The 72,089-nt window shown below is 36.0% G+C and overlaps 1 long non-coding RNA gene across 1 annotated transcript; it reads left to right on the top strand.

The window, feature by feature from the left end:
* Positions 1-59,171: 59,171 nt before the first annotated feature.
* Positions 59,172-60,205, top strand: LOC107850042. The gene is made up of 3 exons (XR_001668421.2): positions 59,172-59,761; positions 59,832-59,914; positions 59,986-60,205. It is a non-coding gene; the product is annotated as an uncharacterized LOC107850042 (long non-coding RNA).
* The last annotated feature ends 11,884 nt before the right edge of the window (positions 60,206-72,089 follow it).

Below are 72,089 nucleotides of genomic sequence, written 5' to 3'. Positions count from 1 at the left end.
TAGCGTACCTAGATGCTTATGATACTGCCGATAGGATAATGGACCTCAACTTCTACAATAATTTCAAGAATAGGTACAATAGGATCCATAAGCTAGCGTCAACTCCTGGTGGCATAGGATTTGATATGTTAGTTTCTACGTATGAATGGGAGGATGATATGATTAACTATATTAGAGGGAAGAGGCCATATCCATATGGATTGATCTGGACCAAGATAAAAATAATTTTTGCAGTCATGAATGTGGAAGTCAAACATTTTCTTGCTGTTGAGATACTTCTCGAGGAGGGAATGATTAAGGTTTATGATTATAACTTATTTGTCTTCAACGACACCACTTTTTTATCCACGTGTAACCACTATTGAAGTTGCTCCCCAGCATGTTGAAGTAGAGTAAGTTGATGGATTATTTTCCAGTGAAAGTCTTGATGAAGAAAATATGGAATTTTGAAGGTCAAAACAAGGGCATGCAGCTTCAAAACATAAAAACCGGTACCGTGTGTGGGCCATACTCTCTTGCATATATCAAATGTTTGCTGATTAGCATAGAAATGTTCAATCTGTTCGATGCCGTTGTGGCAAAGATGCAAGAGGTCTGAGCTTATGGGTACTAAGTAAATGCTTGGAGCCTATGTATAAAGAAAAAGATGTTCAAAGACAAACTCCATAATAATTTTTTATGTTTGGCAAAATTTGATTTATTATAATCCAACAGATTTTCTATCTGTTGAACAGATATTATATCTATTGTGAAAAATTGATTATCTATTGCAATAGGTTGGTCATCTATTGCATTATGCAAATGTATCTTAGTTTCTATCGCAACAGATATACAGTCTGTTGCAACATGTAGTCTATCTATTGCAACTGATAGTTAATCAATTGGAATAAATAAAAAAAGTAGGAAAACCTATTTGATAATTTCCAACAGATGACCTACATGTTGTAACATATGTCTAAATCTATTTGATAATTTCCCACAGACATGTCGTCTGTTGCAACATATGTATTATCTATTGTGATATTTGAATCTAGTATTCCATTTCAATTAATAAATTCAAAACTAAGGATTAAATTATATTCACAAACAACATTAAATAAATCGAAGCCTTCAAAAATTACATGAAATAACTCAACAAATAAATGAAATGTAGAAAAATCATTATGGGTACAAATGTAATACCCCAAAATTTCTTTAAGTCAAATCTAATCTCTAGAAGAGTTAGTGATGACTTCCTAAATAATTAATGTTTAAATCAGATAGAATTTCCCCAATTTTGACTTTTTATCATGTGAAAAATTGAATTAACTTTCCAACGATACCAATTTCATCCAAATCCGGTATTGGAGTAAAAGTTTTGGATAACTTATAGAGAACTATCGGAACTGCCCAGAAGTGATGGTCAGACCGACGGACCGTCGCCCAAGTCGTCGCGACTAAGGCAGTGAACCCATCTTCTAGCCAAGTGTGATGGTCAAGACCAAGGGACCGTAGACCTAGCGATGGACCATCGTAGATGAGGTAGAAAGTTTAGGTTCTAGTAAAATATGATGGGATGGACCGACGGACCATCAAACCAGCAACAGACTGTCGTCACTTTCGATCAGCAATTTTAAGCTATTTTAAAAAGGGTATTTGGGTCTTTTTCCACCCGTTTTAACCCCTAATTATATGATACCATAGCTCATAACTTTATTATTTATCCATAACTCCAAATTAGGATTTCTCTCAAAGATCAATTCCCAAGTACAAGAAAACCTAGGTGTCTAATCCCAAGGCAAAAATTCAAGCTTTCCTTCGCCAATCTTTAAGAAATCATCCACCCAGGTATGTAAAGTGTTGATTCATGGGTTTTTTTCACCCATGAAGCTCAAGAATCCCATAATAAAACTCATGAATTGTGATTTCCATGTGGTGAGTTGATTTTATTTATGTTGATATGGTTGTATGAATCCTAAGTTGGAGTCTTTATGTACTTTTTATGAAATTATACTAGTATGTGGGTTTGGAAACTTTCAAATTGAGTTGATTAAAGTAACCATGATGTATGAACTAGTGTATATGCCTAAGCCTAAGGTTATGCATACAACATATTTGATAAAATGCCTAAGAGAACAAGAATCATGCTTTAGGACTCAATTATGACCAAGTTAATGAACCCATGCTTTACCCTTTTCTTCAAAATGACTTCTATGTTATTGTAATGCATTGAAATTGTTTGATGGATTGTTCATAAGATTAGCCCTATGAAATTATGACATGTTTATACGCTTTCCTATTCATGTACCAAACCATGATAATCAAGTGCTTCATGAAATTCCCTAATGATTGTATTATGGATTATTGATTATGGCCGTGAGTCTAGAAAGTGTCATGTCTTGTCAGTTTCATGCTATCGAGTCCTAGGGGTACTTGTACCCGATAATTTAGATGTGTACCTAGAGATGGTGTCAATTTTCAAGATACTCTCAGTCAAGCCATGTTCAATAGAATTTAGTCAGTCTTATGACTTAGAAAAATTCAGTAATCTCAGTTAGTTATCATATCTCAATAATATTTTGTCAGTCAATGAAACTCACTAAACCCAGTCCAGATTAGTTCAGTTAGTCATGTTTTAGTGTCTATTCAGATGGGATAAGAAATTAGCACCGAGTGAACCCAAGAATGAGGGTACACACTGTCAGTTGAGGGTGTGATCCTTAGAAGCAATCCTTGTGCTCCATAACTATGTAGCCAACATAGGTTAAGACATCAACACTGACAGATGAGGGTTGATAAGGTAGATTAACACTATTAGATGAGGTTATCATCGTTCTGTTTTGGGGACACTATCAGATGAGAGTCACCCACAACTTGTCCTTATCAGTGGCGTGGTATTGACACCCTTCCAATTGGGGTTACAGATTGGACCTAACTTAGCTATAATAACTTATTTAGGGCATGTCGATTAGATGACTACTTCCCACAGTTACAGTATTAGTCTCAGTCTCAGTAATAAAATTCAGATAGTTCTACAGAATTTAGGACTGTCAGATACAGTCACTCTATTCAGTATGGAACTCAGCTAGTTCTATCAAAAATAGGACTATCAGGCACAGTCATTCAGATAATGGTATATCAGTTATACGAAACTTATGTTATCAGTGTTCAGATTCAGTGATGTCATGATCTCAATTATAGTTCACGTATTTATGCATGTATTATTGCGTTTATATTATTCAGTAAGATAGTATTGTTCATGCATATAAACCCCTTGCATTCAGCCTACCTCACTTGCATACAAGTACATTCAATTGTAATGACGCATTTACGTTATGGTGTTTTTATACCATAGGTTTAGAAGCACGAGCTCTAGAGCATCCTTAGTAGATCAGGCATCCAGCAGCCATACTAGCAGTGAGTCCTCATCATTCGAGGATAGCATAGTTATTTTATTACTTTATTATTTTAGTAGTCTAGAGTTAGTTGGGGACATGTCCCATCAACTCCCCATTCAGATAGTTTAGAGGCTTTTATACTATAGCATATTTAGACAGTTGTTTTAGTTTTGTTTTAGTACTGTTATACCGCATTTCCAGATATTATGTTTTATTAAATATTTGAACCTTATGGCCTTTCAACCTTTTTCTGCATTTATACAGTATATTATGTAGTTACCCATTACAGATATCAGTCATGGGTTAGCTTATGATCTTTCGGTATCATGAGCACCGTGTAGCATTCTAGGTACCAGATTTGGGGCGTTATAAACTTGGTATCAGAGCCTATGGTTCAATAATGTCCTAGGAATTCTTAAAATCATATCTAGTAGAGTCTTGTGCATAGGTGTGTGGCACACCACATTTATGTGCAAAAGGCTATAAGATATTTTGGGAACGATTTCCCTTATTTCAGTATTCATGTTATGCCTGTGAGCATGAGCTCAAATTTAACTCACAGTCTAATTTGTTTCTCCCCTTTTTCTATAGAAAATGCCTCCTAAGAGGACAAACAAAAATCTGTCAGCTCCTCAGTCTGTCCAAGCAGATTCCTTGGACGAACATGTTTCTCATGCAGAGTTCAAAGCTGTATTCACTACTCTTGCTAACTCAGTTGCTACTCAGAATGGGTGTTTAGATGTTATTCCGGCCAACCTAGTGGCCAATATTATTGCAGCTAGGATTCAGGACTTCACCCGAATAAATCTTCCATCCTTTTCTGGGTCTAAGTCAGACGAGGAACCTCAGGAATTCCTTGATTAGGTTCAGAAGGTTACATATATTATGGTGGTTACTGCTTGTGAGAGTGTTGAGCTAGCTATATATCAGTTGCAGGAAATGGCTCAGACATGGTTCAAGTAATAGAAGGCAGAGAGGGCCGCAGAGTGTGAGGAGTTTTCCACTGCTTTTATTGATAGATTCTTTCCCTTAGAGATGAGGGAAGCTAAGGTGTTAGAGTTTATCGACCTCAGGCAGAGAAACATAACAGTGAAAGAGTATTCTCTTAAGTTTACTCAATTAGCTAGATATGCTGCTCATATAGTAACAGACAACAGGGCTAAGATGAGTAAGTTTATTTTTGGGGTGAATGATAGTATGGTCAATGAGTGCAGATCTACAATATTGATTAGTGAGATGGACATAACTAGGATTATGATCCATTCTCAACAGATAGAAGAGTAGGAAATTAAGATAAGAGAGAATAAAAATAAGAAAGCATGGACAGGTAGTTTCAACTTTGCTCAGCCTAAGTCAGAGGGTGGAAGTCGTTCTCAGTTCTACCCAAATTCATCCATTCCATCTCCTTTCTCATCCAGTGCTCTAGTGCCAAAATTCCGAGATGGCAATAGAGATAGGGCACCAGGCTCTAATCTTAGGAAAGTGTTAGAAGTGCCCGAACCTATCCTCTTTGTCAAACATACGGCAAGCACCATTTGGGTACTTGCAAAGTTGGCAGTGATGTTTGCTTCAGATGTGGCAAGCCAGGCCACAGAGTTAGAGATTGTCCCCAGCCAGGTCCTCAAGGTCAGCGTAATAGCCCTCCAGCTCAATCCAGTTGGTCAAATCACCAGGGTGTCTCTTCCAGTGCTACCAGTGGGCAACACCCAAATAGACTCTATGCTCTTCAGTCTCGATATGAACAGGAAAATTATCTTAATGTGGTTACTGGTATGTTACAGATCTTTCATGTACATGTTTACACCTTGCTAGATCTAGGATCTTCTTTGTCTTTTGTTACTCCCTATCTAGCAGTTGATTTTGGAGTCAGTCCTAAAATTATAGTAGAGCCCTTCTCAATATCTACCCCAGTGGGTCAAACTATCATAGCCCGATGGGTATAGAGGAACTATCGGATTATGGTATCTCAGAAAGTCACTTCAGCAGACTTAGTCGAATTAGAGATGACTGATTTTAATGTCATTCTCGGCACGGATTAGCTTTATTCCTTCTATGCCATAGTCTATTGTAGAAACAGAGTTGTCCAGTTTTAGTTCTCAAATGAACCCATCCTATAGTGGAAGGGTAGTACTTTAATTTTTAGAGGTCAGCTTGTTTCCTACCTTTTGGCACAGAAAATAATATCTAAGGGACATGTCTATCATCTTGTTTGAGTTAAGGACTTTAGTTCCAAGACTCCCAGTCTTGGATCAGTCCCTGTAGTGAATGAATATTCCGATGTCTTTCCTAAAGATCTTTTTGAATTTTTCCCAAAAGGGAAATAGACTTTGGCATAGACCTTCTTCCAGATACTCAACCCTTATCTATCCCTCCATATAGAATAGCACTAATAGAACTTAGAGAATTGAAAGATCTATTGAAGGATCTCCTAGATAAGAGTTTTATCAGATCCAGTGTATCCCCGTAAGGTGCACCAGTCTTATTTGTGCACAAGAAAAATGATTCTCTCAGAATGTGTATTGACTACCGTCAACTTAATAAAGTCACCATCAAGAACAAGTATCCACTTCCCAGAATCGATGACTTGTTCGATCAAGTTCAGAGTGCCAGCTCTTTTTCTAAGATAGACCTCAAATTAGGCTATCATCAGCTCAGGGTCAGAGAATGTGATATTCCAAAAATAGCTTTCCGTACTTGGTATGGTCACTTTGAATTCTTATTTATGTCCTTTGGTCTTACCTTTGCCCCAGCAGATTGTATGGACTTAATGAACCATGTGTTCAAGCAGTACTTGGACATATTTATCATAGTCTTCATAGATGACATTTTTTTCTATTTCCAATTGAGCATGATTATTCAGACCATCTCAGAATAGTATTATGGAATCTTAGAAATCATCAACTATTTACCAAATTCAGTAAGTGCAAATTTTTGGTCAATAGCATTCCTTGGTTATATAATCTCTGGTGTTGGCATTAGAGTTGATTCTCAAAAGATTGAAGTAGTGAAAAAACTGGCCCAGACCCATCTCTCCATTAGATATCAGGAGTTTCTTGGGTTTGGCTGACTATTACCATTAGTTTGTTAAATGATTTTTGTCTATTGTATCCCCTATGTCCAGATTGACTCAGAAGAAGGTTCAGTTTCAGTGTTCAAATCGTACAAAAAGAGTTTTTAGGAGTTAAAGACTCGACTCACCTCAGATCCAGTTTTGACTCTTCCAGATGGTTCAGATGGACTAGAAATATACTGTGATGCATTCAGAGTGGGTTTGGGTTATGTCCTCATGCAGCATGGTAAGGTCATAGCCTAAACCTACAGACAACTTAAGCTCCATGAGAAGAATTATCCTACTCATGACCTTGAGTTAGCAGCTTTTGTTTTTACATTGAAGATTTGGAGGCATTACTTGTACGGTGTTCATGTAGTTGTATTCACAGATCACAAGAGCCTTCAATACGTATTCTCTCAGAAAGATCTTAATATCTGTCAGAGAAGGTGGTTAGAGCTCTTGAAAGATTATAACATGAGTGTCCTTTATCATCTGGGCAAGGCCAATGTAGTGGACGACGCTCTCAGTAGACTGTCTATGTATAGTGTTGCTCATGTTTAGGATAGTAAGAAGAATTTAGCTCAGGAAGTCCATGAGCTTGCCCGACTAGGTATCTACTTAGTCGATTCAGCAGAAGGTAGTATATGGGTTCAGAACAGTTCAAAATCATCTCTAGTACCCAAGGTGAAAGAAAAGCAAGATAGAGATCCCAGTCTTGTTAAGTTGAAAAAGCCGGTTAGAGATCAAAAGGTAGAGTTTTACTCCCAAGGGGGAGATGGTGTTCTCTGTTGTCAGGGCAGTCTGTGTGTTCCAGGTGTAGATGACTTGAGGCAATAAATTCTTGCAGAAGTGCATAGTGTGTTACTCGATTCATCCAGGGGCCACTAAAATGTACTGTGATTTGCCGGATATCTATTGGTGGAGTAGGATAAAGAGAGATGTTGTAGAGTTTGTGGCTAAGTGATCTACATGTCAGCAGGTTAAGGTTGAGCACCAGAAGTCTAGTGGGTCCATGAAGAAATTCAATATTCCTACTTGGAAATGGGAAGAAGTGAACATAAACTTTGTGATGGGTTTTTCTCGTACTCGATGTCAGTATGATTAAGTTTGGCTCATTATAGATAAGATGACCAAATCATCTCATTTTCTTCCAATCCATACCTATTATTCAGCCAAGGATTACGCTAAACTCTATATCAAGGAGTTAGTCAGATTGAACGGTGTTTTACTGTCTATTATTTCAGATAGAGGTACCCAGTTCACCTCTCACTTCTGGAAAACAGTCTAAAAGAGTCTTGGTACCCAAGTTCACCTTAGTACATCTTTTCATCCTCAGAAAGATGGTCAAGGAGAAAGGATCATTCAGACCTTGGAAGATATGCTAAGGGCATATACAATTTATTTCAATGGGAGTTGGATGACCACTTGCCTTTGTTTGAGTTTGCATACAATAACAACTATCATTCCAGTATTCAGATGGCTCCATTTGAAGATCTTTATAGAAAGAGGTGCAGATCTTCAATTGGTTGGTTCGAAGTGGGTGAGGCCACAGTAGTAGGGCCTGACTTGGTATTCGACACCTTAGAGAAAGTTCAATTGGTTAGAGAATGGCTCAAGACAGCTCAGAGCCGACAAAAATTGTATACAGATGTGCGCAAAAAGGATCTCGAGTTCGAGATTGGTGATTATGTGTACTTGAAATCTCTCCCATAAAGGGAGTGAAGTAGTTTGGTAAGAAGGGAAAGATCAGTCCCCAATATATCGATCCCTTCAAAATTCTCAATCATTTCGGTAAGGTAGCTAATGAGCTTGAATTGCCTTTAGATCTAGCCTCAGTTTATCCAGTGTTCCATGTCTCCTTGCTAAAGAATTACATAGGTGACCTAACATTTGTAGTCTCGATTAAGGTCATAGACATTCAGAACAACCTTTCTTTCAAAGAAATCCCAGTCAAATTCTTGACTGCCAGACTCACAGACTTAGGAACAAAGAAGCCCCTCTAGTCAAAGTTCTTTGGTGGAATCAATCCATTGAGGGAGCTACTTGGGAAGAATAAGTAGACATACAGACCAAGTATCCTCACCTCTTCTCCGCAAACTCAAACTCAGCCCAAGGCAATAGCTTTCCTTAAACTTATTCAGTTTCATGTTCAGATTTTAGTTATAAACTTAGTATCAAATACCTTTGCATATCAAGTCATATATTCTTGTATCATGTCAGTCACGTATTCATGCATCAGATATCCATTTGCATCACGAGAAACTCAGTTTCACAGTAATTTCAATCATGCATTCATGAATACTATCCATCACATATCCATGCATTAGATATGCATAGTCAGTATGAGATTTCAGTATATCAGAAGTTCCAGTCATATAGACATGTTCAAATGTTCACGTCCCTTAAGTAAGATTAGTCTATCATCTTTCCCAGTCTAGTCAGTCCCATTCAACGATGAATGTCCCTAAGGAGGAGATATTGTAATACCCCGAATTTTCTTTAAGTCAAATCTAGTCTCCAGAAGAGTTAGTGATAACTTTCTAAATAATTAATGTTTAAATCAAATAGAATTTCCCCAATTTCGATATTTTATCATGTGGGAAATTGAATTATCTTTCCAAAGATACCAATTTCATCCAAATTCAATACCAGAGTAAACAGTTATGGATGTTTTATAGAGAACTGTCGAAACTGCCCAGAAGTGGTGGTCAGGCCGATGGACCGTCGAACTAATAATGGACCATCGCCCAAGCAGTCGTGAATAAGGCATTGAACACATCTTCTTGTGAAGTATGACGGTCAGAACTGACAGACCGTCGCCCAAACCATCGCAGACGAGGTAGGAAGTTTAAGTTCTGGCCAAATAAGATGGGATGGACCGATGAATCATTGAGCCAGTGACGGACCGTCGCCCAAACCGTTGGCACTTCTAATAAGAGATTTTAAGCCATTTTTAAAAGGGTATTTGAGTTTTTTTCACCCATTTTAACCCCTAATTAAGCAGACCAGAGCTCAAAACTTCATTATTCATCCACAATACCAAATTAGGGTTTCTCTCAAAGATCAATCCCCAAGAATAAGAAACCCTAGATGTCTAGTCCCAAGGTAAGAATTCAAGCTTTACTTTACCAATCTTCAAGAAATCATCCACCCAGGTATGTAAAGTGTTGATTCATAGGTTTGTTTCACCCACGAAGCTCAAGAATCCCATTTTAAACTCATGAATTGTGATTTCCATGTGATGAGTTGATTTTAATTATATTGATATGGTTGTATGAATCCCAAGTTGGAGTATTTATGTACTTTTCATGAAATTATGCTAGTATGTAGGTTTGGAAACTTTTAAATTGAGCTGATTAAAGTAACCATGATGTATGAACTAGTGTATATGCCTAAGCCTAAGGTTATGCATGCAATGTGTTTGATAAAATGCCAAAGGGAACAAGAATCATGCTTTAGGACTTAATTATGACCAAATTGATGAACCCATGCTTTACCCTTATGTTAAAAATGACTTCTATGTTATTGTTATGCATTGAAATTATTTGATGGATTGTTCATGAGATTAGTCCTATGAAATTATTACATGCTTATATGAATTCCTATTCATGTACCAAAACCATGATAATCAAGTGCCTCATGAAATTCCCCAATTCTTGTATTATGGATTGTTGATTATGGTCGGGAGTCCAGGAAGTGTCATGTTTTGTCAGTTTTATGCTATCGAGTCCTGGGGGTACTTGTACCTGACAAGTTAGCTATGTGCCTAGAGCCAGTGTCAGTGTTCAAGATATTCTCAATCAAGCCATGTTCAGTAGAATTCAGTCAGTCTCATGACTTAGGAAAGTTTAGTAATCTCAGTAATCTCAGTCAGTTATCAAATCTCAATAATACTTTATCAGTTAACAAAACTTACTAAACCTAGTCTAGTTCAGTTCATTTAATCATGTTTCATTGTCTATTTAGATAGGAGTAGAAATTAGCACTGAGTGAACCCAAGAATGAGGGCATACACTGTCAGTTGAGGGTGTGATCCATAGAAGCAATCCTTGCATTCTAGAACTATGTAGCCAACATAGGTTGAGACATCAACACTAACAGACGAGGGTTGATGTGGTGGATTAACACTGTCAGATGAGTGTCGCACCGTTCTCTTTTGGGGACACTGTCAGATAAGGGTCAACCACAGCTTGTCCTTACCAGTGATGTGGTATTGACACCCTTTCAATTGGGGTTACGGATTAGACCCAAATCAGCTATAATAACTTATTTGGGGCATGTTGGTTAGATGACTACTTCCCACAGTTACAGTCTCAGTCTCAATCTCAGTAATAGAACTCAGATAGTTCTATAGAATTCAGGACTGTCAAATACAGTCACCTAGGTTAGTACAAAACTTAGCTAGTTCTATCAAAAATAGGACTATCAGACACAATCATTTAGATAATAATATATCACTTATATGAAACTTATGTTATTAGTATTCAGATTCAGTGATGTCATGATCTTAGCTACAGTTCACCTTTTCATGCATGTATTCTCACGTTCATGTTATTCAGTCAGTTAGTATTGTTCATGCATATAAACCCCTTGTATTCAGCCTACCTCACTTGCATGCTAGTACATCCAATCATACTGACGCATTTGTGTTATGGTGTTTTTATACCATAGGTTCAGAAGCACGAGCTCTAGAGCATCCTTAGTAGATCAGACGTTCAGCAGCTAGACTAGCAGTGAATCCTCATCATTCGAGGATAGCATGATTATTTCATTACTTTATTATTTTAGTAGTCCAGAGTTAGTTGGGGACATGTCCCATCAAATTTTTATTCAGACAGCTTAGAGGCTTTTAGACTATATTATGTTCTGACAGTTATTTCAGTTTTGTTTTGGTATTGATATACCGCATTTCCAGATGTTATGTTTTATCAGATATTTGAACCTTAAGTCCTTTTAGTCTTTTTCCATATTTATTCAGTATATTATGCAGTGCCCAGTTACAAATATTAGTAATGGGTTATCTTGTGGTTCTTTGGGGTCATTAGCACCGTGTAGTGTTCCGAGTATAAGATTCGGGGCGTTACAACAAATGATCTACTCTACAAATAAATCAATAATTTAACCTTTGGTTCCAACAATTACAAAGGAGAGGTTATTACTTTGACAGAATCAAGCTATAAAGATCTACTCAATATGGACAAGTTGTTCTTTATCCGGTGCTATGGAATTCAGCTTTGGTCATCGTGTATCTTTAATGTCACTTGCGTATGGTTTTTGAGATTTTGCTTCTCCATATTTCCATAAAAGAGTAGCATATATTTTGCGAAGTAATCTAGAATCAAGTCAATTATTTGGTACTTGTTATCCATCGCTCAAATACTCAGCGTAAACGGCAACAAAAAGACTGTAATCCTCGCATTTGAAAAAAAATAGATAATCCATATCTAGCATTTCATGTAAGCATTGTAAAATTTATGAAATGAAATCATGATACTTATAGGCTACAAATAGGTTGTTGAGCAATCCTTCAATATATTCTACATTAAATGGATTACCCATTTTATCTTGGTATGCTTCAATCATCGACCAATCAGTACAAATCTTTTGGTCCAAAAAGCCACTCATATCAAGGTAAGTAGACAATATTTTGGCCAGCTTTTGTATCTCTAACGATGGTGCGAAATGTCTCCTTCCCGACATTAAGTCATAAACTCGGATGCATCTCTCTTTTTTAGAATGACAACACCCAACAGTCAATGGAATTCGTCACCGCAATTGATTGGGATGTACACTTCATCGACCAAATGCCAAGGCAATCTAGCTAGAATGCTAAAACCTTTGATGATGTTGATTAAGCATTCCTCAGTACGGGAAACTTCTGGATGTTGTTGACAAAACCAATCGTAGATCTTATTGATGTAAACTTTGTACAAATAATTTCCTATTGTGTTTCTGTATTATTTTTGTATTTGCAACTTGACCTTCTTTCGGAGGTAGTAAAAAATGACATCGATATGCTACACATATTATCGAATATTTCAGATTACATGACAGTAAAATTAATACACAGATGCAATTAAATAAAGTATTAATTAATATTAATATGTATGACATTTAAACCTCATCATTCCAGTAAGTTTGGGGCTGTGACATCAAATAGAACCAATCCTTCATTCCAAGATGTGCAACAATAAAGTTGAACATATCAAAACTAAGGCTCGATTTGTTCACTTTGTAGTGTTCGCCATTTTGTTTTCTACATGATTTATATATATTAATGTCATGTTTTTATAACAAGAATTGTGCCTGCGTGATGCTTTAAGAGCCCATCGGCAATCCATTCCAAATAGTTGTTGATCAATTTTGTTAGTGTTTTTTGAATCCTCATCCGAGATGTTGAACCCTTCAAATGGGTAATTCTTCCATTCTCCCAAACTGACAGGCTCCACTTTTTCTTCCTTTTTAGAAGCAGTTGATGGATTATCAACTGTGATATTATACTATTCAGCAGTAACTTCTACTATGACATCCACCCAGAAAGCCAAAATTGTTAATGCTAATCATATATATATATAACAAATTATCTATCTGTTTTATTAGATGGATCATCTATTGGGACAAACTCGAACAGGTAAAATAGAGTTGTACGATAATTTTGAACAGATGACCCATCTGTTGCAACATATAACTCATCTGTTAGTACAAATTAAAACTATTCTAAGACCTATTTATTTTGCTAAAATAGATGGACATATGTTGCAACAGATAACACATCTGATGTAATAGGTTATACGACAGTTACAATAGATGTATATATCTATTTGATAATGTTCAACAGATATATAATCTGTTGAAATAGATGTGTTTGTTTGTTTGTTGGAAAAAATAATATACATTCACCTTCTTCAGCTTATGCTGCTCTCCTGTGGCCCTTGTACATTGATCAATGGTGCAAGACAAAGAAAAAGGAGTTGGAATTTTTCTTTTTTAATGCTTAATGATGCCTAGGAAATTTCGTTTTTTCTCCTCTTAGCCACCTTGATCTCTAGTGGACTGTATGGATATAGAAATCCTCATTGATGGAATGACACCCCTCTTAGAAATTATTTCCTTTATAGAAGCAGTTAATGCATTTATGACATTAATCACTCCATCATGTTTTGCCTTGTAGTCTTGATGTTTGCATGCAGAACATTCGCTAGAAGTGCCAAAATTTATATAACCAGTATGATCATAATCATAATGGTTTGTTGTTTCAAAAACTGTAAGAGGAGCATCACTACCACTACCACTACCATCATCAACAACAACAAGCCCACCTTCCAAAATTATTTTTCTTGTGATGACTGTTGCTCTAAACAATTTCTTCTTTATTCTATCGATGACCTTATAGTCTGATAAGTTTGCACGACCCTAAAGTAAGAAAAACTGGCATCTTTAACTCTCGATTGGTTGAAATAAGCCACGAATGGACAATCAAAAATAAATAGTACATATTAGAATGATGATAAAATCATTTTAAAAAAATCATAAATTAAAACAAAAACTTAATTCGAATTTGACTTACTGCTTCCTTCAGGGGGTTGAAGAGATCTAGAAATGTTGTATTGTTATCAGTTTTGGCCGACAACCATCTTAAGATTCTTGGACAGGAAAATTCTTCCTGGTAGTTCACTATTTGTCTCAAATAAGGAATGGCTTCAAATGCCTAAGCCTATAAAATAACGCCAATAAATCAAAAGTATTATTGAATAAAAATAAATGAATCATGTATGAAAAAAGAAATATTTACCTTGAAAGCCCATGAAAAGCCATATAAGTTGACTATCCTTGGTGTTAACGGGGTCAACAAATATTTGACAGTCATTTTGTATCTTTCATAACCCCAAGGATAGTTGTTAAATGCCTTAAGTCCTCGGAGAGCTTTATCAAACCAAGTGGTATATTTTTATTAACGTCTCTCACCCAAATAATATTATGTACAAACCAAACCAAGCACAATGATTGCTTGAGCTTCTTTGAAAGTCTTTTACCTTTCAACACTTTTACCAAATTTGTGTTTTTGAAGCTTGGACCAACAAGGGACACCAAGTCATCACGATCATTCGACTTGCCTTTGATTTTTTGGGGTGTGTGGGGTGCTTTTTTTGGGTTAGAATAGGTAAACTTGATAAGGAGAAGGAGGATAACATTTTAATCCAATACCTATGGCAAACCCCTTCCAAACAAAACAAACAGGCATGTCACAATTATTTTTCCATATCTCATCCATCTTATCTTTGTTTTCATACATAAACCTACACTTGATTATATTATATACCATTTTCATTTGGAAACATGTATTGTTATCCTTTGATAAATCAAGATATTGCCCAAAGTAGCTGTCCCTAAAATAAGTATTCAATTTTTGTTCTTGAACTTTTTTTTGAAGACATCAAAGATTTTTCCATGATTGACTTAACCATGAAATCACCTGTTAAATCTGTGGCACCATTGAAATTCATTCTCATAGGATAGTGATCAATGCTAAAGATTTTGATCAAATATTTGGTGGAAGGGCTATTAGCATTTGGATCTTCTCTTTTAAAACATTCCTCCTTCCCATGTTCATTATATTCTACTCTTGATTGAGATAATGCTTGTAAATGAAGCTCATAGAGTGGTGGATGTATCCTAGTTGCTTCACTTGTTCCTTTACTTGGACTTAATTCGGTTTCTTTTCTTTTGGGATCCATATTGTCTAAAATTAATAGAAACATAAAATAAATTATAATTGAGTAATGCATCATTAAAAAAGGATAATAGTAAATCAAATATGTACAACCATAAAATAACAGTTCCAACAGACCACACATGTAGATATCTGTTGCAGCATATGACCAACCTATTGCAGCGGATGATTAATCTGTTAGAAACAATAAAAATAGGCCATGCATTTGTTGCACTAGATAGGTTATCTATTGCAGCATATAACCAACCTGTTGTAGCGGATGATTAATCTGTTAGAAATAATAAAATAGATCATAAATCTGTTGAACTGGGTAGGTTATTTATTACAACATATAACCAACCTGTTATAGTGGATGAGTAATCCAATGGAAACAATAAAAATAGATCACTCATCTGTTACACCAGGTAGGTTATCTGTTCCAGCCTATAACCAATATATTGCAGCGGATAAGGAATTCATTAGAAATAATAAAAATAGATAACTAATCTATTATACCAGGTAGGTTGTCTGTTGCAGCCTATAAATAATCTGTTGCAATGGATAAGTAATTTGTTGGAAATAATTAAAATAGATCACTCATCTATTGCACCAGGTAGGTTATCTATTGAAACTTATAAATAACCTATTGCAGTGGATGAATAATCCATTGGAAACAATAAAGATAGAACAAACATCTATTGTACCAGGTAGGATATCTGTTGCAACCTATAACCAACCTGTTGTAAGGAATGAGTAATCTGTTGGAAATAATAAAAATAAATCACTTATCTATTACACCAGATCACTCATCTATTTCCAAATGAGTTCTCTGTTGGATCAATATTGTTTAGATTTCTTTCAAACAGAAGAGTCATCATCGCGACAGATGAATGATTTGTTAGATTGTTCATATAATGGATTATATTTTTATTGTAGCATCAGATTTTCATGTGTTACATCAGATTTCCATCTGTTTCATCAGATGTTTTATATGTTGCATCAGATGTTTTATTGATTACATCAGATGTTTTATTTATTGCATCAGATGTTCCATCTATTGCATCAGATGGTTCATATATTGCATCAGATGGTTCATCTATTGTGTTAGATGGTTTATTTGTTATAACACCATTTTTACTAAGAAAAATAACAAATCAGCTCAGCAACACTAACATAACGCACACATACTAAGAACATCAACGGTGACCAAAAATCACCAACAAAAATCAAATCAATAGTCTGACAACAAGAACTACAGTAACAATAAAAATTATATTTCACATCAGAAAGAGTAGAGATAAAATGCCATGAATTGGGGTGTTATTCAGTCCACATTTCAAATTTAAGCAAGAAATATTGAAATTGTTAACTAATACTAGAAGAGAAGTTGGCTCAAGTTCCTCTGTTTCTTCATAACTAAAAAGACATAATTTTCTACATGTGAAAGAAGAAATGGAATGATGAAGAACTCTAAGTTGTTGTCATCGGAGAACATTGCTTGTCACATTGATTGACGGTTGAAAGTCAAAAAGGAACTCGCCCAGCTATTTGTAATCGGAGCTTGAAGTCACTGAGAATTGAAGGGAAAATTTTTGTAGAACTGTTGGTTGGGAAAGGGTTGAGAGAGACAATCTCAAGAGAGAGAGGAGAGAGATGGTTGATTTGGAAAGGAGAGGGGTGTAGGTTGATTTGTATTTTTGAAAACATTAAAAAGTTTTAAAAATATTAATCAAGTCCATAATTAATTTAATCAAGATTCCTAATTATGTTTGACCCCTTAAGTTGGTCAATGTCACCAATCCTTCATTCAAGACTTAAAGGGACATTTCCTTCAATTTTCTTCTGTTTCATGGTGTATTTTCAAAGCCTTTGTTTTTGTGAAAAAAGTAACATACTATTTATTGCGTTTGTTTAAAAAATAATTAATGTTAAATCTTTAACTATGTTATTATATTTTTGCCTAACTTCATTAATATGTGATAGTTTTCATCATGTCAAATTTTTCTAAACTTGAGTTTGTGTTACTTAACATCTCTAAAAAATTACCTGTCATGAATTCTAGATGCTGAAATTCACCTAGATGCTAAGGTTCTTTGTGCTACTATTACACTGGATAATACAACACTGAGCTAGGACAAAGCCAAGGCTATGATTTTTATTTATCATCATCTGGATGGAGGACTGAAGGTGGTATACTTGACAGTGAAACATCCACTTGAATTGTGGACTGATTTAAATAGGAGGTATGGCTGCCTAAAGGCCACGGTACTGCCTAGAGCTCGTTATGAGCGGATGCACTTATGGTTTTAAGGTTTTAAAACAATCATTGAATATAATTCTGTTGTATTTAGGATTGTTTTCCAGAGTTATATGGGAAAACTATAAATGATGAGGACATAATGGAAAAGACTCTTACTATTTTCTTACCTCAAATGTGATATTATAGCAACAATACCGTGAAAATAACTTTTAAAAGTATTCTGCATTGATCTCATTCCTCCTCGTGGCTGAGCAACATAATGTCGTTATAATGAAAAATCATAAAGCTCGTCCTACTAGAGCTGCTTCATTATCAGAAGCAAATGGGGTACAAACACATAAACCACCTGAAAAATGGCAAAATCAAGGTCATAATAATATGCATGGGTTTCACAATAGTAGGGGATGATATAATATTCATCGTGGTGGTGGTAATAGAAAAATAAAGAACCAAATGGATTGTCAAAACAATCCTTCAAGAGGTAATTGCCGTCGTTGGGAATGAAAGGCCATTGAAAGAATGAATATTGGATGTCTAAGCATTTTTCTAGGCTTTATCAAGATTCTTTCAAGAAAAGAGAAAGATGTGACCTCTTCTAATACCCGAATGGGGTCACACTTGACTTTAAAAAATTATGATGAGGCAGGACCTTCACAAAAATATAATGATAATGTTGAGGCAAACTTTGTTTGAAAGATGATTATTTTGATGGCCTTGATGATATGAGTCATTTGAAAGTTGAAGGCTTCTTTGGAGATGAAAACTGAATCTTGATCAATTTATTGGGAAAAATCAATTATGTGATTGTTTTTAGTTATCAAGATTGTTCATTATGTTTTAGTTTTCAAGAAAAAAAGTATTTAAGTTTCATTGTAAGATTATAAGATTTCACATTTCTTATCATGTATTTTTTTTTGTGAAAATAATAAAATTTTTCCAATTTTCATTTGGATCCAAGATGAGTAATGGAGATATGTGTCTTTTTGATAACGCTACAACTCACGCTATATTAAGAGAAAATAAATATTATCTAATTTGATTATGAAAAAGACCTATGTTAATACAATATCTAGTAGTATAAAGTTAACTGTAGGCTCTGGAAGAGTGACCTTGTTACTACCTAGGGGGACAATATTGATCATTGATAATGCTTTATATTGTAGTAAGTCTCAAAGAAACTTGTTAAGTTTCAGGGATATTTGCCAAAATGACTATCATATTGAGACTGTAAATGAAGAGAAGGTTAAATATCTTTATATTACTACAATAAAGACAGGAAATAATTTTATCCATGGAAAATTATCTGAATTTTCTTCTGGATTGTACCATACAAGTATTTGTATGGCTGAATCAAATATCATAGTAAATAAAAGGTTTACAGGTTCTAATAATTTTATCATTTGATATGACTGGTTAAGCCATTCTGATTTTAATATGATGCATAGAAATATTAAGAATTCACATGGATATACTTTGATGAAGAAAAATATTATTCAATCAAAGGAATTCAGTTGTGCTGCTTGTTCTCAAGAAAATGTTATTATTAAATCATAGTAGCTAAGGTTGGGATTGAATCTCCTACCCTTTTGAAATGTATACAGGGTGATATATGTTGGCCAATTCACCCTCCATGTGGACCTTTAAAATATTATATGATCTTGATAGATGCATCTATAAGATGGTCACATGTGTGCATATTATCTACTCGCAATATGACTTTTGCGAGATTGTTGGCTCAGATAATAAGGTTAAGAGCATAATTTTCAGATTATGAAATAAATATTATTTCTCTTGATAATTTTGGTGAGTTACATCTTAGTCCTTTAATGATTATTGTACATCTGCTAGAATAAAAGTTGAACATCCGATTACTCATGTTCACATTCAAAATAGTCTAGCTAAATTATTGATCAAACGTCTTTAATTGATTGATAGTAATATATTAATGAGAACAAAACTTCTTGTTTCAATATGGGGGTATGTTATTTTGCATGAAAAAACACTTGTGTGCATAAGACCAATCAATTATCATGAGTTTTCTCTATTACAGTTGGCTTTTGGTCAAGAACCAAACATTTTCAATCTTAGTATTTTTGGTGTGTGATATATGTTTTGATTGCTCCATCACAATGCACAAAGATGGGACCCCAAAGAAGGTTGGAGATATATGTTAGGTATGAATCTCCTTCCATTATAAAATATTTAAAACCTATGACAGAAGATTTATTTACGACAAGATTTTTTGATTGTCATTTTGATGAATCAATATACCCAATATTAGTGAGAGAACATAAGAAAGTGAAATATGAGATAAAGTGAAATGCATTATCACTATTTCATTAGATACTCAAACAAATCAATGTGAGCAATAGGTTTAAAAGATGATTTACTTGTAAAATATTGTAAATCAGTTGCCAAATGAATTTACTAACCTTTTGAAGATTACTAAATCATATATTCCAACTGCAAATGCTCTAGTTAAGTTTATGACCCAATAGAACAAGTGGTTAATGCAAATGAGTCTATGCCACATTTGAAACATGGTAGGCCAATTAGTTCCAAGGATAAAAATTCTCAAAAAAAAAGAGAAATAAATTATCAGAATGGTCATAATATGGTGGCAATTTCTCTAAAGGAGTCTCGATATCTAACAAATGATAAGACCACTTAGGAGATTCAAATACCTAAAAACAATGAGAATGAAAAAATTTAATAAGTTATGTCTCGACGAGAAATATGTGGAATAGAAATAATATTGTGGCTGATAATATTTTTACTTACAATGTTGCTACTGAAATATTTCAACAAGGTGAGAATTTGGAATCAAAATTTGTCAATGAATGTTGACAAAGAAATGATTGGCCAAAATGAAAGGATGCATTTCAAGCAATTGACTTTATTTGAAAAACATGAAGTTTTTTTACTAATAGTTTGAACACCTAAAGGTGTCAATTCAGTGGAGTATAAATGGATTTTGAGTGAATACAAAATGAAAAAGGTAAAGTCGTAAGATATAAATCATGACTTGTGACACAAGGTGTTTCGCAAAGGCCTAACATTGACTATGCGGAGACATATTCTCCTATGGTAGATAGAATTACCTTTAGATATATAATAAATCTACCAGTTCATGAAAATCTTGATATGTGTCTAATGGATGTTGTAACAACTTATTTTTATGGCTCATTAGACAATAATATTTTTATGGAAGTCCCAAAAACCTATAAAGTGCCCGAAACATATAAATGTTTGCAAGAAACTTGTTCAATAAAGTTTCAGAATTTCTTATATGGATTGAAACAATCAACATGAATCTGATACAATCATCTTAGCAAATATTTGCTAAATGAAAGGTACAAAAATAACCCTATTTGTCCTTGTATTTTTATAAGAAGGTCTGAATCTAAATTTTCTATAATATTTGTGTATGTTGATGACTTGAATATCACTGATACTCATAAAGTGCTTTAAAAATTTGTTGAGTGTTTGAAGAAATAATTTGAAATGAAAGATCTGGAAAAGACCAAATTTTATCTTGGCCTACAAATTGAGTGTTTGACAAATGAAATTTTTATCCATCAATCGACATATACTAAAAATTTTTAAAGCTATTTTACATGAATAATCACATTTATTGAGTACCTCAATGACTGTGAGGTCGTTTGATATAATAATATATTCATTTCAACCTTAAGAACATTATGAAGAGCTTTTTAGTGATGAAACTCCATATTTTAGTGCAATCAGGACACTGAACGATTAAATATTTATTTTATGGTAAGGTTATTGACAAGATTCAGCTCTTCCCCAATAAAAAAACATTGAAATAATGTCAATCATATATTCAGATATCTTCAGGAAACCATTCATTTAGGATTGTTTTAGTCTAATAAATCCAAGTCGAAAATGATTGGCTATGCAGATTTAGGATACTTTTCTGATCCGCATAAGGCTCGGTCTCAGATGGACTATTTATTTACATACGGTGGCACTACTATATCATGGCATTCAATAAAGCAAATATTAGTTGCAACTTTTTTAATTCATGAAAAAATCATTGTCATTCATGAGGTGAGTTGGGAGTATGTTTGATTGAGATCAGTGACTCAATGTATTCAGGAAATATGTGGATTTTCTTTGAATAAGAATATTGCAACTGCATTGTATTAAGATAATATTGCATGTATACCTTAGTTGAAGGGAGTTTATATTAAAGGAGACAGAACAAAACATATTTCAACAAAATTCTTTTTCACTTATGATCTTGAGAAGAAAGGTAAAAAAAATGTTCAACAAATCCATTTTGTTAGTAATTTGGTAGATCTATTCTTTAAAGCATTACCAACCATAATATTTGAGAAGCTGATATTCAAGATTAGAATGCGTCGTCTCTGAGAAATGAAATGATGTCTGCATCAAGGGGAGTAAAGTATGCACTGCACTTTTTTCCTTGACTTAGGTTTTATCCCAATGGGTTTTTCTGTCAAGATTTTAATGAGGTAGCAAACAATGCATATAATATAAGAATATATGTTTACTCTTTTTTCTTTACTATGGTTTTTTTCACATGATTTTTTCTTATTAAGGTTTTAACGAGGTACATTATATATCAATGTACATTCAAGGGGGGATATTGTAATTAATTATTGTGGATGTCCATAACTTCTAGGTGTTACTTCTCCTTTAAGTGTAGTGATTCCCACACCTCCACTCTCTCCCCATTGATCATCCACTCCCCTATTTTCTTTCCCACCTTCTCATGAGTTAAGATCATGTTTATGATACCTCTTTAAGTTCCTCCATGTAATACTATAAATAAAGGTCTTGAGGAAGATCTTTTAGACACTTGAAAAAAAAGAAGAAACTTATCTTATATTGTTCTTTTATTAAAATTTTTGTATATATTTCTTATTGTTCTTTAGTTGCGATTCTTGTTTTTAATTATGAAATAAAATCCCATTTAGTTATGGGAATATTGGGTCTCTGCCGAGAGGGTATGATGATGTTCATGTCGGTTTTGGTTTTGGTAAGCGAAATGAAGGAGGAACTTATATGTTTGATTTTTCTAGGGCTTTTAGGTTGTGGATAGAGAATTTGAGCTTTCTGAAGAAGGAGGATCACCTTATCACATTTCATAGTTCAGTAGCCAAGGCTCAGATAGACTTTTTGCTTCTTAGAAAAGGGGGTGGAATGCTATGTAAAGACTATAAAGTCATACCTAGCGAGAATATCTCGACTTAACATAGGTTGTTGGTGATGGACTTGGTTATGAATAAGGGCAAAAAGAAGAGAAGTGGGGAGGCACGACCCAGGATTAAGTGGGGTAGCTTAACTTTGGCTAGTACTTTGAAGATAAAAGAAAAGTTGAAGAGTAGGGGGCATGAGAGAGTAGAGAAGGTGTGGATAATATGTGGGAGACAACTGCCAATTGTATTAGGAAGACTGCTAGAGAGGTGTTAGGTTTCTTGAGAGGTTGATCTGGCAAACATCGAGGAAACTGGTGGTGGAACAAAGAGGTCAAGACAAAGGTAGAGTCTAAGAAGGTGGCTTATAGTAAGTTGGTTGGGAGTAAGAATGATGAGGAAAGGCATAAGAATAAGGAGGAGTATAAGGTAGCTAGAAGAGAGGCTAAGTTAGCGGTTATGATGGTTAAAACAACAACTTTTGAGAGTTTATATGAGGCTTTAGAGGAGAAAGACAGAGATAAAAAGTTGTATAGGATGGCCAAGGCTAGAGAGTAGAGGGATCATGACTTTGACCAAGTGAAGTGCATTAAAGAAGAGAATGGTATAGTGTTGATTGAGAATGCGCTCATTAGGGAGAGGTGGCGGTCCTATTTTCATAAACTTTTGAACGACGAGAGGGAAAAGGGTTCTATTTTGGGAGACTTGGAGATATTTGAGGAGGGTCATGATTATAATTATTGTAGGTGTATAGAGATTGAGGAGGTAAAGGGGGATATTCGTAGGATTTGGTAGGGTAGGGTAATGGGGCCAGACGAGATTCCAATAGATTTTTGGAAGAGCATTAGCGGGGCAAGTCTAAAGTGGTTGACAAGGTTGTTTAACATTATTTTTAGAGTTGCTAAGATGCCTGAAGTGTGGAGGAAGAGCATGATAATTCTAGCATATAAGAATAAGGGAGACATTCAGAGTTGTAACAACTATAGAGGTATTAAGTTGTTGAGTCATAGTATGAAGTTTTGGGAAAGGGTGGTAGAGTTGAGAATAAAGAGAATCGTGATTATCTCTGAGAATCAGTTCGGTTTCATGCTGAGTCGCTCGACCACTGAGGCCATTCACCTTGTAAGGAGATTAGTGGAGTAGTTTCGAGAGAGAAAGAAAGACTTACACATGGTGTTTATTGATCTAGTGAAGGCATATGACAGAGTTCCCAGGGAGATTCTGTGGAGGTTCTTGGAGGCTAGAGGGGTGCCCATGGCGTACACTAGGTCAATTCAGGATATGTATGATGGGTGCAAAGACTCATGTGAGGATGATATATGGAGATTCTGAGCACTTCACAGTTTTGATAGGGTTGCACAAGGGATCGACTCTTAGCCCGTTTCTATTTTCTTTGGTGATGGATGTTTTGATGCGACATATTTAAGAGAAAGTGCCTTGGTGTATGTTATTTACAGATGATGTGGGTCTGATCGATGAGACTCGGGGTGGAGTTAATGATAAGTTGGAAATTTGGAGACAGACGCTTGAATTTAAAGGTTTTTAGTTAAGTAGAACCAAGATGGAGTACTTGGAGTGTAAGTTCAGTAATATGTCGCCAGAAGATAGAGTGGTTGTGAAGCTAGACTCTTGGGCCATCTAGAAGAGGGAGAGTTTCAAGTATCTGGGGTCTATAATTCAGGGTAATGGTGAGACTGATGAGGATATCACACATCATATTGGGGTAGGGTGGTTGAAGTAGAGGCTTGCTTCAAGAGTCCTTTGTGATAAGAAGGTGCCTCCAAAGCTTAAAGGTAATTCTACAGAGTGGTAGTCCGAGCGGCTATGTTGTATGGAGCAAAGTGTTGGCCAGTTAAGAACTCCTACATCCAAAAGGTGAAGGTGGCAGAGATGCGAATATTGCGATGGATGTGTGGACATACCAGGAAAGATAGGGTGAGAAATGAGATTATTAAGCAGAAGGTGAGAGTTGCCTCAGTGGGAGGATAAGTTATGAGAAGTGAGGCTACGCTGGTTTGGGCATATGATGAGGAGGGGCCCTAATGCTCCAGTGTGGAGGTGTGAGACTCTGGCTAGGGATGGTTTTGGCGGGCTAGAGGTAGACTAAAGAAATATTTGAGGGAGGTGATTAGGCATGATATGGAGCAATTACAGCTTACAGAGGACATGACCCTTGATAGGAAGGTGTGGAGGATGCAGATTAGGGTAGAGAGTTAGGGGGTGGGAGCGCGGAGGTAGTAATAGGGGAGTGCTCATTTGGGTCTGGAGTTTCTGGTTCGTAGTGTTGTGGCTGTAGTTTGGGCTAGTGGTGTTGGCTTTTTTGTATCCCATACTAGTTTATTATGCACTTATCTTTTGTGTTTGTTATACAGTTAGTTTGTTTTGTGTACCATACTAGTTTATATGCGCCTACTTTTTGTATTTATTATACTGTTATTGGTCCTAAGCCGAGGGTCTATTAGAAACAGCCTCTCTACTTCTCTTGAGGTAGTAGTATGTTCTGCGTACACTCTACCCTCCCCAGACCCTACTAGGTAGGAATACACTGGGTATGTTATTGTTGTTGTTGTAGTTATGGAATGAATACACCAAAGAAGTTGAAAATGGAAGAAGCATTTGAACAAAAAAAGAATAGAGGACTAAAACATATTGGACAATAACAATTTGAAGTGTTTCTGTAAAGTGACGCAAAAAATTAACACCTCTTCTTTGTTGTGATGAAGATTTTGCCTAAATGAAAGTTTCTAATGCACAATCAGGTAAGAAAAGTGGCATATATGTCCATCAATACAGATGTTGGGAGAAGTATTGTACGACTTTCACTTCGGATTCTTAAAGTGCATGTTTGTATTCGAAAGTTTTTTTAGAATTGATATGATGAAGACATTTTATTCTGCTATCCAAACACTTATTCGTCCTTTGCTATCCCTTTTGAGCCTTAATTTTATTTTTTTATACTCCTCTTTTGAAATACTAGTAGAGTTCAGAAAAATAATAATAATAAAATAACAATTCAAAAAAAGAAGAAAAGTGTCGAGAAAAAGAGTAAGGAAAAGAGGGTCAAAACTAAAAAAAATAGAACAAGCCCCCTGAACAAATTTGACCTGATTCTCCTCTTTCAAAATGAGATACGTAGGCAATCTTATTCTAGAATTCAGTCAAATCAGGAAAAAGTTCTAAAAGTTCTTAGTCACAAAATTTGGGGCAAAAAAAAGTTTTTATTTTTACTGAAAGAGTTGATTCCAAAAGTTGTAAGTCTCAATCCTATTATATATGTTATTTTTGAGCCATCATGTCATTTTTTTCTTTCTAACCTAGTCCAAAGTCCACATTACAGTCCAAAAAAATACATTCTGAACAATTTTTAAGAATGACAAGTGAAACATAGTTTCATTGTTAATTATATTATGAGGAGAAATGTCATGTAAATTGCATAAGAGGGTCTTACCAGAGAGAATACTACAAACACCATAAGGAATCATTGAGAGATTGTGAAAAATGAGAGAGTCTTACTGGTGAAACCCGCATGGGCGCCATAAGGAAATTATAATGACTTAAATTTTGATAAATTATTTAAAATGTGTGCTTCTATGTGATTGAGCAATTTTGTTCCTCTTCGTAATGGTATTGTGGTGTTTTAGAGTGTGGAAATGATTGGCATGATTTTCAATTCATTTTGGTGTATTTTATGGGATATTATGGTTCTTAGTGGCTTTGAGAGCCTTATGGTTTACCTCAGTCAACATCTTTTGATCTGTACATCAGATGACAAAGTGAACCAGGCAGTAGATCTGAAACATTGATTTTAGAGCGGTAACATAGTTGGTATGGTTTTATGATTTTTAAATCTCATTTCGACCCTCGAAGTGGAAAGTTGTGATTTTGGATTTCGAAGGTCAAACCTATGAAAAGATTTTTTTTTTTGAAATTTTGATATCGCCATTGAGTCTAGAGCATCGAATTTGATAGGGTAGCATAGTTTGTTTGTATTCATGACATTCGGGGTAAATCTCGAGAGGCCCGCGGAGACTTGAAATTTCACCAAGTCCCCAGCTGGTGCATCTGTGATTTTGAGTTTACTACTATGATTGTGATTGGGCATGCAGGCTAAGTATCGTGATCGCGACACCCGGTTTGCGATCACGATAGCAGGTTCAGTTAGGTAGTACGATCGCGATACTTGGTCCGCGATCATGGTCCCTGAGTATATAAATACCCATGTTTCATTATTTTTCAATATTTTTGAGATTTAGGACTTAGGGTTTCACTATTTTGAGAATCTTTCTCCACTTCTAATCTTGGGAAGCTCCATAACACGTATTTCAATCATTTTCTTCAGTCTTTATCATCTATTTCTTAATTTAAACTTAGATTAAGGAATGGAATTTGAGGATTTTGGCCTGTAAGGACTAAAAATTGTATTTTTCCAATCTAATCCCCAAATTTCTACCCGTTTTCACTTGAGTGTGTTTTTAGTCCTATAATTATCAGTTTTCTCTCAATTTCATCTTTGAAACAACTTCAATTCCTGATTTTAAATGGATTTCACGGATCTTTTATCCGGTAAAGCTTGAAAATAGTTTTTCTTCATTTTGGACCTCATTTTAACTTGTTTTTGCTTTTGTTTTCAATTGTAGACTCCTAAAAATATGGGAAACATTTTCTTGAAATAAGGTTATGATTTTGCCCTTCTTTTTTGAAAACCCATTTCGAAGGTCCGTCTTGATCCTAATTAGAAGTTAGGTAATATAGATATCGTTGACTTTCTTTTGATGCATAGATTCTATATTTCCATGTATTAGTTAATTTCAAGACCATTCATGAGGAGTGAGGATTTGGAATGATGGCTTTTGTTCCAATTTCTGGCATTCAAGGTAGGTTATAACTTAACTTCATTCAGAATAGGATGGGTAGTTAACGTTGATACAAAAGCATGTTAAGAGTGTGGGAACAAATCATATAAAATGCCTATCTTATTGTGTTGTGCCCGTGTGGGGGCCTATATGTGATGTATTTGGTAGTTTTGGAATATTATGTTCTATGTGTGACCGTGTGGGGTCCTATGTGATGTTGATAGCTTAAATTCATGAAAATAAATCTATCTTATTTGACAAAAAGACTATTGTCATACCAATTGTGTCTTGTAATATGTTCATACTCTATTGGAAAATGAATCATGTTGGTTAAAAATATTGAGTGGATATTTGGCTCGCTTGGTTGGTATATTGGTTGGGTATGGAATTACTCACTGTGGTTCGTTGTTAGGATTACATCCTCATATCATGTACATGACACAACCCAAACTAAGGCCTTGTCGTAATTGGCATCTTGAGCCTAACCAGGACTGGAGAACAGCCACGTTACCCAACCCAACCAACCAATGCATACCCTGAGTTGGATGAATTCCGAACATATAATAAGATAATGTTATTGCATAATACAAGACTCTGGGATAGGTCTACAACAGTGATTGACCCAAATGAGTCCAACCATCCCAAATCAACCGATAACCATAACCAAACCGTAATCCAGAACCATAACCATATGAGTTCCATAATCATTATATATAATTCCAAAATAAAAGAGGATGGAACAGTGAGAAATTTATTCCAATAGCATTAGCCCCAATATGAATGCCAATACTAAGGCTGACACCAATACAGATCCCGCCCAAACCAACCCATAGCAATTCCTCAAAAGCCTTTAACCAAAAGAAAATAAATATCTGGTTGGGAAATGCCCCTAACCATAGCCAAGACCAATATACATAAATAAACTAAAGAATATGAAAATGTCCATAGCATGAAATGAAGCCTTTCGGAAAGAAGGAAGCTCACCACTTCAATCCAAAAACTGATCTCGAAATCTAATCACTATGTAGAAGGAGTAGAACAGTTGGTTCCTGCATCGCATGGGGATACAATCACTCGAAGATGGGTTAGCGGGTGAACTCTAGCATGAACCCAGTATAAGGATAAAATAACGCCATCTAATAAAACCAAGTAAACCAACCATATGCATACAAACCATACATATATATACATATATATATATATATATGTATATATATACACATATATAACCATGATAGGAAAGGGAACCAGGTTTAAGATGCATTTAAAACCATGAACCTCGGTATGTGTTGATTAGCCGTCCTTAACCACCCACGCGCTATATGGGTCCAGTGTAATGCCCTGAATGGGCCGTGATACCTATGTACAATGTACTTAGAGAATTTCCGTGTACCTCATAGTATTATATATGGTCACCATGACCAACCCCTCATGTCGGCAAACATGAGTTTCCAGTGTTCATTCATTGAACTCCTACCTTCATGGTTCGCTATTATACCCCTCCATTATTGCCCAATTAAAACCATTTTCAACCAACCAATCCATCATTCTATTTATTATTCACCAAGGCTATTAATAGTGGTATCGTCATACCGACTATAAATTGCAAGTATTGTACTTAGCCAAACCTCTTAAGGTAAAGGGATTCCCGTGTACCCATTTACCAAGTTAACTTGGGGGAGTCCTATGCACCCCACAGGTGTTTTATTATGTTTGCTTAGGGGATTTCATTGTTTCCCACAAGGATGTTTATTAACATGTTTGGTTGGGGGATTCCATTGTACCCCACAAGGATACTTAATTAACCATAACCATGACCACCAAACCATTCTATTTAACCATTCCAAACCATTTAAACCATTTAGAGTTTCATTACCAAACACTTAAATGCAATAGTTCCATTAAAAATCCAATAATATAGTAAAGACATTATCATAGATATTTTATCAAAAATGTCGGGGGCATAGTATTCCCAAAACCAAAAAACAAATACCATGTAACTATTCCCATGCAACCAATTATCCAAAAACACCATTAAAGCATATAAAAGAATAATTAAAACATGGAAAAACCATAACCAAGCATTTATAACCAAAACCCCAACACATATTTGAAAACCCCAAAACCATACAATAAATCATGACATGAAAACATTGTATAAAACCATGCTGTTAGTTGGAACTAACAATGAGGGAAGAGTGCATGCCTTAATTGAGAAGATAATGAATAGAAATCACCAACACAAGCCCCAAATTAATCCTTAAAATGAAACCCTAGCTTCTTTTTCCCAAGAGCTTTAGAGAAGATTAAAGAGTGTTTTCTAAGTGTTAATGAATAGAATAATTAGGAAAATAACCTCCCAAGTGATTCAATAGTCGTGGGGCCTTATTAGGTAAAGTGGGGAAATGTATAGATTTCCCTCACTTAAACTACATAAAATTCTTGTTAGGGGATACGACTATCTTACCAGTTGTATCCTCCAATATGAGTGGTACCCATCACTCGTACCCAAGGCCATCTTCCTTAGACACAACACTGTCCAAGGTATGACTCAACCCAAACCATATCGTATCTATGTATAAAACTAGTACCTATGGTCCGTACCCCTGGAAGAATAAAATCTAAAGAGGATTGAACATTGCCCACCATACGAGTCCATGGTACAACTCATACCCTGGCTTACAGCTCATAGTAAGCCACTCATACTCAGATCTAACCTAAGTCACTAAGTCTAAGACGTCACTAAGTCTAAGACGTCACTAAGTCTAAGACTAAGTGAAGTAACCAAACAATTCGTATCCACTGATACAAATCATACCAAACAAAGTAACTCAAACAACCCACCAACTAACACTGGTTAGCATATGACTACCCTATACCACTCGTATCCCAGTGTACGAGTCATTTACCCTAGTCGTATTCTATTTAAGATCAAAAATCCAGGAAATTTCCTAAGGGCCAGAAACCCATCGTGTTATAGTGTCCCCTAGTAGGAATATCTATCCTCGAATGACAGACATGGGGGTAACCACAAGCAAGACTCATTTGCATTATCAAATATCAATCCAACTTTTAACAAAGTTAGAAAATAAAGATACAAAGATATTAATCTTTCCTTTAACAAAGTTTGAAAACAAAGGTATGTTGAAGAACACTTACCTTCCACACAAATCCCAGGGTAGAAAAAAGATACAGATAATTGGACTCCATGTCCTCTTTTATTTCCTATGTAGCCTCTTCCACCTTGTGGTTCCACCGTAGAACCTTAAATGAAGCCATATCTTTGGTCCCTAACCGATGAACCTGCGATCCAATATCTCAACCCGGACCTCTTCATAAGACAGAGAATCCGAGATACCCAATCCCTCTAAAGGAACCAACGAAGAAGGATCACCAATGCATTTTCTCAACATGAAAACATAAAATACTAAATTAACGAAGCTCAAACTAGAAGGCAACTTTGATTCATAAGGCACATTACCAACCCTCCGCAAACCGCATAAGGACTAACAAATTGTGGACTGAGCTTCCCCTTTTTACCAAACTGCATTACTCCCTTAATTGGAGATACCTTTGGGAATACTTTATCCCTAACCTCAAATTCGAAGTCTCTATGCTTTACATCCGTATAGGAATTTTGGAAACCTTGGGCAACCTTAAGCCTACCTCGAATCACCTTTACCTTTTCCATAGCCTGATAAACCAAATCTGAACCAAACATATCCACCTTACAAAGTTCAAACCACCCCATAGGAGATCTACACCTCCTACCATACAATGACTCAAAAGGGTCATACTAATGCTAGAATGATAACTATTGTTGTAAGCAAACACTACAAGAGGTAGTTGCTTAACCCAATTACCACCATAGTCAATGACACATTCCCAAAGCATATCCTCTAATGTCTGAATAGTCCTCTTTGCTTGCTCATCCGTTTGCAGATGAAAAGCAGTACTCAGACTAACCTTAGTACCCAACCCCTACTAAAAAAACCACTAGAAGTGAGATAAAAACTGTATACCATGATCAGAGATAATCAAAATAGGTACTTTATGCAGCTTCACAATCTCCTGAAGATACAACTTCATATAATCCTCCACCAAAAAGGTAGTCCTCACTGGAAAGAACTGAGTAGACTTGTCATCCTATCCATGATGACCCAAATCGAATCATATTGATTCCGAGATCGAGAAATACCGGTAATGAAATCCATATTGATTACCTCCTATTTTCATTTAGGAAAATCAATTTCTTGATATAACCAACCAGGCCTTATGTGCTCAACTTTGGCTTGTTGGCACACCATGCACTTGGCTACAAAATTGGCTACATCTCTTTTGTATACCATTCCATTTATACATCTTCTTGAGGTCATGATACATCTTTGTCAAACAAGGATGAACAATATAGCGCAATTAATGCACCTAAACCAAGATACTTTGTCGTAAACCATCGACATCAGGGATACACAACCTCCCTTGGTACCTTAAAGTACCATCAACACTAATCTAAAATACCATTACACTTTGCACACCAACATCACTCTTGATTTTCATTAAGACAGGATCCACACTTTCTTCTCCTTAATTTCTACCCCAAGAGACGACTAAACTACTTCCTAAACCATTACACCACTGTCCTTAGAGTCTAAGAGTCGAACTCAAAGATTGGCCAAACGGTGAATATCCTTCACCAATTCCTGCTTTCCTTTCTCCACATGAGCCAAACTCTCCAAGGACAACCTTCTAAGAGCATCAACAAACCGTGTTAGCTTTACCTGAGTGGTAGTGAAGACTCATATCATAGTTCTTGAGAAAATCCAACCATCTCCTTTGCCTAAGATTAATCTCCTTATAAGTGAACACATACTGTAGACTCTTATGATAAAAAAAGATGTCCACGTGCACTCTATACAAATAATGCTGTCAGATTTTCAAAGAAAAACCCATCGCCAACAACTCCAAATCATAAATAAGATAATCCATCTCATGCATCTTCAACTACCTAAAAACATACGCAATCACTTCTCATGTTGCATCAAAACACAACCAAGTCCCTCTAGAGATGTATCACAATAAACCACAAACCCCTTATTGCCTTCAGGCAGTGTCAAAACTGGAGCTGAAGTTAGCTTATCCTTAAGTGTCTTGAAACTTCCTCCATAAATATCCTATAATACCCAGCCAAAACCAAAAAGCTCTGAATATCAGTTGGGGTCAGGGGTCTAGGCAAATTTTTAACCACAACCACCTTTTGTGGATCCATCATGATCTCCTCACTAGAAATAATATGACCTAAAAAAGTCAAAGCGTTCAACCAAAACTCACACTTGGAGAAATTAGCATACAACTATTATTTCTTTAAGGTATGCAACACCACAAAACACAGAGGTGATTAGCATGGTCCACCTCACTCTTAGAATAAACCATAATATCATCAATGAACGCAATAAAAAAAAGATACAAGAACTTCCTGAAAACCTTATTTATCAAATCCATAAATGCCATCGGGGCATTAGCCAACCTAAATGACATCACCAAGATATAAAAGTGCCCGTACCGAATACGAAAAATGATCTTAGGGATATCTATCTCCCTAATATTAAGATGATGATACTAGATCAAAGATCTATCTTAGAAAAAAATATTGCACCTTGCAACTGATCAAATAAGTCATCTATCCTTGGAAGAGGATACTTGTTCTTGACTGTTACCTTATTCAACTGTCGATAGTCAGTGCACATCTAAAGGAAGCCATCCTTCTTGAGCACAAACAATATTGATGCACCCCACGGGGATACACTAGGATGAATAAATCCCTTATCCAAAAGATCCTTAAGTTGCTCCTTGAGTTTTCTCAACTCTGTCGAAGCCATCCTATAAGGAGGAATCGATATTGGATGAGTGTCCAGGACCAAATCAATACCAAACTCAATCTCCCTATCTAGAGGAACACAAGTAAGATCATTCAGAAAGGCCTCAGAAAACTCATTAACCATTGAAGCCAAATAAAAAGAAGGACCTTCCGAGTTAGAATCTTTAACCCAAACCAAGTGATAAAGTTACCCTTTGGAGATTAATATTCGAGCCCTAATATAAGAAGTAAACCTCCCTCTAGGAGCTAGGGAACCACCCTACCACTGTATAAATAGTTCACTAGGGAACTTAAAGACAACCTTACGAGTCTGACAATCTAAGGATGAGTAGCAAGAGTGTAATACCCCGAGAATCCCATGAAAAATAAATACTAGTCATTTGGTAGTTTTATGATCAATTTTTATGTGTATTAAGGCCTTAAATACATCCTAGCTATTAGGCAAATCAAAATATCCCTTACCGATTGAATTCTTGAAAAGGACATTGCCATAGTCAACTTTAAATGAGCATATCTCCAATTATACAAAGTATTTTTGAGATCATGACCTACCAACAGATATAAAATTGAATTATCTTTCCAATAATACTAATTTTGCAAAAATTTGATATCGAAGTAAGAAGTTATGGCCATTTTACTGATAGCTGTCCGAGCTGTCCAGGAGTGACGGACGATCTGATGGACCGTCAAGTTAGTGATGGCCCGCCACTTTGGCTATCAAAACTGAAGCAGTAGGGCCTTTTATGGACCAAAAGTGATGGTGGGAGTGACGGTTAGTCACCAGAGTGACGGTCCGTCACTCTGACCGTCAAAATTATCTGAGAAGGCGCTAAAGCACCGTTTTAAAGGGATTTTTGGGTCCTTTTTCACCCTATTTAACACCCAATCACCCCAAAACAAAGCTCATAACTTCTAATTCATACAAAACATCAAATTAGGGTTTATTTTCAAGACCAAAACCCTTATTTCTTCTTCAATAAAAAAAATCAAGGGAGGGCTTTTTGGTCTTTTCTCTTTTTCCCAACCTCTATATATACATGGTAAAGGGCCTTTCAGCCCATTTATCTCCTTCCACATTCCAAATCAAACCCTCCTTTTCTTCTTCTTCTACTAAAAATCAAGTTAAATCAAGAAAAAAATTAAGAGAGGTAAAAAATTCAAGAATCTCTCGAAGAACCTTCAAGAAAGAAGTTTCCCCAAGGTATGTAGATGTTGATTCTTGGGTCCCTTTCATCCAAGAAGCTTAGGTACCCTTTTTTAAATCTCTAATATTTATGTTTATAAAATTTTAATGATTCTTGTGAGTTGAAATTGATGTTTTTTCTATGATTTAGTTGTGATTCATATTTGTCTACAAGAATCAAGCCTTGTCCTTAGTATGTGGTATTTGTGTGGTAAATGGATTATGTGCTTGGTGTTGATGTTGAATGTTCTCCAAGATGGGATATTCATATGGTTTGTATGAATCTATGATGATATATGAGTTGGAAATATGTAAATTTGGTTGTTCATGATGAGTAGTTGGGTTATTATGCCTATGCCTAAGTTGTGCATTGAGGTGTTTGATAGAATGTCTAAGAGACTAGAAATCAAGCATTGTAGTTAAATTGTGATGTAATGACAAATGCAAGCTACACCCTTATGATAATAATGACTTCTAGGATACGGTTTTGTGTTATGGTTGGTGATGTGTTCATGACTTTTGGGTGTGGAAATGGTTGAATAAGTGAAGAACGTTTCCCATAGGTTTGATAAAGAGATTAGGTGAAGCATAAGGGCCACTATAGTATGTTGAATAGGAAACCCCAAATTGTGAGTTAGTCCATGCATGCCTAGTGTTTGATAAAATTCCTTAGTGAGTGAAATGTGCCAAGATAGCATGAAATCCTTAAGTAGGTGTAAAATTGATCGTGTCTAGTGGTTATTGAAAGACCTTAGCGACCAAGTCGAGATATGATGGTTGTAAATTCCTCAATTTTGTGCTCTTTGATATATGCTAAGCCTTTAATACATGTCAAGTGGTTAGAAAGTAAATAGTGATGTTTTAGTATGAAGTTTCCCACAAATCAAGTGATATCCAAATACCTGACAAGACCGATATAGGTACGAAATACTTGATGTAAGATCTCGTTGAATGGGGTATAATCTAATAGCATGTTTTCCCTAGGCTAGTATATGATGGTGAACCGATGTTGATGATCCTTAAAGGTTTTGAGTGACCCTCTGGTGGTTGTGATGATGAATAGAGGTCTATGTTTCCTAAATACTTAATGCGATGTCCTAAGAATCTTGAGAGAGAAAGTATTTTATGATGCCTAACTACTTGAAGTGATGCTTTAATGATTGTGATAATAAATAAATGATTGTAATGATGAATGAATGCTTATAATAATGAATGAATGATTGTAGTGATGAATAGATGGCTGTGATGATGCATGAATAATTTATGATGAAGAATGATTATGTCTTACTTTTATGTTACCGAGTCCTGGGGGTATTTATACCTGAAAATAGAGCTATTTTCTAAAGCCCGTATAAGTTTTGCGATAATTCCAATCGAGCCACAATTCTCAAAACTCAGTGAACTACAGAACTCTGTATCCTCAGACAAGTGCAGAACATAAGAAAGCTCAGTAATCTCAGAAATCTCAGTATCACTGTATCGCTAGTAATCTAGCCCCAGTCCTGTAAATCAGCTCAGTTCTAATAGTATTCAAATGATTTAATTCTAATCTCAGAAGTGATTTTAATAGTCTTTTCAAGATCTGTATCGTCAGTTATATACCATAATTTGATATCTTTTTCTCCAGATATGGAATTAAGCGATTTCAGCATAACTCAGTCAGATCTTTTGAGAAATATGATCAGTGTCAGATTCATCCCAGTTTGTGTTCAGTTGAAAGTTTAGTTCAGAGTCTTTTAGTTAGGAGTAAAAACTAGCACCAAGCGAGGGAAGGGATGGCTATTCCTTCTATTAGAGAGAGAGGCTAGAGTCGTTAGTAGTAATCCCTGAACTCCAGAACTGCGTAGCAAGAACAGGATACAGGAGTCCCCGTCAGTAGAGGCTATCACCGTCAGAGAGGTTGACTATTATATTGCCTCAGGTTGACTTCCTACGAGGGTCATCCCATCAGAGAGGCTTGACCAGAGAGTGAGTCTTTACCCGTGGCATGGTATTGACACCCTTCCAGCTGGGGTCATAGGTTGGAATCCACCTATGGTAGGTTGGGGCATGCCAGTTAAGTGACTACTTCCCACAGTTTTAGTTTCAGATTTAGTCTCAGTTTTAATATCAATCTTGAGAAATCAGGACTGTCAGATACAATCATCTATCATTGTGAGGAATTCAGATAGTTCCATTGATTCATGGACTATCCCGACAGATAGGCTTGGTAACATATACAGTTGATTGATGTCATATTTGGAGATATGCCGTCAGACAGGCTTGATTCACAGTATCAGATTTCTATTGAGTATTATTGAAGTCAGATTCAGATATAATCATATTTCTTATTATTAATAAAAGTTTTCAAAATCATCTGTTAGAAAAGTTACTCTCAAATTTTGTCAGTTGAAAGCAGTAAGCTCAGAAATCAGTCTTTGATGTAAGTACATCTAGATTCTCAGTTATCAGTATTAGATGAGTCAGTGATTTAGTGTCTCAGTGTTAGTATTAAGTTCAGTCTGCAGTAAAGTGGTATCTGAGTTTCAGTCCCTAGAGATGTGATAATTGTGACTATGGTTTGTGCATTCATTTATGTGTTCTCGTGTGACATTTCTCATGGTTATTCAGTTTATATATTATGCATGCATGAACCCTTGTATTTAGCCTCCCTCGTCTACATACTCAATACATTCCCATACTGATGCATTTGCGATATGGTTTTTTATTTGGCACCATAGGTTTAGAGGCACAGGACCCAAAGTATCTTTAGCAGTTCAGCCCAGTCAGCAGCAGTAGCAGTGAGTCTTCTTTTGAGAACGAATCTCAGTTTACTATTTTTGTATCAGATTTTGTTTATATTTTCAGTTAACGGAGTTAGATGGGGATCTGTTCCATCAACTCAATAGTTCATACAGTTTAAAGGCTTTTCAGACGGATGTTGATGTATTAGTGTTTATTTTTCAATTTTGAGTATGTATAGATGTGTAACAAATCCGTACCCAAAATAACATCAAAATATTCCATGTTTAGTTTGAACAGATCCACAAAAGTTTTCCTACTACTAACAGATACCACAAACCCCCCATAGACTCTCTTAGCAATAACTGAGTCACCAATTGGGGTAGAAATAGAAAAAGGATTAGAAATAACCTCAGGATCAAAGCCTAAACATACAACCATATTTGGGGTCACATAAGAAAGAGTGGACCCTAGATCAAGCAAGCAATATACGTTATCAGAAAGAGTTGTAACATACCAGTAATGATATTAGGCGATGCCTTAGACTCTATTGTGATACAAGAGCATATAACCTATTCTGACCTGTGCTACTATCAAAAATAGAAGCAGATGCCGAAGAAGCACCAGTAGGTGCAGTAGCAGAAAATGAAGCAATTAGAGCTTTGACCTCTCCCAAAGCACCCTTACCAATAGGATAATTCTTGAGTATATGACCTGGATAACCATATTTAAAACACCTGTCCCTTCCTTCATTATAAATATCCCGATGAAAATAACTACAAAATAAAAAAGGAGGGCATGAAGAAGCTAATTGTGCCCACTCGCCTGTGATTGGTCACCATGTTCCCAAATGTTATCGCTACTCTACTAACGCCTATCACCCGGCTACTTCGAGTAGGGAGCACTAGTTGAAGAGAATGTTCCAGAACTCCCCCACTTTTTCTTTGGCCACTTACCTCCTTCTCGACCACCTTGCTATTGCCCACCACCTTATTTGGAATGACTGAACTTTTTACTTTACCTTTCACTAACTCTGCCTATTTTCTCGTTTAATCCTCCACCTATTGCATATGAACCACCAATATCTAAATATCTATATTCTTAATCAGCAAAGTAGTCTTACTTTCAAGGATCAAATCTCAAGATAGCCTAGAAATGAAATTCCTCATCCTCGTCCTCATATCTGACACCAAGTTTAGGGAATACCTTGAAAGTGGATGAAACTTTAAGGCATATTCCTTGATAGACATCTTTCCCTGCTTAATATTCACAAACTCCTCCATTTTCACTTCTCTTATCTCCTAAGGAAAGAAGCAATCCAAAAAAAACATTAGAATAGGCCTCCCATAAGGACAACTCCTCAACATCATCTCAATCCTTATCCCACTCCTCGTACCATTAGTACACATTATCTTTGAGCTGATAAGCTACAAAGTTTACACTTTCCATATCGGTGGCCTATATCACTCTGAATATTTTCTCTATTTTATCCAAGAAAGCCTAAGTATCCTCTTCCACCTTCACAACAATAAAATTAGGAGTATTCTTCTTTATAAATTGACAAACCCTTGTGGATTTAGTAGATAAAACACCAGATGCATCCCGCTCAGCCTGAGCAGTAACTAACTGAGCAATATCATGAATCGATTGGCAAAATTCCACGTTAGTCACCTCACCTTGAGGAGGACTAGTAGCAACTGGGGGAACTATACAAACCAATACATACCCTGAGTCGGATGAATTTTGAACATATAACAAGATAGCGTTATTGCATAATCCAAGACTCTGGGATAGGTCTATATCCATGACCGACCTAAATGAGTCCAACCATCCCAAATCAACCGATAACCTAACCAAACTATAATCCAGAACTATAACCATATGAGTTTCATAATAATTATATATAATCCCAAAACAAAAGAGGATGGAACAGTGAGAACTTTAGTCCATGGTATCAACCCTAATACCAATACAAATACTAAGACTGACACCAATACTGATCCTACCTATACCAACCTATAGTGATTCCACAAAATCCTCTAACCAAAAGAAAACCAATATCCTTTTGGGACATGCCCCCAACCATAACTAAAACCAATATCCATAAATAAACCAAAGTATATAAAAATGTTCATAATATGAAATGGAGCCTTTCAGAAAGATGGAATCTCACCACTTTAATAAAAAAGTTGATCCAAAATCCAATCACTATGTAGGAGGAGTAGAACTACCGGTTCCTGCATCGCGTGGGGATACAACCGGCCAAAGATGGGTTAGTGAGTGAACGCTAGAATAAACTCAAGATAAGGATAAAATGCTATCTAGTAAAACCAAGTAAACCAACCATATACATACAAACCATAGGTGTGTATATATATATATATAATCGTGTATATATAACCATACCGGGAAAGAAAACTGGGTTTAACATGCATTTAAAATAAGTAACCTGGGTATATGAAGCTTAACTATCCTTAACCACCCATGTGCTATATGGGTCCAGCATAACCCCCTGAATGAGCCCCGATGCATGTAGCCTCATGAATCGGGGATACCATAAGAGTAGGGGATTCTCGAGTACCATTTGCTCTCCATGATACCTATGTACAGTGTACTTAGAGGATTCTTGTGCACCTCTAATATCATATTTGGTTGCCATGACCAACCCCTCATGTCGGTAATTATGAGTTTCTAGTGTTCATTCATTGAACTTTTACCTTCACGGTTAGCAATCATACCTCTCCATTATTACCTAATTAAAACCATTTCCAACCAACCAAACCATTATTCCATTTACTATTAACCAACGCTATTAATAGTGGTATCATCATACCGACTATAACTTGCAAGTATTGTACTTATCCAAACCTTTTAAGGTAAAGGGATTCCCTGTACAAATTTACCAAGTTAACTTGGTGGAGTCCCATGTAAACTGCAATTGTTCCATTATATTTTCTTGGGGGATCGAATTATACCCCACAAGGATGTTTATTAACATGTTTGCGTGGGGGATTCCATTCTACCCCACAAGGATATTCAATTAACCATAACCATTAGCTCTAAACCATTCAATTTAACTATTCCAAACCATTTAAACCATTTAGAGTTTCATTACCAAACCATTCTATGCAATAGTTCCATTAAAAGTCCAATAATATTGTAAAAGAATTATCATAGACATTTTATCAAACATGTTAGGAGTATAATATTCCTAAAACCAAAAACCAATTACCATGTAACCATTCCCTTGCAAATAATTATCCAAAACCACCATTAAATCATATAAAAGTATAATTAAAACTTGGGAAAACCATAACCAAGCATTTATAACCAAAACCCAACACATCTTTGAAAACCCCAAAACCATACAATAAATCATACCATGAAAACATTGTATAAAACCATGCCTTTAGTTGGAACTAAAAATGAGGGAAGAGTACATGCCTTAATTGAGTAGATAATGGAGAGAAAATGCCAACATAAGCCCCAAATTAATCCTTAAGATAAACTCTAGATTTCTTTGCCCAAGAACTTTAGCTAGGATTAAAGATGTTTTCTAACTATTAATGAATAGAATAATAGGGCAAATAACCTCCCAAGTGAGTTAATAGTCATGGGGCCTTATTAGGTTAAGTGATGAAATATCTTGATTTCCCTCACTTAAACTGCATAAAATTCCAATTAGGGGGATACAACTATCCATACCAGTCGTATTCTCTATTACATGTGGTACCCACCACTTGTTACCAAGGCCATCTCTCTTGGATCCAACACTGTCCAAGGTACAACTCACCCCAAACTATGTCGTATCCATGTATATGACTAGTACCCATAGTAGAATAAAATCTAAAAAGGATTAAACATTGCCCATTATACGAGTCCATGGTATGAATCGTACCTTGACTTATGGCTCATGGTGAGCCAGTCATATCAGATCCAACCTAAGTCACTAAGTCTAAGATTTAGTGAAGTAACCAAATAGTTTGTATCCACTGATATGACTTATACCAAACAAATCTTACTCATTCTAGTAATCCAACCAACCCACCAACTAGCACTAGTTAGCATACGACTAAACCATACTACTCGTATCCCAGTGTATAAGTTATTTTCCCTAGTCGTATACTGTTCTGAGACCAAGAGGAAATTTCTAAGGGCCAAAAACCCTGGGTTTTATAGTACATTCATGAAACATTTGGTACCACCACAGAAATATTAAAAACACTAAGAAATGCTAGATTTTTCTAATAGAAAATATGACATCATATAAAACTCTCCCCAAGGGATGGATATGGATTTTATACAAGTTGACGAACCACCTATGAGCTCTATGTTGGAAATCTTTAGCTCTGTGGGTGTATATAAAGGTTGTGCGACAATATCAGAGGTTGTAAGTTGACCTCATGTATTACATCATCTTCATCCTTATCCTCATTATTTTTATTGTATTGACTTTATTTCTCTTGAGATATGATCATATTTTTTCCTTGACGTGATACCTGTCCATTTTTTATATCTATCTTTACATATACTTGGTGTTTTTGTATATATTGTCTTTTTGGTGCTTTGCTTGTATATGGTATAATATATACTTGTGGTCCTTTATGGTGTTTGTTTTAATATATGTGAGTATTATAGAACTATTAGTGCAAGCGGTGTAGGCTACCATTATGGGATATTTTCTAATTGTAAGTGATGTGCCCTTAGTGTGTATTTTGTATGCTTTATTATCTAATTTGCTCAGTTAGTCTATGATACCTACTGAGTATAAATGGATTGTACTCGTTCCTACTATGCCCTTTTGGTAAAGATCCTAGTTTGAGTACTCTTCACCGCGGTTGATTCAAGTGATATTTTAAGCTTTATGAGGTAGAGATGAATTTCATGCATTCAGAGTCTACTACTACCTCATCTTATTAGACTATGCCTTTATTACTATTTATAGATAGGGTCATTCCTTTGTATTATGTTTTCTTGAGTTGTATTAGTAGTTCTTACACTGTGATACTAGGTTTTGGGAGTCATGACATTATTGTTTATGCCTTTTTCCACTTTTATTATATTAATTATGGTTCGAGTTCATCCGAGGAGCCTTACCTTGGAATTTGAATGTTAATTTCTCTTTTGTATCAGGTTGTGATGGGCTTACTTGTCAAGGTTCACCGCAACAAGTACCATCACGACCCTTGGATCTTTAGGTTGTGATAAATTCGTATCAGAGCTAGGTTAATTGGTTTTAATAGTGTAATAAAGAGATGTCTAATAGAGTCTCATAGATCGGTATATAGTCTTTAGAAATTTACCTTATTTTGTTCCTTATAGTGAGGATTTATTTCATACCTTGTGTTGTTAGTCAGATTTTACTCTATTTTGTTGAGATAGTAATGACTTGGTCTTGTGGCGTTAGAGATGTAGAGCCTTTATCTAGGGAGAGAAGCCAGTCTAGAAGGGTGAGTTATGAGTCATGGATAGACTAAAGGTAGTGGACAGATACATAGATCTACCCCTTCTAGGAGTAGCTCTAGGGCATTTTCCCATAAGCTTTATGTTGAGTATGTTGGAGTTATGGGTCCTACCTTAGTTCTGCCAAGTTTTTCTACCCAATTTTAGAGGGGTTATTGGTTCACTTGTTAACCTATTTGGAGGGTGATCCTTTGGGTGCGCTTGGTGTTCTTCTAGTCTCGAGTGTGAATCCTCTAGTTGCACCTACTTCTTCTCTTGGTACTCATCAAACCCCAAGTGTTTCTCCTTCTTCAATACCGATAAATGAGTATGGTATTTTGAGATTAGGAGTTCAACCTTTATGTATGTCAGCTTATCTGGTATGATCTCAACCTTCTAAATTCACTCTGCCTCCTCTTGTTGTAAGTACAGTGATGTATTTTAAGGATCAAAAGTCATTTGGGTCCTCCTAGATTTAGTGGTGTTGTGGGTGAGGGTGCCTATGAGTTCTTGATTCATTGTCGAGAGAAGTTGCATAATTTGGGTTTGCTTAAGTCGCGTGGGGTTACTTATACTACTTATTAGTTGAGAGATGATGCTAGAGATTGGTGGAGTCCACTTGTTAGCTACAGACCTCTTAATTCTCTTGTGATGACATAGGATCAATTTGTCGAGGCCTTTTTGGAGAGTTTTGTGCCTTATAACTTGACTAAGCGTCCTTTTAGAGCATAGTGTATCATGCTAAGATGACTAAGGGTATTCTTCAAGCATCTTAAGAAGGCGTTAAGAACGTGTGCCATTTTGGTGAGTGCAGACATTACACTTCTCGAGGCAGAGATTTTAGATATTCTTATAGATATCATGGTAGGCCAGTGTAGGAAGCCTTGTCGGGTTCAAATAACTAATTCTGGGGTTCAGCAGTTAAGGGTAGTCATTCGGGCCCAGTGGTACTTCTTATGTTAAGTTGGGCCATAAAGGTTGCTTTGTGTGTGATAAGATTGGCCATTTGGCCAAGGACTGTCCCCACCGAGTGATCAGATATACTTCTATTTTAGCAGTGTAAGATAGAGGTTCTACCAAAGGTACAAGAGGCAGAGATAGTAGAGCCTGTGGTGGTAGTCATAGGGCGACTCAACCAGTTAGTGGTTGTGGAAAAATACTATGCTATATCGACCAGACTAGAGGCAGAGACTTCTGATGCTGTGATCACATGTATCATCCTCATTTGTTTAAGATCTGTATCTATGTTATTTGATCTGGGATTGACTTTCTCCTATGTGTCAGCATATTTTGCTTCAGGTTTTGATTTTGTTAGTATGTCTCTTTCCATGCTTATTCATGTATCTACCCAAATAGGAGATTCTTTAGTGGTGGATTGGGTGTACCAATCTTGTATTATGACTTTTTCTAGGCATGAGACTTAGGTAGATTTGCTTATCTTAGATATGGTTGATTTCAGCATCATCTTAGGTATGGATTAGTTGGCTTCGTACCATATTGTCCTAGATTGTTATACTAAGACCGATACTCTAGCTTCACTAGGTGTGCCAAGGATAGCTTGGCGGGGTGCACTTCATTCAGGTCCTAAGAGGGTTATATTATTTGTTCAAGCCCATCGATTAGTTGAGAGAGGATTTTTGTCTTACTTTGCTTATATTTGTGATACGAGTACTGCTTTACCTCCTTCTTTGGATTCTTTTCATATTGTCTATGAGTTTATAGATGTGTTCCCTATGGATTTGCCTAGTATGCCTCCAAATCTTGATATTGATTTTACCATTGATGTTGAGACGAGCACCTGGCCTATTTCTATTTCTCCTTTTAGGATGGCCCCAAATAAGTTGAAAAAATTAAAGGGTCAGTTGCAAAAGTTGTTGGATAAGGGATTTATCCAACCTAGTGTATCACCAACGGTATGCATGTCTTATTTGTGAGGAAAAAGAATAGATCTATACAGATGTGTATCAATTATCATCCATTGAACAAGGTGAAAATTAAGAATAAGTATTCTCTTTCTCATATTAATTATTTATTCGATTAAGTTTAGGGTGTTGTGGTATTTTTGAAGATTGATTTCAGATCCGGGTATCACCAATTGAGGATTGGAGCTTTGGATATTCTAAAGACAGCTTTTCAAACTTGATATGGTCATTATGAGTTCTTGGTCATGTCCCAACTACGTTCATGGAGTTGATGAATTGGGTATTTCGACTGTATCTCGACTCATTTGTTATTGTATTTATAGATAATATCTTTGTTTATTCCAAGAGTAAGGCTGATTATGAGGAGCATTTGCAGACTGATTCAGAGATTAAGGGATGGGAAGTTGTATGCCAAGTTCTCGAAGTGTTAGTTTTTGTTAGAGTCTATTTCTTTCTTGGGTAATGTGGTGACTAAGGAGGGTATTATGGTTGATCCAACCAAGATTTTAGCAGTTCGTAACTGGGATAGTACTACTTCACCCACTGAGATTTGGAATTTTATTGGCTTGGCAGGTTATTATTTCGATTTTGTTGAGGGTTATTCATCTATTACAGCTTTAGTGACCAAGTTAACTCAGAAGAAGTTTTTATTTCCATTTTCTGATGCTTGTGAGATAAGCTTCCAAAAGCTTCAGGATTTGTTGACCTCAACTCATATCATGACTTTGACCTAGTAGGGCATGGGTTTCACTATCTTTTGTGATGCTTCAGTTATTGGGTTAGGTGTTGTGTTGATGTAGGAGGGCAAGGTATTTGCATATGCTTCTCGTCAGTTGAATCCCCATAAGAATAATTACTCTACCCATGATTTGGAGTTATGCGCGATTGTTTTTGCTTTGAAGTTGTGGAGGCACTACTTGTATGGAGTCCATTTTGAGATCTTATTAGATCATCGCAGCCTTCAGTACTTCTTCACCTAGTAAGATCTTAATTTGAGATAGCCCGTTGGCTTGAGTTACTTAAGGATTATAACTTGTCTATTCTCTATCATCTAGGCAAGGCTAATATGGTTGTAGATGCTTTGAGCTGAAAGACAACTAGCATGGGCAGCTTGGCACATCTTTTGACCCGGGAGAGGCGCTTCAACTAAGAGATTTATTCTTTAGCTAACCAGATGGTTAGGCTTGCTATTTTGACACCTGGTGTGTTTTGGAATTTGTGAAGTCTAGGTTTTTTTCTATGGAGAGGGTTTGAGGTTATCCATTTGATAATATTAGATTAAGGTTGACTTTGGATAAGGTATTGAGTGGTGAGGGTAAGAAAGCCTCACTTGATTCAGATGGGGTTTTAAGGATTGGATCGAGATTGCATGTCGAGAAAGGGTGAATAAATTAGATTGATTTTAGATAAGACCTATTGTTCCAGGGATTCCATCCATCTGAGAGTGAATAAGATGTATCATGACTTGAGACAGCATTACTGGTGGGGCGGTATGAGGAAGGATGTAGTGAACTTTGTGGCTCGTTTCCTATGTTGCCAGTAGGTGAAAGCCGAGCATTTAAGCACTGTTGAATTGCTTCAGAGGTTACCCACTCCTAAGTGAAAGTGGGAATGGATCACTATAGACTTTGTGACCGGCTAACCTTGTACTTCACATGGTTCTGATAGTGTTTGGTCATCGTGGGTCGATTGACCAAGTCTGCTCATTTCATTCTGGTCCAGATTTCTTATAGAGCTGTGAGGCTGGCCTATATCTACATTCGTGAGATTTTGCGTCTTCATGGATTGCCAGTATCTATCATTTCAAATTGAGGTTTTGTGTTCACATCTCACTTTTGGAAGGCTTTTCAGGATGAGTTGGGTACTCGGGCTAATCTTAGCACCATATTTCACCCCCAAACTTATGGTCCATCAAATTAGACTATCCAGGCTTTGAAAGATATGCTCCGCTCTTGTGTGATGGATTTTGGTGGTTAGTAAGAGTAGCATTTGGCCTTAGTGGAGTTTGATAGCCTATATGTATGAAAATAATTGTATCTTATTTGACGAAAAGCTTATTATGGCACCAATTATGTATTGTAATGTGTTCATACTCTATTAGCATATGAATCATGTTGGTTTTCATGGATGGTTGGAAATATTGAGTGGATGTCTTACCTGATTGGTATATTGGTTGGATATTGAAATACTCATTATGGTTGGTTGTGAGAATTGCATCCTCATATCATGTACATTAATGAAACATTTGGCACCACCGTGGAAATACTTAGAAATACTGGCTTGTTCTGACAAAAAATATGACATCAGATAAAACTCTCCTCAAGGAATATGTCGAGGAAGATATATGGATATGGATTGTATTCGGGTTGTCGAACCCCCCATGGGTCCTAGGTCGGGAAGCTTCAACTCCGTAGTGTATGTGGAGGCTGTGTGACAGTCTCGATGGTTTTTCGATGAACTCTTGCATTAAATCATCATCATCATAATCATTATCATCATCTTTATTATTTTCATTGTATTTACTTTATCGTGCTTGAGATGTTATTATAGTTTTTCCTTGACTTGTTACCTACCCATTTGTTATATCTACCTTTACTTGTACTTAATGTTCTTGTATATGTTGTCCTTTTTGTACTTTTTTTGTATATGATATAATGTATACTTGTGGTCCTTTCTGGTATTTGTTGAAATGTATGTGAGTATTGTAGAATAGTTGGTGCAAGCAGTGTGGGCTACCGTTGTAGGACATTTTCTGATTACAGGTAACGTGCCCTTAGTGTGTATTTTGTATGCATTATTATCAACTTTTCTCAATCAACCTATGATACCTACTAAGTTTAAGTGGATTGTACTCACTCTTATTGTGCCCTTTCGGTGCAGATCCTAGTTTGGGTATGCCCCACGTTGGTTGATTCAGGCAATATTTGGAGCTTTATGAGGTAGTGATGGATTCATGTGTTCGGAGTCTACTAGTACTTCTTCTTATTAGACTATGTCTTTATTACTATTCGGAGACAGGGTTATTCCTATGTATTGTATTTTCTTGAGTTGTATTAGTAGTTCTTATACTATGACACTAGGTTTTGGGAATTATGACATTATTATTTATGCCTCTTTCCGCTTTTATTATATTGATTATGGTTCGGCTTCGTCCTAGGAGCCTTGCCTTGGGTTTTGAATTTTAATTTCTTTTTTTTTTGTATCAGTTTATGTGATGAGCTTATTTGTCAAGTTTTTCGCAACAAGTGCCATCATGACCCTTGGATTTTTGCATCGTGACTGCAATGGTGAGTGGGAGATTAAAAATTATGAGATGATTTTTGGTGAAAATTATAATGACCTAAATTTGTGAATTTTCTATTTCTGTGTTTTAATTATTTTACCATTCTCCGTAGTTGCTATATGTTGATTTTGAGGTTTAAAGACGATTGATACAGTTTTCGGTGCAATCACGTTCAATTTGAGAGAGTTTGTGGTTTTTAGATGCTTGAAAAATCATATAGTTGACTTTGGTCAATATTTATTTTTGTAAGTGTCAGATGGCAAAACAGACTATGCCAGTAGATCCAAAATGTCAAATTTGGGTTAGTAGCTGGGTCGGTTCAGATTCAAGATTTTTATGTCTCATTTCAACCTTTGATTTGAAAATAGTGAAAAGAGGGTCCCAAAGGTTAATTTTTTTAAAACAAACTTTTTATGAAAATATGATATCACTATTGCGTCTTGAATGTTAAAATCAGCCTAGTAGCATAGTACATTTACATTCACAAATGAATTTCGAGGGTGCGGTCGAAAACTTGACTTTTTGCCAAGTTGCTGATATAGTACAATGGGTGCAACTGCTTAAGCGACCTATTCGTCACTTTAGCATATGGCGCCTTAGCAATGCACAAACTGCTTAAGTGAAGTGCACAAACCGTTCTCATTATTTTTCATTAATTATATCATAAAAACCCCCTTTAAATCATGATTTCAAAAGAAAAAATTGCAGTTTTGACCGATAAAGTTTAAAAAGTTTTTTCTTTAAAATTTGGACCTTGCTTTTGACCCATTTTTGCATAGATTTTCTCTTGTAGACTCCTATTACCTTGTGGAATGTGTATCTAAAATAAAATTTCAGTTTTACCTTTTTTAATTTTGAACTCATTTTCAAACTTGTTTTCGACTCGACCCGAAGGACAGTATAGGTATCATTAGCTTTCTTTAATATGTAGATGTTGTATTTGAATCTTGTAGTTGATTCCGAGGCCGTTCTAAGGGGAAGGCTCTGTGTTGTAGCACTTTACACCGGAATTTCATTATTTCGAGGTAGTTTATGGATTAACTTTTTTTCGAATTGAGTTGGGTAGTTAATACTTAAGTAACGCATGCTATGTATTGGGAAAAATGGCTACGGGCTATATATTTTGAGAGTATTTTATTATTGTCTGCCCGCGTGGGTGCTTATTTTCTGTTGTTGTTGAGTTGTGATATCTGATAATGTATGTTTGTTGTGTGGGGTCTTTATTTGATATCACAGGCCTAATTTGTGTATTTAAATACCTTTGTTCTAGATATGATGGCTATGCGGGACATATTTTTCTAATGTAGGCCTTGTTTAAGTACTGACTTCTATTATGATAAAAATACACGAGATAAGGGTTGATATGATAATGATGATGTCTTACATGTATATTTATTCTGATGGTACCTAATTGGAGTTGACGGTCATGAATTATGGACATGTTAAGTTGATCTTCGGGATGACCTTTTTATACATATATACCCGTGTTGATAGATTGGATATCATTATTTGAGTTGGTTCTAAGCATTAGATTCTTATTTCATAAATATATATTCAAGAGATACTCCTATCACAGAGAAACACTATTTTTGAAAGAGAATGATACTCGTATCACTGAAAAACACTATTTTTAAAAGAGAATGAGACACTTTTATGAAAATTCTCTTCGTGAATACAGGACAAAGAGGTGAGCTGGGATTACATTAAGATTGATATATGAGATAAAGTAGATGGATTGAAAACCCCCTAAAGGGTCTTACATGAGAGCTGCAAGATCAGTGGATGTATACAGAAAGTCATGCAATGACTTTCACCATTCATCTCATCCATATTGAATTGTATTGCGTTTGTATACATATCTTTTATGTTTGTCCTTAGTTTCATTGACTTGTGTTTAATTTTAATTTATTCTTCATGTATATTTTTGTTGTATGCATTTTTTGTATATATGTACTTTTATATATATTAAAATTGTTAGTGGAGATGTGTGAGTTACTATTTTGGACTTTCTTCTTACAAATGACGTGCTCATAGAATTATTTTACTTATCTCATTTCTACTTTTCTCAGTCAGTCTATGATACCTACTGAGTACAAGTGGATTATACTCACCCTACCATGCTCTTTCGGTACAGATCTGAGATCAAGTACGACTCATGGTGGATGATTGTGCTTTTAATATTATGATCGGTATACTCGAATACTCTAGGGACCATAGTTGACTTTTGAACCTCCTCTTGTCCCTTTATTTCTTTATTTATTTTTGGAGATAGGCTTTATATTTATTGTAATCAGATGATATATTAGATGCTCTACACTTTGACACCACTTCTTGGGGATTTTACGTTATGTTATTCAGATTTTAGTTTAGTTTATGTCTTGTGTTGGTTTGAATTTGTTCTAATAGTCTTGTCTTAGTTTATTTTTCTTTTTTTGTTCACTTTTTAATTGTCTTGAGTAATTGGCTTACTTATCAAGACTAGACCGTGACAGGTGTCCTCATGACCTAATTTTGGATTGTAACAAAAATTCTTCAGGGCGCCATTAGTCGATTGAAGGTACCGAGTCTAACGTAAAGATCACAATGTAGAAGTTTGACTTCAAAGTCTAAATGTTTGAAAATAATAAGTTTATTTAAGACCCCTCGAAGTTCCCTCATAGTCTGAGCCTTAGAGAGTGTCAAGTGAAGTATAATTTTGGCCCTAAAATATGGAGAAGTGACTTCCCAAGTGATTGGTGTTTAAACCATATAGAATTTTCTTAAATTTACTTTTTGTCATGTATAGAATTGAATTAGCTTTCCAACGATACCAATTTCATCCAAATCCAGCATCGGGGTGAGAAGTTATGGCAATTTTACTGAGAGTTGTCAGAACCGCCCAGGTGCGACGGACGATCCGACGGACCGTCGTGTTTGCGATGGACCATTGCAACCAAGGTAATAATTCCCTTTTCTGGCCCAAGTATGACGGCCAAAATGATAGACCATCAAGGCTGCGACAGACCGTTGCCGGGACCGTCGCGCTCAGGCAGTATGGCCTCATCTTGGCCAACATGCAATGGACGATCCGATGGACCATCAGTCTAAGAGACAGACCGTCGCTTCGACCACCACAATGAGGTAGTATGTTCTTTTTCTGACCAACGTGCGATGGATAACCTGACGGACCATCAGCTCGACCGTCGCAGCCCCCATTTAATATTTTTAAGCCCTTTTTAAAAGAGGCTTTTGGGTCTTTTCCCTTTTTAACCCTCAGATATATTCCAAACGAACCTGATAGCCTCATTATCTCCCAAAACATCCAAAGTATAGGGGTTCTTCCTCAAGAGCAAATCTAAAACCCTTCTACAAGAAATCTAAGAAATCACCCTTGATTCTACAAATTGAGTTCAAATTTGAGTTTCCCAAGTTCAAAGGTTGCAAGAACCCTCTCTCAAGAGTAAGAAAAAGTTTTTAGAGCAAGCTCGTTCATCCAATTTCGTAATCTAAGGTATGTGGGGTTTTGAACAAGGATAATCCTTTCATCCTTGAGCCCAAGGGTTTATTTAAACTATGATTTTCTTCAATCTAAGCGGTTATACATGAATTTGAATTAGGGGTTTTCACCCAATATTATTGATTGCAATATTTTGATGCTTCCCATGAATTGAGAGTCTAATGGCATGATTTTCACATATTTTCTTGAGAAATCGTAGTTGGGTCTATACCCCATGATTTTATATCCTTGAGAAATTAATAGTTGAAATGTTTGAGATATTGAAGTATATGAGTATGCTGAGATTTTGAGACAAATTGGTGAAATTTCTTGATTTCTACATGAGTTATGAATCTATATGCTATCTATTATGCTTTTGATGAGTTTTAACTTGAGAGTTAATTATGGGTTATTGAGCCCTACTTAAGATTTGCAATTTTATGAACTCTTATGCTATAAGCACTCATGATTTGAGTATTCTCAGATTATTGAGGAATATTTTGACCTAATGGTCATTGAGTTTTGAAATCCACTTCACTACATGAGATTACAGATTTGATTATTAGGTTCTTGATGAACCATGAGATAATTTTAAAGTGGATTTCCATGAGATAAGAGAGATAGACTAAAGAGAGTAGTATTTAGCACCGAGTTAGGTAAGTTACTACAGTTTCTTATCCCAGAACTACGTACCACCATATGTTTGACATTTTAGCCTTAAGGCCGAGATATTGGGCCAGAGGCTGAGATAAGCGATCACTGAATTAAGGTTATAATCCCTGGAAAGAGTATGGCGCTCCTCCCCAACATGGGGTATCTTCCTTAGGAGGACAAAACGTTAGACTCCATATAGCTCACATGTTTTATGTCAGTTAAGAGAACCTCCCTTGATACAAGTTATTTTCCTAATAGTAAAGTTGCATATTTTCTCCCTATGACAAAAGTATTTTCCCCTTTGATATAAGTATTTTCTCTAAAGCTATGAGATAAGTTCTTTCCCTAAACTAGAGTATCTTTCCATTGAGATAGAATGATTTCCTAAAGCTTGAAATGAGATATTTTTCTAAAGTGAATGAAATGCCTTCAAGTATGTTTCAAAGTTATATGATTCCGAATCCTAAGTACTTGAGTTCAAAAGTGTTATGAGTTCATGAGCATTAAAGAAGTTTTACTCTCCATGAGAAATATGAATGAGTTGAAGTATTGTTTAAAGTTTTGCTTTAGCCTATGGGTAATGAGAATAAGAGAAGATTACCAATTTCAAAGTTAAACTATGATGACTCACGAGATTTATGTTACATGCTCCATTCTACATGATTCATGAGCTTTACATTTTATACTTATTCAAGCCATATGAATCAGTACTTATTGCATGCATGATTTGATTAAAGAGTATTGATGTTGTTTTATATAAATGAATGCACCCCCACATACTCAGTACATTCCTAAGTGTTGATCCATATATACGTCTATGTGCTACATTGTTTTATAATATAGGTTCAGGTGCTCAGTCTCAGCCTCATCAGTGACTTCTGAGTACCTCTTTCTACATTCCTACAGCGGTGAGTCCTCATGGTTCGAGGACCAATCATTAGACATTTCAGCATTTGAGAGACTATGTTATTACTTTCAGCTCATTTCGAGTCAGTTGGAGACCAGTCCCAATGGCTCTCTAGTTTATGGATTAGTAAAGGCTTTGTTAGACTAGTTATCAGATTGTGATTGTGTTGAGAATTCCAGTATTGTGGTCGTTTGGATTGAGTATTTTCTCCGTATCTCCCTTCATATGATATGACTATGCTAGTATTTGAATTATTTTATCTTGAAATGAGTATTATTAGTAGAAACAAGCCCAAAGGGTTAGCTTAGGGCTACTTGTAGCCTTAAGCACCGTGTGACATCCCTGGAGGTGATTTTGGGTCATTACTAACTTGGTATCAGATACTAAGGTTTTAAGGAGTCCTAGGGAGTCTAACAAGTCGCGTTAAGTAGAGTCTTGATCATCGGTGTGTAGCGTACCACATCTATGAGCAAGAGTCTACGAGACATTTTAGGAAAAATTTGTTTCTTCTTTTAGATTCTATTGTGCCTATAGTTGTCCCTCTCCTCTAATAATTCATGATCTTCTATTTTAAAAAATTCCTCTTAGAAGAGCGAATGCCCGCAGGAACGATGATGAGCAACCCCCACTTGTTGATTCTTTGAATGAGACTGTGTCTCATGTTGAGTTTTGGGCGACCTTTTAGGCGTTAACCCAAGCAGTCATCGCTAATGTTCGAGCCAATAACCAGGCCGCAGATACAAATTAGCAGGGAGGTGATATAGCTGCTTCTAGGATCTGTGATTTCATACGGATGAATCTACCAGAGTTTGATGGGTCCAAGGCAGGTGAGGACCCATAGTTGTACCTTGAGGAGCTAAGAATTATCACGCAGGTGATGCATGTTTCTAAGGAAGAAAGTGTTGAGTTGGCATCTTACAGGTTAAAGGACATAGCTTATGACTGGGTTGTATCATGGGGAAAGGGTAGAGGTGAGGGTGCTGCTCCTATGACTTGGAAGGTGTTCCAAGATGCATTCTTGGACAAGTTCTTTCCGCTTGAGCTAAGAGAGGCAAATATTGAGGAGTTCATGAACTTGAGCCAGCACTTCATGATTGTTAAAGAGTACTGCTTGAAGTTCAACCAGTTGGCCAAGTATTCTCCTGATTTGATTTCTGACACCCGGGCTAGTATGAGCAAGTTCATGACTGGTGTTTCTGGGTTGTTACTGAAGGAGTATAGGACTGCGATGCTGCATAGAGATATGGATCTGGCTATGTTGATGATGTATGCTTGAAAGATAGAGGCATATAAGATTAGAGAGAGAGAGAGTGAGGGGTAACAAGAGGGCTAGATCTGAGTAGTATGAGTTAAGCCAGCCTAGGTTCCATGGAGTGAACGGACCTCCATTTCAGAGACATCCATCTATGCCAACGCCTTTATCAACTAGTACTCCCATGCCTGGAGGCAGGTAGGAGCAAGGGGGAAGGTCTTTTATGTCTAGGTCATAGAATAGTGTTGGTAACAGGCCCCATTATCCTCCTTATGCTAAGTGTGGTAGGGATCATCTCGGTAAGTGTTTCGTAGATTTGAGGGGTTGTTTTGGTTATGGCAACCAGGGCCAATGACTTAGAGATTGTTCGCATACTAGGCAAGGGACCAGAGATGCCCGACCTCAGGCACAGACTACTAGTGCACCAGCTCCTGTCGCTTGTCCTACCCCTGATTAGGGCTCTTCATCTAGCACTACTAGCGGTCAGCACCAGAATAGATCTATGCCTTACCATCCCATCAAGAGCAGGAGGACTCTCCTGATGTTGTTAACGGTATTCTCCATGTCTTTTTCTTTGATGTCTATGTGTTGTTGGACCCCGGTTCAAGTCTCTCTTATATGACCCCAGTTGTAGCTGTGAATTTCAAAATAAGTCCCAAAAAGATTTCTGAGCCTTTCCTAGTTTCTACACCAGTAGGGGAGCCAGTTGTTGCTAAACAAGTATTTAGAGATTGTCCTGTTACTGTTCTTCATAGAGTCATACTTGTAGATTTGACAGAGTTAGACATGGTGGATTTTGACCTTATTCTGGTTATGGATTGGCTTTATTCTTGTTATGCATCTATAGACTGTCGTAACCATATGGTCAATTTTCAGTTTCCTGATGAACCAACTTTTTAGTGGTCCAGGAGTTTGGTATCTCCCAAGAGTCATTTTATCTCCTATCTCAATGTCAGAAATATAATATTTAAGGGTTGTATCTATCACCTAGTTAGAGTCAAAGACACTAAGTTCGAGGCTTCAACTATTTAGTCAGTCGATATTGTTAATGAGTTTCCAGATGTTTTTTTGGAAGATCTCCTAGGGGAACCTCCCGATAGAGAGATAGAACTAGGGATTGACCTTCTTCCTGATACTCGGCCTATTTCTATTCTGCCATACCGTATGGCACCCGCAGAGCTTAAGGAGTTGAAAGAGCAACTCAAAGATCTTTTAGACAAAGGTTTCATTAGGCCTAGTATTTCTCCTTGGGGCGCACCTGTCTTATTTGTGTAAAAAAAAGATGGTTCTTTGCAAATGTGCATTGACTATCATCAGCTAAACAAGGTCACAGTGAAAAATAAGTATCCTCTTTCGAGAATTGATGACCTGTTTGATCAGTTGCAAGGTACAAGTTATTTCTCCAAGATGGACCTTAGATTTGGCTATCATCAACTTAAAGTGAGGGAATGTGATATTCCAAAGATAGCCTTTGGAACCCGCAATGGTCACTTTGAGCTTCTAGTCATGTCTTTCAAACTGACCAATGCCCTAACTGCCTTCATGGACCCCATGAATCGAGTATTCAAGAAATATCTTGATATGTTTGTCATAGTGTTCATAGATGACATCCTTGTGTACTTCCGTAATGAGAGTGACCATGCAAATCACCTTAAAATTGTCTTGCAAACTCTTACAGATCACTAGTTGTTTGCCAAATTCAGTAAGTATGAATTTTGGCTAAGGTCTATAGCCTTTTTGAGTCGTATTATTTCAGACGAAGGTATTTGAGTTGATCCCCAAAAGATAGAAGCTGTAAGAAATTGTCCTAGACCTGTCTCTCCATCTGACATTAGAAGTTTCTTAGGTCTAGCACGCTACTACCATCATTTTGTTGAAGGTTTCTCTTCTATTGCGTCCCCCATAACCCGATAAACTCAAAATAAAGTTAAGTTCCAGTGGTCAGATTCCTGTGAGAAGAGTTTTTAGGAGTTGAAGACTTGACTTACTTCAGCCCCTGTGTTGACTTTGCCTGATAGTACAAATGGTTTTGTGGTGTATTGTGATGCCTCTAGAGTTGTCTTGGGTTGTGTGTTAATGCAAAAAGTTAAGGTTATAGCTTATGCCTCTAGACAGTTAAAGTCTCATGAGAAGAATTACCCAACCCACGATCTTGCGTTAGCTGTTGTGGTCTTTGCTTTGAAAATCTGGAGACTCTATCTTTTTGGTGTCTATGTTGATGTGTTTACTGATCATAAGAGCCTGCAATGTGTTTACTCAGAAGGAGTTGAATCTTAGGCAGATGAGATGGTTAGAGTTGTTAAAAGACTATGATATGAGTGTGTTGTATCACCTGGGCAAGGCCAATGTAGTGGTGGATGCCCTTAGCAGATTGTGTATGGGGAGTGTTGTTTATGTAGAGGAGGGTAAGAAAGAGTTAGCTCGTGATCTGCATCATTTGGCTAGATTGGATGTTAGGTTGCTTGATTCAGCTGAGGGAAGTACTTTGGTGCAGAGTAGTTCCGAATCCTCTTTAGTTTCGAAAGTGAAGGAGAAGCAAAACAGAGATCCTAGTTTTGTCATACTGAAGGAGTCAGTTAAGGACCAAAAGATTGAGGTTTTCTCCCAAGGGGGAGATGGAGTGTTAAAATTGTAGGGTAGATTATATGTTTCATGTGTTGATGATCTGAGGCAGAGGATTATGGCTGAAGCGCATGACGCGCGGTATTCTATTCATCCCGACACTACCAAGTGTACCGCGACTTGAGGAAAATATATTGGTGGAATGGTATGAAGAAGGATATAGCTGAGATTGTAGTAAAGTGTGCAATGTACCAACAGGTTAAGGTACAGCACCAAAGACCTGGTAGTGTGATGCAAGAGTTTGGTATACCCACTTAGAAGTGGGAGGTGGTGAATATGGACTTCATGACCGAGTTACCCTTTCGTGTCATCATTATGATTCTATTTGGGTTGTTGTGGATAGGTTGACTAAATTCGCGCATTTCTTACCCGTCCACATATCTTATACAGCTGAGGATTATACTAGACTGTATATCTGGGAGTTAGTCAGGCTGCATGGAGTTCCCTCGTCCATCATTTCGGATAAGGGCACTCAATTTACTTCTCAGTTTTGGAGGGAGTTTCAGCAGGGTCTTGGTAACCAAGTTCTTTTGAGTTCCACTTTTCATCCGCAGACAGATGGTCAGGCTGAGAGGACCATTCAGATCCTGGAAGACATGTTGAGGGTGTGTGCTCTTGATTTCAAAGAATGAAATTCTATCTTTGGTTAGAGTAGAGAAGAATGTTCAATTTTGAAGATAATTGAAGTCAACTTGACATATACAACGACCCAACATCACTAGAGCCGTCTTCTTATCCTCTAATCAAGAAAATAAGGATCCTAGAATATTCTACGAGTTGTCATTTGGAGGAGCATCAACTACTCATTAATTTCAACTTTCAAGTTCAAGTCTTAAATTCTAACTTCAAGATCAAAGTTTGAGATCAAGATATGCACCATAAAAAGGTGAAGCAATAAATGAAGATCCAAAAAGAAGATTTCAAGGAAGAGAATCAAGACAAGTAGAGTAGATATGATCTTGTATTTTTTTCTTTCTAGTTTTATGTTTTATGACGTAATAACAGGATCATGAACCAGAACCTCAACGAGACCACATTCGACTCTCCAACTCTTCCTTTCATACCTGAACCTACTTGAACAATAGGTGACCTTATTCTCTTATAAACCGAGATATGTAGGTTGTCCGAAGTCAGGGCTTGATCACACCTCTCTCCTATTATTATTTTCCTACTTTTAAATAATTTATTAGGTCAAAAATCATTCTTGTTTACTTCTTGCTTGAAAACTCTCTACGTTATCAAACAACGAGGGACATTCTGTAAATACCTAATTTTGACTGGACTTTAGATTTTTACATTATTATGGTGTTTAAATATTTCTCTTAGGTCTAAATTAGATATTTTGATGTTATCTTTGTTTAATAAATTTATTTTTAAAGATTTGAAAATTACAAAAATAGATTCAGTTTTTAGGATATTTAAAAAAATCAAAAGAAAAGAAAATATTTTAAAAATCTATTTTCTTAATTTGTATTTAATAAATAATCTAGTGATATTAATATCTTCTTAATTATATTTTTATGACTAGCTATTTAACTTTCCATATATTTTTGTTAGCACAAAATTATTATCTATATTTTACTGTTATATATTTGATTTATATTATTAATTAAATAAAGGACCCTAAACTACTCAACTTTCCCATAACCCACATTTTTATCCAACATGCTCTGTTTCCCAAATTTTCTAAACTCCTTATAACCAACCCATTATAACTCCATAACAACTCTCTCTCAACTCATCTACATAAGACAATACACACTACTACAATTTTAATCTATCCCCACTTCCCAAACAAACTGACAATACAAAACAAAAAGAATTGGAGAAGACGCAAACACACAATCACGAGAAACAAAAAAGGGGAGCGAAATAAGAACACAAGTCGGAGTTCGAGGATTTCATTTGTGGTATTGAGTTCATGGATCTTGAAAGTTAACTATTGTTAAATTTGAAAATCAATAAATTGTACATTGCTTTTCAGTTTTAATCAAAAAGAATTTGAAGGTGCGTTTCCATTATTACTTTTCTTCTTTATTATTTTTTACGCGGATAAAATTTTGTTGAAGAATGGATTCAAACTTTTTTCTTCAATAGTTTAAATGAATTTTAGTTACGTGATTAAAACGACATGGTTGAGTTTTCTTTCATTCTAATATTATGTCACTTGTTATGTTCATTAGTAATCTAGTAAAAGTGATTTGTGCCAACCTTTATTTTTCGGTAAATAGAACTTGCTAGTTATGTGATTTTGGCATTTGTTAGGTTCCGTTCCATGTACCAAACTTTGTTAATTCTCTAGTTATAATCTACAAATTTTTCAAGTAAAAAAAAGACATTGAAATGAAAATATGTTAACTAATTATGAGCTATAAAATAATTAATTATGATCAATCAATTATTTATTCTCTACAACTTGTTTAATGTATATTAATGCTCAAAATAAAGGTTTGTCCATTAAATGGGAATGCTTATAAAAAGTTTGGAAAGGAGGCTAGAGATACAAGTAATTTTAATAAGCTCATAGATTTAAACGGCTAGATAAATTATAGACCATCAGGAGCATCACTAGACCAATAATAACAATAAGAAAACATTAGAACGTTAAACAAATGTTAGGTCTATCGTACAAATGAAGAGAATAATTCATGGTAAGACTGACATGCATTGCTATTTTTTTAATTTTTAATTAAGATCAGACTCAAGGTCCATTTTATTAATAATTAAACAGGTCCATACAACCCAAAACAATGACAAAGACCAATAAAAAAGATCCAAACCTAATCCAACAAAGATCAGATTTGGCTTATAAAATGGTCCCCTCAAGTGGGGTTTCCAAATTTGTTGTTCATTTTCACTGCCTCTTTGCTTTCTCCATCTCTGAAAATGGCTTTGTCCTTTTCAAATGCTCAGCTACGTATCCTTTTGCTATGGGTGATGAAATATCGTCATCTTGATGATGATGTGGCATTTCTTCTGAGCTTGCAGAAGTAAGTGTCTTCCTGTTTCCCTCTTCCCCATTTTAATTGGCTTTTGAACTTTGTTCATGGTTTTTTCCAGGTGTGTGGTCCAGTGGAAGTGTAAGAGCTTGAAGAAAGCTCCAAATTGGGTTTGAACCTTGCATCTTGACTTTGTAGTTCATGGTAAGTCTATGATTCTTGATCCATCTTCCTTCGCATCTTCTACTGACTACCGATCTTTCATTTTTATGTAGATGAAGCAGAAGTGGAGAAAAACAAGTTGCTCCCGACCTCCTTCTCTTAGAATTCTTAGTCAAGTGTAGTCGCTTTATTGAAAATCTGGTTCCATAACCCTTTCTTTTGATGGTGTTTCTTTTTGTTGGCCGATGTAGCTTAGGATAGTTAGCTTTCTCACAGTCATTTTGCCTTTGTGCAATCCACAAACATTAATGTAAATATAATGGCTGTAAGATACTGTGGTGTTTTCTTGCTTCATGAGTGATTGTTGTTATTTATGATTCTCCTTGTTTTGACTCTAATGTTTAGTATTTTCATTTTGTCAATATTGCTTAGTCTCTTTCCTCTTCTTGGCCATTTATTGTAATTACTGAATCAAAGCATGCCCTCTTATTCAATCGTTGCATTTGCAAGATAATCTACTACTTAATTGCCTCCCTGAATACATGAATAATATTAGCATTTATTCTCTGCATCAATTCTCTTATTTCCTCCACTATATCTATCAGCATCCAAGGGACCCTCTATTTATTTATAATAATTCTTGTAAGACTAAGCAAGTTAGTTTGTAGCTATACATTATACACCTTTTGGATCATGCAATATCTGAGTGCCTTTAGTATAGCTATTGACTCTGCTTCCATGTTAGTATAAATTTCTAGGTTTTATGCTTCTGCATAGATTAAATCTCCATCCCTACTTCTAACACAAGAACTATAGGAGCTCATACCTGGGTTTCCTTTGCTTGCACCATCTATGTTGCATGTCACCTACCCTATTTCTAGCCTCCTCACTTCACTACAATATAGTGAGGTCTAGATGAATATGCCTGCATGTATCCAACATAGTAGGCCTGCTCATAGGAAAATTCTTGATCCATGGGAATTGCCTTTTAATTAGATGAAATACATTCATAATACATTGTTGTTTCAGCTTATTAAGAGTAATATCTTTCCCATGTCTTCTAGCATTTCTTCATTTCCATAGTTCCCACATCAACAATGTTAGAATTGACTTAGTAACTAGGTTTGTTTTTGGATTTCCTTGATAATTCCACCACTTGAAAACAAGCTAATGTAAGTTGAGCCCATCCATCGTTATACCTGTACAAGAAGCAAACTACTTCCATAACTGTTGAGCTATGGGGGTTTTTAGTAATAAATGTTGTATTATCTCCATTCTCCTTCTTCATAATAATGGCATTTTAAGATAATCTGAATTCTCATCCTCTTTAGATTATCATATGTAGCTATTCTTTTTCCCCATATCTACCAAAGAAAAAAGGCCATCTTGAAAGGAAAGCCTCTTAGCCAGATATTCTTAATCCAATCAACCTTATCCCTCCCGTGTCTCATAATTTGGTAAGCTAACTTAACTGTAAAAATTCCTTTTACCTCCCCCATCCACCAAGCCTTGTTATTTTCTGTCAGATCAGTTGTAGGCTTTATGTTTTCAACAATGTGCGAAACTAAGTCGTCAGATAAGTACTCTTTTAACTTCTCCACATTCCACTCTCCATTATTAATAAACTATTTTTCTTCTATTTTCTCTTCACTACCATTATGATGTTCCATATGTGTTAGAGTATGAGCCCTACCTATTTCTCGATTCTACTATTTGCCTATCTGTGGAATAGGTAAGTAAACGCAGTTCGCAGAAGAAAAAGCTGAACACAGTGTTTTTACGTGGAAAATACCCGGCTCAAGAAAGGTGTAAAAAACCATGACCTGTACCTCTATTTAATCCCAACTTCACTAAAAACTCTTGAGCCTCAACAATCAAACAATTACAAGTTTTCTCATAACTTAGGAATTAAAACTTCTAATTCCTATCACTACAAAAACACAAATCTCACCCAAGATAAGTGTTCCCAAATCTTTGAGTTCCCCAACTTGAAGACAAATACTTCTATCTCAGTTTATAGATCACTGAGTACAAGAACTATGACTCGTTATAATTAATAGAACCAACCTATTACAACTGATCTACGACTTAAGACGTATAGATTAGGTTCTTCTTCTTCAACTCGACGAACTTGATTTCTTGACTGTTGACTATCTCTTTTATGCGCAGACTGCTTTGATCTTTTTCCTTGTATTTATAGCAACCCTAACTGAAATATTCAGTTGATCTCCTTTCCTTACTTGAATTGGATTACATTTTTCATCTTTTAATTTCTGCCGCCTTTCCTTGTTTCCTAGTTTGAATTGGACTACCTTGATTTCCTTCCTATCTTGACTTGGATTGCCTTCAGTCTTTTGGATTTGAACTTGTTTCTTCTTTATCAGTTTGACTTGTAAATAGCTTTTCTCTAACATCCTATTCGCCTTGTAGGATATTCATGCTAATCAATCGATAGTAGTTGATTCACTTGTGTGGAACATGTTGCATGGAACATGTTGAACCTGTTTCATTCACTGTGTTCATCATCAAAACTTCAACTGGTTTTCCTAACAAATTCCCCTTTTTTTATGATGGTAAATTCAACACTTCAGCATCCCTTTAATCCTGATATGCTCAGTAAAGAACTATGACTAGAAGATTACAGAATGAAATATGGTTAGTCATTGAGTTATAAGTGTTGCATAGTCTATTCTTCCCCCTTTTGAAATCATCAAAAAGCTGATTCAACAAGTTAAAAACCATTTAATAATTTATGGCCTTTGAGGCAATCACTAAGACAATTAAAATTCAGAGTAATAGAACATGAATACAGCAAGATAAAACAGTAGCAGAACATATGAAAATAAGTAAGACCATTTAATTCATGATATGACTTATATCAACCAAAAGCACCCGATTAGAAAATAATTTATTTAAAGAAATGAACAAAAAGTTGGTCTTGGATATCAGAAACAGGAGCTAAAGGGATGAAGAGGAGGGAATTAGAGAGGTGAGTTTTCTAATCACATCAGCATTTTAAGCTCTTTCTTTTTCCAGTAGTGAGGTTAGGGAAGCAATTTGAGCTTGAAGAATCCCTCTTTCCTCTTCATGAGCGGCTTGTGTTACCTCCAATACAGCCTGTGCAGCTTCAACCTCACCCTGTTTATCAGCTAGTGTATTCCTTAGTCTCTGCGTAGGATTATCCACATTCCTCATGGAACCAGGTAGCATCATGTGATTCACACTTCCTATGATATCTTTCACAGTCTGTGAAGACCATACTTGAACAGGTACCCTAAACTCCTCAAGGATAGGGGTAAGCCAAAATTCATAAGGAAGTACATGCCCATTTTTCTCCTTGATGAGCACCCTTTGCATGTGCTTCAGAATAAGTCTAGGTAAATCAATTCTTACTTCATTATCCAACAGTTCCATGAGAGTGAGATCTAAAAAACTAGCCACGTTCCTTCTCTCCTTTCTAGAAATGATCATGTTGTGTACTACATCAAAATAGAGCTGATGAAGGGGGACATCTCTCTCTTAAAAACCCTTCAATGATGAATCAGATGAGGATTCCCAGAGAACTTTCTACAAATTTCAAAAGCAGAAGTAAGGTTGTCCAAGGGTGGCCAACTGCCCTTGATATAATGACCCCAACCCCCAGAAGGAATATGTAGAATCCTAGCAATATTAGCAATGTAAAGGTTCATAGTAACCTTTCTCACAGTAGTAGAAAACAACTCACATATGCCCATCCCATTTGTATAGAACTCATAGACTTCAGGTTTACCAAATTTCCTCTGAATATCTCCCTGAAGAAACAAAAAAGATCACCCTTGAAACTCCAATTTTCTCATCAAAGTATGCATGGCAGCTCCTCTAAACCCACAGATAACTCTCCTTCTAGATAATTAGTACTTTTGGAAGTGAAGATTATAAGCTTTAGGAGTATCTTGCTGAGAAGATGGTACAGGACCCTCATAGTCAGAGTCCAACTCAGCAGTGGTGTCTGGATGGTACTCAGAATCAGAAGAATCAGAGAGAACAGGTTTCCTGACATGTTTCTTTGATATGGAAAAGTCATTAAAAGGTGAAGCTTTTGAAGATGTGAGAGCCTTGACCTTTGGAGTGGACTTAGAGGTGGATTTCTTGGGTGTAGATTTTGGAGAAGTTTTGTGAGATGGAAAAACTTTGGTAGTTTTAGCCATGATAGTCTTATTTTTTTTTACTGAGCGAAGAAGAATATCAGGGGATGATGCATAAGGAGGTGAGGGATCAGAAATGATTACTCATTTATTTTTACTTACTTGAAGTGCTTCAGTCAAGGAAGCATCTTCACGCTTCTTCTTTCCACTAGTGTGAGGAGTTCAAAGTGCAGAGACAGTTGGAGAGGGTTTCCAAGGAACTATGTTATCAATAGAAATAGATGTGGGTTTTCTCTGTGGTTGAGATCTGGATTTCCTGGGAATCAAGTCTTCTATGGGAAGGTCATCTCTATTACTAGAGTTTTGATCAATTTCAACAATTCTGAATGGGATGGGTGGAGGAAAGACAAGGGGTTTTGTGAACGTTGAAGAAGGTGAAGGAATTTGGAGAAAGAATTTTAGAGATGATGGAATGCAGCGAAGTTGGTCAATTCGTGGGAGATTTGCGGAGGGATGATGGGAGGTAAAGTGATGTTTGGGTTAAGGATAATGGATTTTATGAGGTTTTTGGTAGGGTTTCTGGATGATAAAGATGAAAAGGATGAAGGAGAGGCCATAATGGAACGAGATATTTTTCTTGATTTTGAGAATGTAGTTAAGATAAACTTTGGAGGCTTATTTAAAGGAAAACTTTTAGAGAAATTTAAAGAGGCGGTGAACTATATATGGCAAAGGAGTAATGATTGAGAAATCTGAAATGATAGGAAAGGAAGGAGTATCTTTTAAAATAGAGCAAATCCCCTGATTTTTGGCGGTTTAAATGGAACTGAAGGGACCATGTAAATAACTTATTTCTTAGTAAGGTACTGGAAGATAAATTTAGTCATACCTAAAAAAATTGGTTACAATTGCCTTAGTGTTCCAGCTTTTCTGCAAAATCAACATAATCTTGAGTCAACATATTCTAATTTTTGGACTTAGGATACACTTTTTAATGTGTGAGACTGAATTAATCAACATTCACTAATAAAACAACCTATTCTAATCAAGCATTGTGGGAGACACATGCAAGTTTAATCATCCCCAAGGCTAACTTATTTTTTCAAAATATTCTCTACTCAAAGCCTTAGTGTAGATGTCAGCAATTTGTTCCTCAGTAGAAAAAAACATGATTGATATAAGACCTTTTTTAACATTGTCTCTAAGAAAGTGATGTCTAATATCAATATGTTTAGTTATTTTATGTTGAACATGATTTTTGGCTATGTTTATGGCACTTGTGTTATCACCAAAAATTGGGACACACCCTACATCAATACCAAAGTCCATAAGTTATTGCTTAATCCATAGCAATTAAGCACAACAAGAGCCGACAAGAACATATTCAGCTTCAGCAGTTGACAAAGCTACTGAATTTTGCTTCTTAGTGGACCATGTAATCAAACATGATCAAGAAAGTGTGCCATGCCAGTAGTGCTTTTCCTGTCCACCAAGTGACCTGCATAATCAGCATCTGAGTATCCCACCAAATTAAAGTTGCTACCTTTAAGGTACCATAATCCAAGATCAGTGGTTCCTTTCAGGTATCTGAGAATTATTTTCATAAATTTTAAATGGGATTATTTTGGTTTTGCTTGGAATCTAGCACACAGTCCTACACTAAACACAATATCAGGCTTGATTGCTATGAGATATAATAATGAACCAATCATTCCTCTATATAATTTTTGCTCAACATCTGATCCTGCTTCATCCAAGTCTAATTTTGTGGCAGTGGCAATAGGAGTGCTGATCTCTTGTGCTTCCTCATGAAGAACCTTTTAAGAAGCTCTTTAGTATACTTCTATTGGTGAATCATTGTCCCACAAGCTGATTGCTTTATTTGCAAGCCCAAGAAATAATTCAGCTCCCCCATCATGATCATCTCAAATTCACTACTCATGAGTTTGGCAAATTCATTGGTCATACTCATATTTGTTGAGCCAAAAATAATATCATCCAGATATATCTGCACAATCAATAAGTCCTTCCCATTTGATTTCAAGAAAAGAGTGTCGTCAATTTTACCTATGGTATGACCATGTTCCAACAGGAATTTTGACAATCTTTCGTACCAAGCTCTTGGAGCTTGTTTCAATCCATACAAAGCTTTGTCATATCTATATACATAATTAGGAAATTCTTTGCTTTCAAAACCTGGAGGTTGTTTAACATACACCTCCTCCTTGAGAATGCCATTTAGGAATGCACTCTTCACATCCATCTGATAAAGGATAAACTCTATGTAGGTAGCAAAGGGAACAAGTAGTCTTATAGCTTCAAATCTAGCTACAGGTGCGAAAGTCTCATCGAAGTCAATTCCTTCTTCCTGATTGTACCCCTGGACCACCTATCTTGCCTTATTTCTTATGACTGTTCCATGCTCATCAACTTTGTTTCTGTAGACCCACTTAGTCCTAATTACTGATCTGTCTTTTGGAAGAGAAACTAATTGTCATACTTTGCTTCTCTCAAACTGATTCAACTCTTCCTACGTGGCTATGATCCAGTCAGCATCAAGTAATGCTTCAGTTACCTTCTTTGGTTCAATTTTTGATAGAAATTCCTTAAAGGCATAGATATTTCTCAATCCAGACCTTGTGGTAATCCCAGATGTAATATCAGTAAGTACATTCTCAATAGGATATGATCCTTGATACTTGTATCCTTTTAGGATCAACCCTAGTGAGCTTCCAAGATTACTGTTGATGTTCTGAGTGGGGATATTTCAAGGCTCAGTTCCCCCTGCCACTGTGACTTCATCTTCAGTTCCCCCTATCAAGGTGTCTCCATGTTTGATAGCTCCAGTGGATGAACCTGGTGACATTACCTATTCCTTAGTGTCACTTCTTTCCTGCAGGTTGTCTTAACATAGGATTCATCATAGATTACACGCATGCTTTCTTCAACACAGTTAGTTCATTTGTCTAAAACCCTATAAGCTTTACTATTAAGTGAGTATCCTAGAAAGATTCCCTTATCACTTTTAGCATCAAATTTTCCCAAATTATCCTTTCCATTATTGTGAATAAAACATTTACAACCAAAATTTCAAAAGTGAGAAATATTTGGCTTTCTTCCTCTTAGTAATTCATAGGGAGTCTTATCTAACATAGGCCTGATCATGCATCTATTTATGATGTATGCAGGAGTACTCAGTGCCTCAGCCCATAGGTTTTGAGCAATGTTAGCTGCAAGAATCATTGTTCTAGCCATGACTTCCAAGGTTCTATTTTTTCTTTCTACCACTCCATTTTGTTGTGGAGTTCTGGGAGCTAAGAAGTTATGATCTAGACCATAGCTGAACAAAATTCTAAGAAATTTACATTCTCAAATTCTGTACCATGGTCGGACCTTATGGAAATAAAAGAAGAGCCTAGTTTCTTTTTAATTTTCTTAATTAAGATTTCAAAAGCACTAAAGGCATCTTCCTTAGAGGATAGAAACAATGTCCATGTGAATCTAGAATAATCATCAATAATAACAAAAACATACCTGTTTCCTCCTCTGCTTTGAACTCTCATGGGTCCATATAAGTTCATATGCCCCAGGTCAATACACTTGGTAGTGCTAACATGGTTCTTTGACTTAAACGAAGATCTTACCTTCTTCCCCCTTACACATGCACTGCATAACTTTTCCCTTTTAAACTTGGTTTTGGGTAATCCCAATACCATGTCTTTAGAAGAAAGTACGTTTAATTATTTTAGACTTGCATGACCAAGTCTTCTGTGTCAAAGGAGGGGATCATTTTCTATAGCACTTAGACAGGTCATCTCAGATCTTGGTAATGCCATAATATCGGCTTTGTATATATTTCTGTATCTCTTTGCAGTGAGTACCACTTCTTTGGTGTCTATCCTTTTGAATTTGACCCCTGCAGTAGTAAAAATAACTTTATTACCTTTGTCACACAACTATGAAATACTCAGCAGGTTGTGCTTTAGTCCCTCAACAAGGTAGACATCTTCCAATGCTGTTGATTCAGATGAGCCAATCTTTCCTACTCCAGTAATGATTCCATTTTTTCCATCACCAAACAAAACTCCTCCTCCATCAATTTTGGAGAGTGAAAGGAACTTTTTCATATCATTATTCATGTGTCTTGAGCAAGAACTATCTAAGTATCAGTGCTTTTTGCTTCCTTTCACTTTCTCCTGCAAAAGAAATCAATGGTTAGACTTAGGAACCCAGACTAACTTGGGTCCTGTTTTTTGAGTGAAAGGATGAATTAAATTTCTTTTAGTCCATGAACCTGTTTCTCTGGCCAGAACTAGAATTATTCCTTTTGGTCTGAGAAAATCTCCATGCCAGGTTTTGATTATTGGATCTACTTTTTGTAGCTACTGGGCATTCAGTAGTGGGATGTCCAAGGTTACCACAGATATAGCACAAATCTTGGGTTACATCAAAATTTTTGTGGAATCCCAATCCAGCCATTTCATTGTACTTTCTTTCACCCAGATTATGAACAATTCTTGAGAAATTTGTCCACCTATTTGCCTTTTCAAGATCAAGTTTTAGTGTTGAAATGTCTTGATTCAGCTTGTTCATTTTTTCAGTTAAATCATAGCATTCTTGTTTGTATCTAATTACCTCAAGTATAGAATTTTCTTGATCTTTACTCATGGGCCTTTTTGCATTATTAGTTAAAGTTAGTTTGAGGACTTCAGATTTAAGACCATTGTTTGAAATTTCTAGTTCTGTAATCTGGTTCTTAAGTGAGCTGTTTTCTTTGTCAACAGTTCTTGTGTAAGCCTTCAAATTAATGAGATCAAATTTTAGGCTTGCAAAACAATTGAACAATTCATCCCTATCAGAGGTTAATTCTTGGAAATCATCAATCAGGGCACTCATTAGAGAAAAAAGTTTTGATTTTGAAAACAGTGGTAGTTTTTCTTTAAGATCAAGTATACTTACCTCAAAATCATTTTCTTCTTCATCTAAGTCTGAATCTCCAAAAGCCATAAATGCAGTTTCATCAAATTCATCTTCATCTAAATCAGATTCCCAATTTGCTATCATTGCATGTTGTTCTTTCCTTTTTGCCTTTTCTTTTAATTCCTTCTCTACCCTTTCCTTCTTCCATTCTATTTCCCAGACTGGGTAGTCTCTGATCTGATGATCAGTTTTGCCACACTTGTAACAACCATTTGGATTGTCATTGGATCGTCTCTTAACACCTGTTCCTTTCTTCTTCCTGAAGAATTTGCTGAAGTTTTTGGTTTTGAAGGCAACTTGCTCCTTATCAAGCTCAATTTCTTCATCACTATCAAAAGCCTGTAATTCCAAGACTTTTTCAGGATGTGCTTATTCTTTTGTTCCATAAAATTCCATCTCATAAGTTCTAAGGTTTCCAACTAACTCATCCAAGGTCATTCCAGCAAGATCTTGGTTTACTTCCCTGATTGTTGTTACCTTAACATTCTATTTTGACTTAGGTAATACTCTTAATACCTTCTCAACTTGTTCTTCCTCAGAAATTACTTTTCCCAGGGAAGTAAGTTCATTGATTAAGGTGGTAAGCCTTGTTATCATCTCGTGTAGGGATTCCTTCTCCTTCATCTTGAAAGCCTCATACTCAGTAAAAAGAAGAGAAATCCTAAATTCTCTTACTTGAGATGTGCCTTCATGAGCATTCACCAGTGCATCCCAGATCTATTTAGCAGTAGTACAGGTTGATATCCTGTTATATTTAGCTGTTACTAAGCCACAAACCAGGATATTTTTTGCCTTTGCATTTTTTTTCAAGGCCAACAAGTCATCAAGGGTAAACTCACTTCTCACCTTTTTTACTTGTTTTCCATCAACTAACTTTATTGGAATAGTAGGACCTTCAGTGATCCTATCCCATAACTTATAATATTCTCCTTGAATGAACATCTCCATCCTTGCTTTCCACCAGATAAAGTGAGTGCCATCAAAGAGTGAAGGTCTAGTAATTGATTACCCTTCACTATGACTAGTAGGAGGTACGGAATTCATCATGTTAATCTTTTCTTAGGTGCTATCCTTATTTAAGATAACCCGCTGTGATACCCCTTGTTAGAGTATGAGCCCTACCTATTTGTCGATTCTACTATTTGCCTATCTGTAGAACAGGTAAGTAAATACAGTTCGTAGAAGAGAAAGTTGAACACAGTATTTTTACGTGGAAAACATCCGGCTCAAGAAAGGTGTAAAAAACCACGACCTATACCTTTACAGGATTTAATCCCAACTTCACTAAAAACTCTTGAGCCTCAATAATCAAACAATTACAAGTCTTCTTGTAACTTAGGAATTAAAACTTCTAATTCCTATCACTACAAAAACACCAATCTCACCCAAGATAAGTGTTCCCAAATCGTCGAGTTACCCAACTTGGAGACAAATACTTCTATCTCAGTTTATAGATCACTGAGTACAAAAACTATGACTCGTTACAATTAATAGAACCAACCTATTATAACTGATCTAATACTTAAGTTGTATAGATTAGGTTCTTCTTCTTCAACTGGACGAACTTGATTGCTTGATTGTTGACTATATTTTTTATGCGCAGACTTCTTTGATCTTTTTCCTTATATTTATAGCAACCCTAATTGAAACCTTCAGTTGATCTCCTTTCCTTACTTGAATTAGATTTCCTTTTCCATCTTTTAATTTCTGTCGCCTTTCTTTGTTTCCTAGTTTGAATTGGACTGCCTTGATGTCCTTCTTATCTTGACTTAGATTGCCTTAACTCTTTTGGATTTGAACTTGTTTCTTCTTTATCTTCTTGACTTGTAAATAGCTTTGCTCTAACATCCTATCCGCCTTGTAAGATATTCATGCTAATTAATTGATAGTAGTAGATTCACTTGTGTGGAACATGTTGCATGGAACATGTTATGGAACCTGTTTCATTCACTGTGTTCATCATCAAAAATTCAACTGGTTTTCCTAACAATATGATAGAGTGCCCCTTTCCTTGTCTAGTTATCAAACCAAAAACTTTAGTTTCCAGCCTTAATTTGCCATCTAATCTCATGCTCTGTCTCCTCTCTTGCCTCCAATATCCTTTTCCATATGTGAGAAGCACCAAAATTTCTAACAATGGCTGGATGAAGTTTTTGTAGTATTTATTTCCCCATATAATTACTCTACAAAGATTAAGTTAAAACTCTAAAACTCTACCATAGTTTGTCAAATAAAGCCTTTGATACATCATGTAAGGACTATTCCTCCTTATTCCTTAGGATAACATATATCTTCCTGGGCTACCCAATGTTTCCTCCTCATTTATGCTGTATTACCCCAAAAGAATTTTGCAAAAATCTAATGTAATTGATCAATGACCTTCTTTGGTGGATTCATAGCATAAAGAAAATATATACGCATTGATTGAAGAACATGATTAATGAGAATATATTTTCCTCCAAACATCAAAAGCTTATTTTGCCAATATAGAAGCCTATTAGTCACCTTCTTTAACAAATCTTCATAATAAGTTTTATTATTTCTAACAAAAAACACTAGACATCCTAGGTAAGTGAAAGAGAAATTCCCTTGTCTTATTCTTGTCAACCTTCTGAGCCTGATTTCCACAATCAGAGGAGTTTTATCATACAGATAGAAAAACCTCTTTTTTTATTAATCATCTGAACTGAGGTGTTCTCATAATCTCTCAAAACTCTCATCATTTTAATGATATAAATTCTATCTCCTTAACAGAATAAAATAGTATCATCAGCATATGAGAGATGATTTATCTCCAGGCTCCACTTTGGTAATCCATATCCCTTAAATTCTTTATCTCTGTATAATTTATTTAGGCTTCTAGATAACGCTTTAGCTACAATAAGGAAGAGTGTAGGAGACAAAGTATCTCCTTGTTTCACTCCTCTTGAGGATTGAAAAAAGCTATGTGAGTGTCCATTACTTAGTATAGAGTACCGGTTATTTGAGATTAGTCTCCAAACTATGTCTATAATCACCTCTGAGAAACCAAATATCCTTAGAACTTTTGTGAGAAAAACCCATGATACTCTGCCATATGCCTTTGCCATATCCAATTTCACCATCACATTAGT

Source organism: Capsicum annuum, chromosome 12 (assembly GCF_002878395.1).
Source record: "Capsicum annuum cultivar UCD-10X-F1 chromosome 12, UCD10Xv1.1, whole genome shotgun sequence".
Taxonomy (NCBI): domain Eukaryota; kingdom Viridiplantae; phylum Streptophyta; class Magnoliopsida; order Solanales; family Solanaceae; genus Capsicum; species Capsicum annuum.
Note: the sequence above shows the minus strand (reverse complement) of the source record. Positions and strands in the feature narration are given on the sequence as shown.